The sequence below is a fragment of the Salarias fasciatus genome, chromosome 5 (genome assembly GCF_902148845.1).
Source record: "Salarias fasciatus chromosome 5, fSalaFa1.1, whole genome shotgun sequence".
Taxonomy (NCBI): domain Eukaryota; kingdom Metazoa; phylum Chordata; class Actinopteri; order Blenniiformes; family Blenniidae; genus Salarias; species Salarias fasciatus.
The window spans coordinates 35,206,852-35,261,756 of record NC_043749.1 but is presented as its reverse complement, the minus strand read 5'-3'; the positions used below and the strand labels follow the sequence as shown (position 1 = coordinate 35,261,756).

General features: G+C 51.6%; 5 protein-coding genes and 1 non-coding gene across 7 annotated transcripts; 1 reads left to right on the top strand and 5 right to left on the bottom strand.

Annotated features, from left to right (window-relative positions):
• Positions 1-2,910: 2,910 nt before the first annotated feature.
• Positions 2,911-4,288, bottom strand: tp53rk (TP53 regulating kinase). Its single transcript, XM_030092156.1, has 2 exons — positions 4,054-4,288; positions 2,911-3,458 (listed from the first exon to the last, which is right to left on the bottom strand). Exons 1-2 carry the CDS (start codon positions 4,268-4,270, stop codon positions 2,989-2,991), a joined length of 687 nt encoding a protein of 228 aa, XP_029948016.1. The 5' UTR covers positions 4,271-4,288; the 3' UTR covers positions 2,911-2,988.
• Positions 4,289-8,861: 4,573 nt separating this feature from the next.
• Positions 8,862-13,519, top strand: slc2a10 (solute carrier family 2 member 10). The gene is made up of 5 exons (XM_030092148.1): positions 8,862-8,932; positions 9,499-10,713; positions 10,886-11,008; positions 11,175-11,310; positions 11,400-13,519. Exons 1-5 carry the CDS (start codon positions 8,929-8,931, stop codon positions 11,494-11,496), a joined length of 1,575 nt encoding a protein of 524 aa, XP_029948008.1. The 5' UTR covers positions 8,862-8,928; the 3' UTR covers positions 11,497-13,519.
• Positions 13,520-13,521: 2 nt separating this feature from the next.
• On the bottom strand, positions 13,522-23,327 carry LOC115388853 (casein kinase II subunit alpha). 2 transcript variants are annotated; one of them, XM_030092151.1, is made up of 13 exons: positions 22,983-23,327; positions 20,032-20,243; positions 19,817-19,928; positions 19,642-19,743; positions 17,862-17,912; positions 17,563-17,622; positions 17,395-17,478; positions 17,191-17,301; positions 16,996-17,097; positions 15,164-15,264; positions 14,947-15,095; positions 14,779-14,871; positions 13,522-14,696 (listed from the first exon to the last, which is right to left on the bottom strand). In XM_030092151.1, exons 2-13 carry the CDS (start codon positions 20,130-20,132, stop codon positions 14,578-14,580), a joined length of 1,185 nt encoding a protein of 394 aa, XP_029948011.1. In that variant the 5' UTR covers positions 20,133-20,243; positions 22,983-23,327; the 3' UTR covers positions 13,522-14,577. The 2 variants fall into 2 exon arrangements, with proteins under 2 accessions (XP_029948011.1, XP_029948012.1); XM_030092152.1 differs by having other exon boundaries at positions 14,779-14,868.
• On the bottom strand, positions 17,685-17,820 carry LOC115389357 (small nucleolar RNA SNORA57). The gene has a single exon (XR_003931585.1). It is a non-coding gene; the product is annotated as a small nucleolar RNA SNORA57 (small nucleolar RNA).
• Positions 23,328-32,262: 8,935 nt separating the features above from the next.
• On the bottom strand, positions 32,263-33,456 carry LOC115388857 (transcription factor 15-like). The gene is made up of 2 exons (XM_030092157.1): positions 32,974-33,456; positions 32,263-32,340 (listed from the first exon to the last, which is right to left on the bottom strand). Exons 1-2 carry the CDS (start codon positions 33,454-33,456, stop codon positions 32,275-32,277), a joined length of 549 nt encoding a protein of 182 aa, XP_029948017.1. The 3' UTR covers positions 32,263-32,274.
• Positions 33,457-40,758: 7,302 nt separating this feature from the next.
• Positions 40,759-43,637, bottom strand: LOC115388855 (transcriptional repressor scratch 1-like). Its single transcript, XM_030092155.1, has 2 exons — positions 43,421-43,637; positions 40,759-41,549 (listed from the first exon to the last, which is right to left on the bottom strand). Exons 1-2 carry the CDS (start codon positions 43,596-43,598, stop codon positions 40,759-40,761), a joined length of 969 nt encoding a protein of 322 aa, XP_029948015.1. The 5' UTR covers positions 43,599-43,637.
• Positions 43,638-54,905: the final 11,268 nt, after the last annotated feature.

Below are 54,905 nucleotides of genomic sequence, written 5' to 3'. Positions count from 1 at the left end.
CTGTTTCAGACAAATGCTTCACATGAACACTCAAATGAACGTCTTCAATGGATCTACCCCCCCACCCCACCCCACCCCCCCACTGTACAGCTTGACCCTGTTCAGGGTCAAAGGGCGCTGGAGGCAGTTGGTGAGGACAGTGACAGAAAACCATATTCAAAGAAGGAGCATGACCCTGTTTAGTTGTATCAATGGCAACATGCCGCAGACTTTAAAAGGAGCTAATATGAAGAAATATATTTCCAGAAACTGATATGTTGTTTATTTTCACTGTGAATTAAATATAGATTTCTGATAATGACACTGTGAAGCCTGCTCCCACCTGGAGCTGAACTCACCTCTGCCAAAGTGCCTGTAGAGCAGAAAGACGCCTCCCATCAGAGCGGAGGCCAGCAGCAAGCCGAGGACCGACGAGACGGCGACCAGAGAGCCAGCACTGTAGGCTGGCTGGGGTGGAGCTGCAGGGAAACACACGAGAGGTCAGCTTCAGCCTGGATCCAACCAGGATCCACTGAGATCCTATCAGGTTCCACCGTGATCCAGCTAGATCTACCTGGAACAACTATGATCCACCCAAGAAGTGACCTGGATCCACTGAGATCCAACCAGGATCCACTATGATCAAACTGGATCAACCAGGAACAATGACCATCTGCCCAGATCCTCCAGGATTGAACCTGGATCCAACCAGGATCTACCTGGAATAACTAGGATCCACCCAGATCACCAAAGATCCAACCTGGAACCACTCAGATCCATCATGATCCAACTGGGTCAACTTGGGACACCTATGATCCACCCCGATCACCCGAGATCTGACCTGGACCCAGATGATCCTGCCGGGATCCACAAAGATCCAACCACAATCCATCAGATTCCAACTTAATCCATGGGGATCCAACCTGAATCAACCAGAATCCACCTGGAAAAACTGGGATCTGCCCAGATCCTCCAAGATCCTAACTGGATCAGCCTAGATCCAAACTGAATGCACCATAACCCAACCTGGATCTTCCTGGATCAATCCAGATCTACCAGATCCACTGGGATCCAGCCTGAATCTGCTTGGATAAACAGTGATTCAACCTGGATCCGATTGGGATCCACTGGGATCCAGCCAGGCTCTACCTTGAGCCAATATGGATTCAAAGAAGCTCCACCCGGATCCCCCAGGATCTAGCGTGATCCAGCTGGACCCAGATTAGAGGGTAAGGCATCGCCTCACCTCGGACCGTGACCGTCACGGCTCTGCTGAAGGCCGGCCTGTAGGTCTGGTGCTCCACCCGGCAGACCAGCCGGATCCCTCCGCCCGCCACGGCGGACGAGTGCAGCGTGACGCCGCTGCGGATGCTGAAGGTCCCGTCCGGATTGCGAGTGGCCAGCTCCGTGCACACACGGGCCGACCGACCCAAACCGGCGCCCAGTGTGTGGGAGCCGTTCGCCACGTGCCACGTGACGGCCAGCTTCTCCGGGTAGTACGCCGAGACGGCGCACTGGATGGTCCTCTCCTCCCCGTCCGTCACCTCCACTCTCTCCGGCAGGGACACCGACGGCCGAGCTGCAGAAACCCAGACCTCCAATCAGTCCGAGACCCGGCGGGGGTCGAGGACGTGAGAGCAGGACGCACCTAGCACCTCCAGGGCGGCGGTCTGGCTGTGGACCAGCGGCGTGATGACCCTGCAGGTGTACAGCCCTTCATCTGCCACCGTCACGTTGTGCAGCAGCAGAGAGGCGTCGCCCAGCAGCAGCCGCCTGGCGTCCACAGCACAGTCCCCCCTGCTGGGACGAGCTCCACCGTCCTCGAACGTGTAGACGATGCTCTTGTCTCCACGCCGGTCCACCACGTTCCACTCCACAGTCAGAGCGCCGCGATCCAGCGGCTCTGTCCTCCGCTCAAACACACAGGGCAGAGAGACCGGCGAGCCCACGAGAACACTGCTCCGGTCTGAGGACCCGGACCCGGACCCGGACTCGGACCCTGGAAAGACCAGCAGAGGCCACATGGAGGACACGCCACAGAGCAGACGAATCAGACAGCTGACACTCACCCCCACAGTGCAGAGCGGCCAGCAGGACCGGGAGGAGGACTCTCAGGAGGCCCATGGAGACTCAGGCGCTGTCAGAACATGGTGGAGTCCAGGTGAAGCGCTGGCTTCCTGGAGTGTGACGGACGTGATGTGGAGACTGCAGCAGTTGAATCACTCACCTGGACTTTCACCTGCAACTCAGACTAAGTCCGTCCTCCGGAATCAACGTCATGGACTTTATTTTACAACCTCTGTTGGACACAAGTGTCATCAGAGCTCAGAGTGCAGGAAAAGAAAACAAACACGCATTTTGAAGAATAAACCCTGAAGACATCAGCATCAGAAAACGTCTGTTAATCACATGTTAATGCTGGGTCTCTCAAGCCTGTGATGTGATGTGTGTGTCGTTTTGTCTATGTTATATGTATGTGCCGTGTGTAGGGGTGTGTGTGTGTGCGTGCGTGCAGGCGTGCATGGTTTAGTGCTAACTGAAGCTGCAGAAGGTTCTCACACTGAGGACAAAGACACTGGATGTTTGATTTAAAGGTCTGAGCAGGTCAGAGGTCCCAGCAGCAGCAGTTCTGGAGACTGCTGAGGCTCAGGACAGCTCCACCCGTCTGAACTCCACCTTTAACTCTAAACTCCACCTCCAGCTCTCTGAACTCCACCCCCTGCTCTAAACTCCACCTCCAGCTCTCTAAACTTCATCCCCTGCTCTAAACTCCACCCCCAGCTCTCTGAACTCCACCCCCAGCTCTCTGAACTCCACCTCCAGCTCTCTGAACTCCACCCAGTCCTCCTCCACATAAAGATTTCAGAGCTCAGTAACTCATCAATGACTTTTCAGACAAAACCCTCAAAACAACGCCACTCTCTGTTTCATTTCATTATAAAATATTTATTGTTTCACATTTGAATTCTCTGTTGCCATTTTCCAGAAGTGCTTCCTGAACATCTGTCCTCAGCCCACCATAGACCTCTTCCTCCCTCTGAGCCGGACCTCGTCCAGCTTCTTGAGGACGGCGGCGGACTTGTTGGAGGAGCGGGCGTAGCTGTCCAGCAGCTTCTGGAACAGGGCCTCGGTGTTGGGGTGGGTGCTGAGGAAAGCCTTCTCCAGCACGTACAGATCCACGCCCTTGTCCTCCGGCAGGGCGGAGATGTAGCTCAGGCCGAAGTCGATGAGGACCAGGTCCACCTTGCCGTCCTCCGTCCCGCGCCGCAGCAGCATGTTGGAGGTGGTCAGGTCTCCGTGGATCACGTCCTCGTCGTGCATTCGGGCCAGGATCTGGCCCACCCGCTCGGCCAGCCGGTCCAGCTCCAGGTCCCGGTGGGACCCTATGTAGTCCCGCACTGTAGAGGAACCCACCAGCTCCTCCAGGAAGATGCAGTGAGATGTGTGGTCCACGAAGTAGACCACGGGGGCGGAGATCCCTGTGGGGGGCAGAGGCCCAAGTCAGACTGGTTTCATCTGTCAGGGGGAACAGGTGGCCTCTTTCCTCATGACCTGCTGGTTCTGCAGGGATTTGATCCACTCAGGAGCCTCAGACTGACATTAGATATGGTAACGGAGCAGTTTAGACTGGACCTGCTCAACACTGAACTCCTGCTCTTCAGATGAACGACAGGAAAGCCTCCACTTTCACAGATGGAAGGATGACTTTTAATGTTTGTTAAACTTTTCTCATTTAAATCAGTAATGCTGAAACACAGCAGGGTATGCTGATCTGAAGCTGGACTGAATGAAACAAGAATTATTCAGAACATTATTCGTACATTAATCCATCTACTGGATGAGCCAGTTCTAGAAGGAGGTGAAGGTGTTTAATATTTGTTATCAGAGACAAAGGAGAGGAGCCTCTGGGAACCTGTCTGCTTCAAAACAGGATTATTCCCTGAATGATTTAATGATAGTTAAACAAGTTTTCAGGCACGAAACTTCAACTGAAGTCAGTAAAATGTGTCGGTCTCGGTCCGGGTCCCGGTCTCGGTCCGGGTCCCGGTCTCGGTCCGGGTCCCGGTACGGTACCTGCTCTCCGGCAGCGCAGTATGGAGCGGACCTCCTGCGCCGTGCGCCGCTGGCTCAGCTTCTCGTCCAGCAGCGGGTGTCTGTAGCGTTTGGGGAACCTCTGCTTCACGATGGCCGGCCTCCCCAGGAACCGGGTCCGGTACAGCCGAGCCTCTGCGCCCTGTTTCAGCAGCTCCGCAGCCTCGAGGACCGCGGCCGTGCCTCCATGCTGCGCCATGTTTACATCCGTCTGTACCGAGGACTTCCGGGTCTGACTCTCTTCACAGCGCCCTCTAGCGGCCACGGCCAGGGGTGACAGCTCCTCCTGCAGCCTTCAGCGCCCCCTAGCGGCTCCAGCTCCTCCTGCAGCCTTCAGCTCCCCCTAGCGGCTCCAGCTCCTCCTGCAGCCTCCAGCGCCCCCTAGCGGCTCCAGCTCCTCCTGCAGCCTTCAGCTCCCCCTAGCGGCTCCAGCTCCTCCTGCAGCCTTCAGCTCCCCTTGAACATTTTGTCACGGATTACAGTTTTTCACAATTGCTAAAACACTAAACCCCACTGCCTGAACCAAACTCTCAGGGGCCTAAACTCATTTTTCGAATCAAACACTCTTTTGGCAAAAACTTAAACACTGTTCAGGTCCTATGCTCAATTTGCAAAATCCATCTGCTCTTTTTTGCAAAACCTCAGACACATTCTCAGTCACTAAACACATTTCACAACATTTTGGCAAAATTATAATCACTGGCAGCAAAATGTGAACACAACTCCAACACAACTGTCATCTTTTACACACAACAGCTCAAAACTGAACACACATGTTTCTAATGATGTGATCAGACCAAGTGTGCACAAAGACAAGATGCTGGAGACTGAATCTCCAGGACCGTGACCATGCAGTAGTCTGCTTTGGTTTGTTTGTTTTGTATTTATTTTTTGTTATGACGGTCAATTTAGATATCACTTTGACTTAGATGGGTTTTTTTTCTAAATGCATTTCAAATACGTAAAATAAAAATTTTCTGTGCACTACACACTCTGAAAACTGCTGGGTTACTGTAAAAATAACCCACATTGGGTGGAATTGCTGAGCCAATGCTGGGTTATTTCTACCCAGCTGTTTGGGCTGAATATTTGACCCTGATGCTGGGTCAAGATTTATCACCGGGTCTGGGAAAGTTACTTTACAGTAAAAATGTAAACCCTCAGAATTCAGAAACACGTGCCCTCTGCCATGCAAGGCTGTCAAACCCTCCACTGGAAGCCAGCTGGGGTTCAGGGCAGTTCATTGACATGTAGAGGAAAAGATTTGAACTAACAACTGCCGGACAACCACTCTACCAACTGAGCCACAGCCACAGAAGAGTATAAGGAGAGGGAGGTCATGTCTTTTCCTTCTTAGCCATTGCAATAATCTTCTGTGAGAACACAGGACTCCAGTTTTCTGTTGCATTTGTTGCCAGAAGTCTCCAGATGCAAGAAGGAGAAGGAGTTGCAGGAGTGTTCAAAATGGTGATTTTGTTCAAATCATCAACTCAGTCTGCTGGGTCGACACAATTCATCTAATTTGGGGTAAAAGTGACCCAATCTGCACAAAATCTAGGGCTACCCAGGAAATGGGTTGGGAAAATAACCCAGCAGGTTTCAGAGTGAGGACTGCTGCTGTGTCCTCAGTGATTTCATGTAGAGTCTAATGAATGATCTGAGGTCAACATGTTTTTACCTGCTGTGTGTGAGATCTGAACGCAGAGTGTGGTTTTGAACACAGGAGAACTGGTTTTGAGGCGATAATTCGATTTTGACAGAAATGTCTGAGGTTTTTGTGAATGTAGTGTGGATTTTTGGATTTGTGTTTAAGGTTTTGAGAAAATGGATGGAGGTTTCAAGAAATGTGTTTTAGCAATTGTGAAAAACTGTAAAACTGCTGGGTTACTGTAAAAATAACCCACATTGGGTGAAATTGCTGACCCAGCGCTGGGCCCAAAAGGGACCGAGACAAAGCTGGGTTATTTCTACCCAGCAGCCGTTTTGGTTGAAGAGTCGACCCTGATGCTGGGTCAAGATTTATCAGCTGGTCTGGGAAGGTTACTTTATAGTAAAAATGTAATCCCTTAGAATTCAGACACAAGTGCCCTCTGCCATGCAAGGCTGTCAAACCCTCCACTGGAAGCCAGCTGGGGCTCAGGGCAGTTCATTGACAGGGAGAGGAAAAGATTTGAACTAGCAACCTCACAACTGCAAGACAACCACTCTACCAACTGAGCCACAGCCACACATGAGTATAAGGAGAGAGATGTCATATGTCTTTTCCTTCTTAGAAATTTCAATAATCCTCAGTGAGAACACAGGACTCCAGTTTTCTGCATGTTGCCAGAAAGTCTCCAGATGCAAGAAAGAGAAGGAGTTGCAGGAATGTTCAAAATGGTGATTCTTCTCTTCCCTTCAGCCACAAAATCATCAACTCACTCTGCTGGGTCGACACAGTTCACCTCATTTTGGATAGAATTGACCCAATCTGCACCAAAATCCTATGCTACCCAGGAAATGTGTTGGGAAAATAACCCAGCAGGTTTCAGAGTGAGGACTGCTGCTGTGTCCTCAGTGATTTCATGTAGAGTCTAATGAATGATCTGAGGTCAACATGTTTTTACTTGCTGTGTGTGAGATCTGAACGCAGAGTGTGGTTTTGAACACAGGAGAACTGGTTTTGAGGTGATAGTTTGATTTTGACAGAAAAGTCTGAGGTTGTGTGAATGTAGTGTGGATTTTTGGATTTGTGTTGAAGGTTTTGAGAAAATGGATGGAGGTTGAAATGTGTTCTAGCAATTGTGAAAAACTGTAATAAAATAAAAGCTGCATTTTGGGGGCTGTCTTTTAGTTGTTGTTATTGTTGCCATTCATTACATTTCATGATTTTTTGTTCATAGTTTTGACCCATTTGGTCTTTATTTATCTTCCGCGTTGTGCCTCATTCAAAACCTCTGAGAGAAATCGGACCATGAAAAAACTAGAATGTGTCCTGTTTTCATTTTCATAAATAGAATAAAGAATTCACAACCGAAAACTGTGTTTTAATTCATGTTGAGCCCCTAAATGATCATCTAGAACAGATTTGAGAAGTGTAGGTGAAGTGGATTTAGATGTAGACCTGGTTCAACATGGTCTAGATTTGGGGGGCAAAAACAGTCAAATGTGCTTTTCTTTTTTCATTTCCACAAACAGAATGAAGTCAGTGCAGTGTTGTTTGTTTGACAAAGTCTGTGTCTCGGCTGAAGTGTCTAAAATCATCAGCAGAAAACAGCTGCTCCAGAGGTGAGGTGATTTCCCCCAGTGGGAACAGGACTCCAGCTGATCAAGATCCAGGACCGGGTCTGACCCCAGCGGTCCGGTTCTGGGCCGCGGGCCGTATGTCGACCCCTGCCGTCCGGGTGAGGGAGTCCTCCTGTAACCTGACACGGCGCCACGTCGCAGAACTTCCTGCAGGACTGAAACTTTCCCCGCAGCTCCGGCTCCGTGCGGGCCGATCCCCGCACTGATCCCGCACGCGCACGGCCCGCAGCGCCTGAGGTCCGGAGGTCTGGCTCTCCACTCAGAAAGTCCAGGACGTGACGGGACGACAGGACCGAGGTTCCCTTCTTTTGTTTCTGACTGAACATTCAGAGATGAAAAGAGTTTAATGAGTGAACTCTTCAGGACAGAGCCGGCAGCTGCGGGTCTTTCTGCCTTTGCTTTGTTCCTTCTCCATCACATCGTGTCTCCACTCTCCTCCAGCTTTGGTAACTTGGTTTTTCTAGACTTTCTGTCCTGTTTGGTGTGAAGCTGAAGACAGATGTGAGCAGCAGGATGAGAGGGACTCCAGCAGGAATCCAGCTCAGTCCGTCCTTTAGAGGCATGGAGAGTTCAAGCCTTCAGCACATCTGGAACAGGTCAGGACAGTCAGGACAGGGGACAGGACAGTCAGGACAGTCAGGACAGGGGACAGGACAGTCAGGACAGTCAGGGCAGGGGACAGGACAGTCAGGACAGTCAGGACAGGGGACAGGACAGTCAGGACAGTCAGGACAGGGGACAGGACAGTCAGGACAGTCAGGGCAGGGGACAGGACAGTCAGGGCAGGGGACAGGACAGTCAGGACAGTCAGGACAGGGGACAGGACAGTCAGGACAGTCAGGACAGGGGACAGGACAGTCAGGGCAGGGGACAGGACAGTCAGGACAGTCAGGACAGGGGACAGGACAGTCAGGACAGTCAGGACAGGGGACAGGACAGTCAGGACAGTCAGGGCAGGGGACAGGACAGTCAGGACAGTCAGGGCAGTCAGGACAGTGGACAGGACAGTCAGGACAGTCAGGACAGTCAGGACAGTCAGGACAGTGGACAGGACAGTCAGGACAGTCAGGACAGTGGACAGGACAGTCAGGACAGTCAGGGCAGTGGACAGGACAGTCAGGGCAGTGGACAGGGCAGTGGACAGTGGTCAGGACAGTGGTTAGTTTAGGTTACTGTCGGCTTCCTGCTGCATGTTCTACCTGATTCCTCCTCTGCGAGGCGTCCTTAGCTCCAGACCCCCACCGCTGCCACGCCGTCAGCTGTTCCACATCCCCATCAGCCACACATTCATGTCCTCCACATCTCAAGTGGACCTGAATGAAATCATGGCCGTCGACAAGGTGGTTGTCATGGCAACAGCTCCCTGTGTTGTCCTGTGAACCAGGACTCGGAGGTTGTAGGTGATCACTCTAACTGGAGTTTATGTGTTCATCCTGTCAGAACCAGGACCAGGAACAGGACGAGGACCAGGACCAGCTGACTGCAGGAACAGGACCAGGACCAGGACCAGCTGACTGCAGGACCAGGACCAAGACCAGGAGCAGACAGTGTTCATGTGACTGGGCAGAGGCTATGGGTAGGTTTTCCACTCATGTGGAGGATTTGCTCTCATGCAGACGTGCTGAATGAGTTGGTCTGCTCCTGAAAGCAGCCTGTGTGATGTTGTACCTGGAGGTGGTTGAGTTCTATGTCTGGATGATACACTGAACGTTCATGTAAAACCCGGCAGGTCGTTAACAGCCGCAAAAGTAGCTTTCACATGAGCACAGGTGTCGTCAGTCTTTCCTCATGTGCAGAAAGATAAAAGGAACTCGTTCTGGTTTGAGCTTCGGCCAGTTTCATTTGCATTGTGTCAATGAAGCAGCAGCTCATCAGAGAGCCTGGGGGGGGGGGGGGGGGGGGGGGGGGGGGGGGTCAGCTCTCAGGGCAGCCATTCAGACACAGCTGATTTCAAAGACAGGAGGACAGACGAGCTGCAGGTCTGTTTCTGAACACAGCACAGCAGGGTGCCGGCGTCGTCTGCAGTTCTCTATCAGAACATGCAGAAAGCAGCTTCCAGTCAGCCGGCCTGATGAGCAGCCATGACACCAGGCAGTGTGTGCGCAGGGCGTCCTGCTGCTCTGACCCTGTCCCTCTCCCCAGGGGGTCCCGTGGTGCCGCTGGCCGCGGCGGCGTCCGCGCTGGGCGGCCTGGTGTTCGGCTACGAGCTGGGGATCGTGTCGGGGGCGCTGCTGCAGCTCCGGCGGGAGCTGGGCCTGTCGTGCGGGCAGCAGGAGGCGCTGGTGAGCGCCCTGCTGCTGGGAGCCCTGCTGGCCTCCGCGGTCGGCGGCTGGCTCATCGACCGCCACGGACGCCGGAACGCCATCCTCCTCGGCAACGGCCTGGTCCTGGGCGGCAGCGCGGCGCTGCTGGGGGGGTCGTACCCGGCGCTGCTGGCGGGCAGGGGGACGGTGGGGTTCGCCGTCTGCCTGTCCTCCATGTCCTGCTGCATCTACGTGTCTGAGACCGTGGCCTCGGAGCGCAGAGGCGTCCTGGTCACGCTGTACGAAGCCGGCGTCACCGTGGGGGTCCTGGCCGCCTACGCCGTCAACTACCTGCTGTCCGAGAGCGCGGGCGGCTGGAGGTGGATGTTCGGCATGGCCGTGGTTCCCGCCGGGCTGCAGCTGGTCCCCATCTGGTTCCTCCCCTCCAGCCCCTCCAGCGCCCAGAATCCTCAGAGCCAGAGGGAGCTCCTGAGCGCCGTGGAACCTGAGGAACCGGACGACTGGAGCGTCTGCTCCAGCAGCAGGACCGGCCGGGTCGGCCTCGGCGTCCTGCGTCTGTGCCAGAGCCGGGACAACATGAGGACTCGGACCGTGCTGGGCCTGGGACTGGTCCTCTTCCAGCAGTTCACCGGCCAGCCCAACATCCTGTTCTACGCCTCCACCGTCTTCCGCTCGGTGGGCTTCCGGAGCGACGCCTCAGCCGTGCTGGCCTCGGTGGGCCTGGGCTCCGTCAAGGTGGCGGCCACCCTGACGGCCATGCTGTTCTCGGACCGGGTGGGCCGGAGGCCCCTGCTCATCGGCGGCTGCTCCGTCATGGCGGTGTGCCTGCTGGCGTTGGGGCTGCTGGGTGGGCGCTCGCCGGCCGACGTGCCGGCGCCGTGCGGCGCCCTCGGGGGGAACGACACTCGCTCGGCCGTCGGCAATCTGACCGGTCCCGGTTCCGTTCTGGATCAGGGACAGACGCCTCTCAGGAGCGGCTCACAGGACGTCCAGCAGGGACCGTGGGATGGATCCGGAGAGTCTCCTCCTGACTGGACCGTCCTGCTCTGCATGATGGCCGCCGTCAGCGCCTTCGCCGTGGGATTCGGACCAAGTTGGTACCGTCACTCCAAACCGCTGCTGTTCTCAGACCTGCAGCTGTCCCAGAGAGAACACGCTCTGCCGTGACGGCTGCAGGCCTGTGGTGCAGTGGACCAGTGGACACCATGTCCAGCCCTCCTGCCGGCTGTCCTCGGGACTGATCGGGACCTGTGCTCTGCTTTCAGTGACCTGGCTCCTCCTGAGCGAGATCTTCCCGGCGGAGGTCAGAGGACGAGCCTTCGCCTTCACCAACTGCTTCAACTGGGCCGCCCACCTGCTGGTCACCTCCACCTTCCTGAACGCCATGGGTCAGTCCACGCCCCGCCCTCTCACCTGTCTCTGAGTCAGGTTGGAGGTTAACACACTGATGGAGCTCCAGGCCCAGCATCAACCAGAAACTCACTTCTGACGAGAAGAAACCCACTTCTAGGGCATCTGCTTTCTCAAGTGTGTGTGTGTTTGTGTGTTCCTCAGACGCGATCGGGCTGTCGGGGGTGTTTCTGGTGTACGGCCTCACCGCCACGGCTGCCACACTCTTCTTCTACTTCCTGCTGCCGGAGACCAGAGGGAAGAGTCTGGAGAGCATCGACCAGGAGCTGCGTCTCAACAGGTGTGTATGGAAACACACTCCGGTCTGCACACCGCCGCCTGACACACTCCTGTGTGTGTGTGTGTGTGTGTGTTCCTGGTGGTCTGCAGGTTCCACCACAGCAGGAAGTGCTGGAGCCTCTGTGGTGACGAGAACTCTTCCCCACAGTACCAGAGGGTGAGCTACCGGGTCAGCACCACCCAGTGACAGCGCTGCACAGGGCGGAGGACACACGAGACACAGTCTCAGCGGCAGGTGGAGACGGGACAGCCTCAGTAGCAGGTGGAGACGGGACAGTCTCAGCGGCAGGTGGAGACGGGACAGTCTCAGCGGCAGGTGGAGACGGGACAGTCTCAGCAGCAGGTGGAGACGGGACAGTCTCAGCGGCAGGTGGAGACGGGACAGCCTCAGCGGCAGGTGGAGACGGGACAGTCTCAGCAGCAGGTGGAGACGGGACAGTCTCAGCAGCAGGTGGAGACGGGACAGCCTCAGCGGCAGGTGGAGACGGGACAGCCTCAGCGGCAGGTGGAGACGGGACAGCCTCAGCGGCAGGTGGAGACGGGACAGCCTCAGCGGCAGGTGGAGACGGGACAGCCTCAGCGGCAGGTGGAGACGGGACAGCCTCAGCGGCAGGTGGAGACGGGACAGCCTCAGCGGCAGGTGGAGACGGGACAGTCTCAGCGGCAGGTGGAGACGGGACAGTCTCAGCAGCAGGTGGAGACGGGACAGCCTCAGCAGCAGGTGGAGACGGGACAGCCTCAGTAGCAGGTGGAGACGGGACAGTCTCAGCAGCTGGTGGAGACGGGACAGTCTCAGCAGCAGGTGGAGACGGCTCTCAGGGTGTTGTATTGAAGCCGTCAGTGCCTGAATGGCCGTCTATACCCTGAATGTTGGTTTTGAGGTTGAACCGTCAGTCACTGAGCTGAACGGGTTCTGATGGCGTCTCTTCTGACCGTGTTGGACGATCTGGTTCGCTGGTCCACAGAAGAGTTCCTCACCCAGCAGGACTCCCGTCTCAGTGGCTCCACTGGCGGATGTTCCTCCAGCAGGAAGGCTGAAGGTGCCTTCAGCTGAGGAGATGGCGTCTCAACATCCTGTCACAAACTCTCATTTCACACACGAGATGTTTCACGTGTTTCATTTCATTGATGCTCTGAATGCTGTGAACCAAACTGTTATATTTTGTTATATTCTCATGACCCTGCCGTTCCTCTGGTCCCTGCTGGTCCCTGCTGGTCCCTCCTGGTTCGGACCCTGCTGGCAGCTCCAGAGGACTTTAGAGACTTTGAAGAAGCTCCAGCAGAGACACTTCTGAAGCTTCACCCTGATTCAGAGTTTCTAGGAGGAAGAGAGCAGCTTCAGAATCAGCTGTTAGAACCGTCCTCTCCGAGACCAAACAGTCCAGAAGTTATCCACAGGTTAAAGTTCGACATTTCTCTGCTGGAACAAAAGATAACCCAGCAGGACTCCCCGTCTCAGTGGCTCCACTGGCGGATGTTCCTCCAGCAGGAAGGCTTATGACTGGTTTTACTGTTCAGCACTTTGTGTTTTTATTAATATGAAAAGTGCTATATAAATAAAATTTGATTTGATAACTCACTGGTGAGGAGTCACGACTTCTGGACCTGATCACTTCACAGTTAAAGTAAGGTTAGATAAAGATGAGTTATCAAGGGTTTGGGCCAGTTTTGAGATGAAACATTCAGAAGTAAAGATCCAGAAGCATCTCAGTCCTGCTCAAAGCTGAGGACCTGGACTGTCTTCAGAACTCACCCATTTTCCCATATTTACCTTCCTGTGTGGAAGGATGAACAAATACTTCGGCAAATTCACTACAAACACGGAAGCGCTGCAGGAAAAGGCCGTGAGAGCCGTCCCCACTGAAAACCCTCCACGTCTTCAGGCTGCAGTTTGAAACTATTTAAATAATGAACAAAGCAAAGAAGAACGAAGAGTCCCGCTGTGAGGGGAGTCCGGGGGGAGCTGGTTTACCGACTCTGCTACACTGAAGCTGCTGTTAAATCAGGAAATGATGTGGTTTTCAGTATAAAACAGACACCAGGATTCAGTCAGCTCTGACCTCTTCGCATGTGAAATGAGACTTGTTCCTTCTCTGGATGTTTCTTTAGAACATGTAAGAGCAAAATAAATGTCAACCTCCATTTTTAAAGAGTGCAACAACCTTTTTCTTTGGAAACAGACGTGCCGTGTGAGAGAAATCAGCCACAGGTACCCGATAAATAAAACACGTGTTTATTTACACAAATATCTCCAAATACTAGTCTTCTACAGAAGGACATAAAAATATATACAGTGATGTGGGGCGGGGCTCCGTCGTCGGGGCGGGGCGTACACGTGGGGTTATTTGCATTTTCAGGTTTGTGAACTGAAAAAAGAGGCGTATGTACAGCGGGGCCTACGGAGTGCTACTGAACACCACGGCCTGTCTCCACGGGGGGCGGGGGGGCTGGGATGTCGCCGGGCTTCAGGGGGAGCGCTAACAGTCGCCGGCAGGTGATTGGATGGTGTGGACTGGATGGACGCGCCGGTCAGTCTCTCCTTCGACCCACTGAGTAAACTTTGGTTTGTCTTGAAGTCGTTCAAGAAAAGCCGCTTGAAGGAAATCAAGGAGCTGGAAAGCAGCACGTTTGAGAAACCTTTTCTTTGAGAACCTGAATAAACCTTACCTGGCTTCTTACAGAGATCAGAGCGGGACGGCGGGGCGGACCTGGGTCCAGCTCCACGTTTCCATCGGGGGGGCAGATGAGGTGACGGGGGGGCGGTGTACAAAACAAATCATCATCTGGTGTGGTCAGAAAGGCAAGACGGCACCAGACAGTGGAGAAAGGCTGGGATGGGGGCACCGGGGGGGCCGGGAGGGCCAGGGGGGCACCGGGGGGGGGCAGCTCAGCCCTCCTCTGGTCTGCAGCAGGACGGCCTACGCTCTCCGCTGTGCTAGAGACCAGGGCCTTCTCAATCCCAACTAAAACACCTAAGGAGGGGCTGCTGAGACCCCCAGGACGACACGCACACACGCACACACGCACACACACACACACACACACACACACACACACCACACACACACACCACCCTATGTATCCACTGCTGCTTGGAGGGTGAATGAATCAATACCTGTATATTTCATTTACACTGAACATTCATGTCCGATGTCAGGTTAATGCGGTCATTCCGGGGGGGGGGGGGGGGGGGGGCTGAGGGGTGGCGCCTGTCTGGTTCCACCCCCACCCTGACTGGTGGCTGTGGTGGGACTGGGGGGGTGGGGGGTCACTGCGGGGCTCCGGCAGCAGCGGGCACCGGGGGGCTCAGGGCGTTGGTGGCAGCAGACAGGACCGGGGAGCCGGTGAGAGGGCCCAGGGCAGTGGAGGCTGGCAAGGCAGAGATACCTGGAGGGGGGGCAGAGAGAGGTCAGAACACTTCCTGTCAAACCCCCGCGCTCCCGGCCGCCGCCCCGCCCCGCCGGCTCACCGGTGATCATGCTGGCGGTGCTCACGGCCGGGTTCCCGCCGGGCAGGCTGGCCGGCCCGGCCACTCGGGACTGGTCCTTCACGATGGGGACTGCTGGCACAACCACACTCAGGTTACTGCTCCCTCCGCCCCCCACCCCCACCCCCCCGCACGCCGACGGGGGCTTACAGAAGTAGGGGTGGTCCATGGCCTCGCGGGCCGTCAGCCGCGCCTGGTGGTCGTAGCGCAGCAGCTTGTCCAGGAAGTCCAGGGCCTCGGGGCTGACCAGGTGCTGGTTCTCGCTGTGGACGAAGCGCTCCCACCGCTTCCGGGAGTGCCTGCGGACACGGGCCGTTAGCGGCCGGGCTCTGCGGGGGCCTCCGCCAGCTGACGGAGCGGCGCTCACCTGCCCAGGATGTCGTTGAAGCGAGGCTCCAGCTCGATGTTGTACTTGTCGATGTAGTCGTAGAGGTCCTCCGTTCCCAGAACCTTGGCTATTCTCACCAGCTGCAGCACAAACGGCAGCCTGTCAGCACCGACGCCGACCGGCCGCCTCCTCGCGGCCACCGACCGTCCTCACGCTCTGCTTCCTGCTGGTCTCCCAACACATTAATCAACACCATGTTTAAAACTAAAGCTGCAAGCAGCCTTGGTGGGGACCGAGCCGGCCTGCCAGCAAGGCCGTCCTCGTACCCTCATAACTGCTAAAATGAGATTTAAAAGCTCCTAAAAATGACTGAATGAAAGAACTGACAGTCAGACTGACAGCTGCTCTCAGATGGATGATGTCATCACTCTACGCCCATATATGGTCATGAGGGCGACATGAAGCTGCAGTGGGAGAGGAAAAAAACACTTCTCTTTGTTTGTTTGGCTGAAAACTGCTCCCTTATCCATTAATTCTGGGCAAAAGTGAGCAAAAATGATAGTTTCTATTGGAAAATTGGTTCTGTGTGGTTTTCAAAGGAGTCAGAATTTTATTCTGGACGAGAGAGCCCTCATTTTGGGAAAAAGACGAGATTCCCCCATCCGGCTCCATTATAACTGACTGACCCGATAATGAAAGCACACACCTTTTGTCTCGTAAAAACAGACACACACATTAATGTGAGATATGTGCAGTACGACACCCTGTGTGGATTAAATAATCTCTGTTAGCATGCCACAGATTAAAAAACGTCAGTAGTAAATGTAGATTCTGGGCTTTAAATTTGGATTATATCGGGTCATGTAAAACGCAAATCATTTGATTTAACTGTTTACAAATTTGAGTACACTATATATTCCTCTTTGTGATATTTGAGATTCTAAAATAAGAGCTTTGGGAAATAGATTAATTCTTAAAAATAGCTGTAATATAATTTCTCTTTCAAATATTCCAAATTTTCATCTAAAAAAATCCAATAATAAGATAATAATTAAACCTGAGATCAAAATTTTCAAAACTGCTTCAATACTTTCTCATAAAAAAGAATGTCTAAGTGGCCTTGTTTTCTCCTCTCTTATCTGGTGAGTCGTGAACAAACCCTGCTACCACATTGGACATGTTATCATGTTGTTCGGAAGAACCTTGTGACGCTTCACGTGTGCTCGGTTTGTTGATCGAAGTCACGGTTTAGCCACACTCGACACTTGTTGGAGGTGCTTTAATAAGGCGATGTTTTTCACCCTTTTCCATGATAGCGGACGACTTTGAGGACTAATGAAATACACACTGTGGGGCTTTTTACAAAGTTGTTCTAAGTTGTTGTATGTTCTGGCATTGAAACTTCTCTATCATCTAGTGGTACTCTGACATCTCTAGCACAAATGCCTTGGGAGAAGAACATTTATTCATGAGTGAATGAGCCAAATTTTACATTGAAAGGCAAATTGCAGACTTCCTGTTGTATTTATTTAGGTCAGGGGTGTCTGATGAGATTTTTAGGTCTTGATGAGACGAATGTGTGAGCGTTGATTTCATCTCTGTACAACATTCATATAGGCCGTGGCAGCCATGTTAGAGTATCTAGGTGGCGCTAGAGAGCTCATTTGGGCAGTGAGGGGTTCATTTTTCCATTTTATCAAATGTTTTGCTGGGTGTGATATGCGTACCAAACGTGGTGAGTTTTCAGGCTGGTTTAGGGGCTCGGCCCCTCATAACGTTTCTACTGATTTTAAAGGAAGTTGATGTTCCAGTTTTCGAACCAGTGGCTGGGAGGAACAGGAAGCGTGATGGGACCCGGGCGGCGGGTTTACCTGGTCGTAGTTATCGTGGCCGTGGAAGAAAGGCTCCTTTCTGAAGATCATGCTGGCCAACATGCAGCCCAGGCTCCACATGTCCAGGCTGTAGTCGTACATCTGGAACAGACAGAAGCCGGGCGTCTCACTCCTGCAGCGCCGCCCCGCCCCGCCCCGCCCCGCCCCGCGGCGTCCCGGGAGCCCGGGCCTCACCTGATAGTCCACCAGCAGCTCGGGCCCTTTGAAGTAGCGCGAGGCCACTCGCACGTTGTACTCCTGCCCCGGGTGGTAGAACTCCGCCAGGCCCCAGTCGATGAGGCGCAGCTGAGGAGAGACACAGCAGCAGGACACGTCACCAGGAGGACGGCAGGGAAGACACACAGCGGCCGAGGATCATGGGACGGCTGAACGCCTCACCTTGCGGTGCTCGTGGTCGATCATGACGTTGTGTGGCTTCACGTCTCTGTGCATGATCCCCATGCTGTGGCAGTAATCCAGCGCCTGGAGCAACAACGGGCGACAAACAGCCGGCGCTCAGCAGGACGCCGGACAGCGTGGGACAGCTCCACGGAGGACGGGACTCACCTTGAGGATCTCGTACATGTAGAAGCGGATGTCGTAGTCTGTGAGGGTCTGGTACAGTTGCTGGAGACCAAAACAGAGATGTTAAGCTTCCTGTGGGGACATGCTGGACAGGAGCGGCGGACAGCTGTGCCAGTGGGTGAGGATAGAACCAGACCACGGGGGCCGTCTGGCACCGAAGACATCGCACTGGACTTTCATGTCCCTCCATCACATACACACACGTGTACCAGGAAACAGCGAGCATGCCAAGAAAGGAGGTTTGTCAACGAGGCGTCTGAGAGGGAGCGTTAACACACTACCTTAAAGTCTGTGTTGTTCACGTGTTCAAAGACCAGGGCTGGAGTCCGGGACTGGAAGACAGAGGACAACACTTCATGAGCACACACTCTCCGTTCCGTCTGCACTGAGACGAGCCCAGCGAGCTTACTGACCACAATACAGAGGTTCAGTAACTTCACACTTCCTCCTGCTCCCTTTCCATCACTGAAAGCCAGACTAGCAGGAACCAAAGACAGGTTTTAGTGATTCCCTGTTTTAAAATACCTTCATTATTGTTTCTTTTTGATGCATTTGAAGCAGCGATCAATCAAAGCGATGGTGACAGGAGAGGGAATCAGCAGTCCTGCTCCTCCACGTCACACCTGACTCCGTCTCACATCAGAGACCCAGGATCGAACCACAGCAAGGTTTAATGGAAGGACTTCCCGCTGCTGCACAGTGCTGCCCTCTACTGGACATCACTACATCAGCAAACCTGTCCTGTGAGGAATCCACACTCACTGCTGCAGCAGGTCAAGCACAGCCGCCATCTTGGATGGGGAATTGCTTCAGATCCAGTTCCTTCACTGGACGTAAACTCGAAGATTTTACAAGACATTTTCACCAGTAGGCAGACACAGAGCCAGATCCAGGAGGATCTGTTCATCCATGAAGCCGCCTGAAGACAGTACGACTATTTTCAGTTGGAGTGCAGTTGTCAAGTTTGAAGGATTCCAAAATGAAGTAATGATACATTAACCTGAATGTAATGAAGCTGGAAGGATGGACAACCTGAAGCCATCTCTGTGGTCTACGTGTTTCTGAGGTTCTAGAACCAGGACAGAACAATCCTGAAAGCAGGTTCCCTCGGTCAGAGAGTCTGCAGGGATCAGGGAGCAGGAGGAGGATTCATTCACCACCAGCCTCACTCTGCTGTCCACACTGCTCTCAGATACTGTGAAGTGTTTTCTCTTTGTTATGAATACAGACAGCAGCGGTCTGTAAGGAATCTGACACACGCACAAAGTCAAAACACTTCTCGAGATAACTCTGCTAAAGCCATGCCTTCATAAACAGAGCATTTCTTCTCATTCTTCTCCGTGGTCCTGCTTCCTACGATGCTGTCATGGAATCTAAAAATGACAGACAGCATCATGAGGGGCTCTACAGACGACCTCAGCCTCGAGGCCTGTCACTACTCCTGTGTCCACATAGTGTTTTCTTCTGGGTGCCAGATTCTTTTTACTGAACCCCCAAGATGAGGCTCATGAGGCTGATAAAGGCCGAGACCAGCCCTCACATCACCCTGAGTCCAGACAGGAAGGCTGAGGCTGGACATGTGGTCACATCGAGGAGCTGACTGCAGGAAACTCACCGCCCGACTCATGGCTCTGGTCAGGTATGGAAAAGACCTGCACAGCCTGCTTCTCTCACTGCAGAGAGTCAAAGCACCGACAAGAAAAAAACTGGTACGTGGACACAGGGACCTGCAGCTACTCTAAACTCACCGGCTGACGTACTTACAGATACAAACATCCCCAGACCGAGTGACACGGACAAGCTGGCACAGGTGGTAGACCCGGCATGCTATTGATACAGAACCCAGACAGTTGGTCTTCATCAGAAAAGCCAACAGGATCATGGGAAAAACACCAGGTCTGAACGGAAGCTGGGTGATCTCACACTCACACACCCTGGAGGCTCTTCAGAGGAAGATCTAAAATGACTCACTCCTGCCTTCAACCAGACATTCTCAGAGATCTCCCTGTCAGTCAGCACCGGCTTCATGCTGACGCTCCGGGGAGGACCAGTGACACCTACCACGGGGTCTTTGACGATGTCGATGAGGGAGATTATGTTGGGACCCCCCCGCAGGTTTTCCAGAATCTTGATCTCTCGTTTGATCTTCTTTTTCTTCACGGGCTGAGTTAAAGCAGAGGGAGTGTGAGGCAGGAAGCAGCTGAACACCATCAACGCTGAGCCTGAGTCGCTCTACCTTGAGGATCTTCACCACCACCTTCTCATTGTTGGTGATGTTGATTGCTTCGAAGACCTCGCTGTACTTCCCACGGCCCAGCTTCCGCACCAGCTGAAAGTCGTCCTGGTTTCTGAAACGAAAGGGACAGAAACGGCGGAGGGGCGTGAGTCCGGGGCCGGTTTCACAGCGGGCGTGTGGAAAATGTCACGGTGGGTCCGGCGGTGTGGTTTTACCCCCATTCCACCACGTGAGACTCGTAGTCCCAGTACTCCCGGGGCCGGTGAGTGTTGACCTCCGTGTACACTCGGGCCCGGCTCGGCACGGGTCCTGACATGTCCGACAGCTTGGCAGAGGTGGTGGAGGGAGCTCAGCGCAGCAGAGGGCGGTTCGGGGGAGGCTTCGCCTGAGGACGGGGGGAAGGGCCACCAGGGGCACAGCCGGACAGCTGACCAGGAAGACGGAGAGGACACAAGTGAGAAGAAGTGAATCAACAGTACAGCTGAGGCTACGAGGCGGTCTGGTCTGAGATCAACACTAAACATGAAGATGCTGAGCCAGGAGTTCCTTCTCCACGTGTCTGCCGTCTCCACCTCCGTCATGTTTCATGGATTTTTGTGAAATCAGCAGCACAGGGTGATCTGTGGCAGCGCAGCAGGGCCTGGTGATGACTACATGCAGAACATGAATCCACTCAAACACTCACTACACCTCAACCAGCATTTTGGGAGTTTCCATTTAGCTCTGCAATTAGAGGCAGATCGTTGTCACGTGATGAAGATGAAGTATGGCATCATCATCATCATCGCTCCTCACAATAGATGGATCCAGTTCAAGTATTTTATCAGTTAATTTGCAATATGCCAACCCAACAGACGAACATCACGGCCTCCAGAGAAACCCAGCCACCTGTCGTCCCCACAGCTTTTCTCAGGAGGTTTGTTCTGTTTAGTGAAGACCAGGGATGGAGGGTAAAGGCAACCAATCACATCTAACACAGTCGCACACACATATTCAAGCATTCAGAGTCACTAATGAAGCTCAGATGAAAGTTTTTCAATGTGTGGCGTGAGGTCAGAGTATCAGGAGGGAACATGTAAACTCCACCTGCCTTCAAGCTCAAAATCCAAACAGAGATATTTTCCTTCTAACCCCTCGTCTACCATGAGGTCATTATGGAAATACAACCTGAAGGAGTACATGTTTAACACCATAGCATGTGTCTGTCAACGTTGTTAATGGTTGCATAACAATGGAAGACAAACAGAGACACATTGAGGACGTCTCTCATCTGAATCTGCCCTGTGCTTGGTCTTATGTCTGCCGTTTATCCGAATCAGTGACTCTTTCTGATCCAGTGAATTAAAACGGCACTTTCACACCATCAGAGTCGTTCTGGCTCACCAGCTTCTCAGTCTGTCCCATAATGAGGACGGCAGGACACACCAGAGGAGCCAACAGCGTCCGTCTCTACTGAGGACGAGCAGTGAATGGATGTCCTGGGTCTGTTCAGGTTCAGCGCCCAAAAGACGATGGACAGTCACAGGAGAGAGATGGCTGTTGGTACCAGTCTGAAGACTCACCCAGAGCAAGGTACCGCTGTACCAACACACACAATCCCAGCCAAGCCCTGAGAGACTCAGACCCGGACAGCAACACATGGAGTCACAATCCGTTCTGGAAAACTGGCTGTGTAGATCTTACTTAATAACAATGATAATAATAATAATAATAACAACAACAATAATGATAGTACATTTTATTTATAATGCACTTTCCATTTCAAACAGAAATCTCAAAGTGCCACATACAGAAAAATCAATAATAAAAACATGACACAGTTAGTACTTCACCTCTCTATGTGGCCAAACGGCATTTCTAATGAGAGAAAACCCACACAGCCCCCACAGAGGGGACCCCCTGCACTGGAGCCAATGATCTTCCTGCTGGAGGGACGAGTGTTAAAGATTACACCAGGGTGTACATTACTGTGCATCAGAACCTCCAGCTGAGGTTAAACAATGTCCCTGGTTCCAGCAGAGCGAGCAGCACACTGTCCACTCCTGCCTGGCATCTCACCCCTCATGTGACCAGCCATCAGGTGAGCAGAACCCAGGAGCTGAGGTGAAGAGCAGAGAGGCTCTCTCTCGGGTGTTTGGGTCAGTCAACCTGAGCTGAGACCTCGGAACCAGAACGGCCCGGTCTCTGTGGTTCTGATTCGGCTGGATGTCAGGACATCAGAGCTGGATCAGGAGCTCCGGTCCACTCCTGGAGCCTCCGCCGTCATGAAGACACTCACACAGAAACACTCCATCTGATGGAGAGAGGCCGTCTGAAGCCCCGCCACGTTAGCAGGCGATCGTCCCGTCTTCCCAGGACCAGAGCCGTCCCTGGATCTGCAGTCCACCACACCATGGTGCCTGCTGGGACTCCTTCAGGAGCTAACTCCTCAAACCACAGCACAGGCTAACGCTAGCTCTCCTGACAGAGGAGCAGCAGGAGGAGGGAGGAGGAGAGAGGAGGAGCAGGTCTAAACCAGGAGGAGAGGAGGAGGAGAGAAGAGGACTCCATCAGGAGGAGAGAGGAGGAGGAGCAGGTCTAAACCAGGAGGAGAGGAGGAGGAGAGAAGAGGACTCCCATCAGGAGGAGAGAGGAGGAGGAGCAGGTCTAAACCAGGAGGAGAGGAGGAGGAGAGGAGAGAAGAGGACTCCATCAGGAGGAGAGAGGAGGAGGAGCAGGTCTAAACCAGGAGGAGAGGAGGAGGAGAGAAGAGGACTCCATCAGGAGGAGAGAGGAGGAGGAGCAGGTCTAAACCAGGAGGAGAGAGGAGGAAGAGGAGGAGGAGGAGGAGCAGGTCTAAACCAGGAGGAGAGGAGGAGGAGAGAAGAGGACTCCATCAGGAGGAGAGAGGAGGAGGAGCAGGTCTAAACCAGGAGGAGAGGAGGAGGAGAGAAGAGGACTCCATCAGGAGGAGAGAGGAGGAGGAGCAGGTCTAAACCAGGAGGAGAGGAGGAGGAGAGAAGAGGTCTCCATCAGGAGGAGAGGAGGAGCAGGAGCAGGTCTAAACCAGGAGGAGAGAGGAGAATAGATGAGGAGAGAGTCTCCACCAGGAGGAGAAAGGAGGAGAGGAGTAGCATATATCTAGCAGGAGGAGCAGATCTCTGGGAGGGAAGGAGCAGATTTTTACCCCCTTGTTCAGTTCGGCGCCCGGAATGCTTCTTCCCGGTGAGCGGACAGTTCGGGCCGCCGGTCCTCGCCTCCTTCTACCGGAGCCTCTCTTCCCTCCTCCGGAGCCTCGCAGGCGGCGTCAGGCCGGTCCTCGCCTCCCTCTACCGGAGCCTCGCAGGCGGCGGCGGGCCGGTCCTCGCCTCCTCCTCCTCTGCAGTAAACGAACCGTCGTCGCCTCCCTCCGCGCCTGGCGGGGCTCGGGTCGGTTAGCGTCAGCTACGGTTAGTTACGGGTAGTTAGCGGGAGTTAGTCGTCCCTCGGAGGAAGATTTCTGCTGTCTCAGAGACAATATGGCCGCCGCTGCCGCCTACGTCCCGGGCACTGCCACGGGAGCCGCCGAGGGACAAACCTGTGTGGCGATGCGGGACAAGAACGCGAAGTGACCGAAGTGCGGGAGCTTTTTTTTTTTATTAACAGACTAAACAGTACAGACAAACGTAAATCATTTAGACAGACACACACCATTCACACGTGTCATTACATTCAGAGGTATCAGATCTACCGCCAGGGGAGCCATTATTAAACAAAAATAACAACGTTCATAGGAAACTAGAAAAAACAACAATAAGGAACAGGACAAGGGATTTATTGATCCATCAAATCGGTGCAGAATTTCTCCATTAAAGCCAGAGTCTTTACAGCCTTTAAGTTTGCAATGTTAGCAATGCATTTTACGTAAAGTTTTAGCTCTTCTAGAAAGTGGTTCCAGTTTGGTTTCTTCTCCGCCCATTTCATTTTGTCGATATGAAATCGACCGAAGTGCGGGAGCTGCGGGGCTCTGTGCGGGTTCTGGGAGCTGGAGCGAGCCTGATAGGAGCCAACTCACTCATGTACACATAATCAAATATAACACTCAACCGCAGTGTATCTGAGAATATTTTTCTATGGAAGAAGACAATAATTACATTGTAATTCGCCTTTTATTTTTATAGTGCATCTGATGAAGAAAAAAAGTTTTACTTCCTTTGTCTCAGATGAGTGGATCTAATACTTTTCAGTTCTAACGAATATCCAGAAATCACGTCTTTTCCACAGTCCATGCACTGGACAATGTATGTGACTGCCTGGCAACCATATCTCTCTGTCAGTCCCAACAGAAAACCATCCTGAAATCCTCTCATGCTCTCCAACTGGAAAATACAAACAGTTTTATTTGTGGTAGTGTTTTGGCCTCTAGCTCTGCATTCTGAATATTTGTCTGAATTCTCCAGCTTTCTTTCAAATGTAACAAGTTCAGATAAAGTCATCACAGTGGATGTTTTGTTTAAACTGAGAGGGGAGTAGGTGAGCAAAGAACGTTTTACTGGCGAACTAGAGCAGGTGGAGGATGAGGGGAGGCCGGGGAGCTGGAGTTGAGGACCTGGGCTCAAAGACCAGGAGTCAGTGGCTCTAGAGCAGGGGTCACCAACCCTGTTCCTGGAGAGCCCCTATCCAGCATGTTTTAGTTCTCTCCCTGATTCAACGCACCTGAATCTAATTATTCTCTAATCACCAAGCATAGAGCAAAGCCCAGTAACGAGCCTGTTGATGCCAGCAGGTGTGTTGAAACAGGGAAAGAAGGAAAACATGCTGGATAGGGGCTCTCCAGGAACAGGGTTGGTGACCCCTGCTCTAGAGCAAGGACTGGAATCAAAGACCTGAGGACCTTGGGTCAAAGACCTGGTGTTGAGGACTGGAGCCAATGACTTGGGGTCAAAGACGTAGAGTTTTGAACCTGAAGCTGAGAACTGGAGCCAAGGATCTGGTGTTTTCAAACACAAGGAGATCTGAGCTGAGTGAGGGATCCTCAGCAGGATCTGAGCAAAGGAGAACACAAGCACCAGTAAAACAAATCACAGAGATTTGCACATTTCTTACTAAGTCTAAAGTTGGACATGTAGTACACCATGTAGGATAAATGTACAACAAGTCTTGATGGACAACATGATGAAGACGGCTCGCCACCAGTACTGATTTCAGTTCATCTGTTGGCATTTGACTGTTTCCCCACTGCCTGCAGACCCGGGTCTAATCACCGGCAGGTGCAATGACGTATATAGTAGACTACTATACATCATTGCGCAGGCGAGCTGCGTTTTCCCACCCTGATGGTGTCCCACACTGATGACATCATCAGCGCGACGGAGCACAGTGCGGTAAACAATGCAGACGAGCTCAGTCCCCGTTACCTGTCAACGAATCTCCTCCTCCCCACGGATCCAGAGAAGCTCTCTGGTCTCGCCATCTTGCTGGCTGACAAAAAGCCACAGCTCTGGCCAACCTTCAGCACTTAACTTCAGCAGTAATGACTTTGTAAACATTTTCAAACAGTAAATTCTAACTTTCAGATGTGAAATTGGGTTCTTCTCTGTACAAGAGCAATGAGTTATATAAAAGTTCCAAAAAAATCAGCAGTGTCACACATGCGGCCTGTGGCCAAAACATCTCTGACTGAACGGTCCAGTGTGGCCAGCAGTGTCAAAATCAGAATGGAACTTTTCAGTAGAACTGAAGGACATTCAATCTTTCCTGTTGTAGAGGGGACTTCATACAAACCTGCAGGAACTGTGGCTCATGGAATCACACCAGAACAAACAGTCCCGAGCGTGTCCACACGGTGGCGTCGCCACATTCAGAAGAAGCTCATGCTGTCTGGGCCTGGAGAAACCTCACAGCAGCGCCTCATGGACATTCTGCTGGTCTTTGAAGGAATCAAGCTCGTGACAACCAAACTGATCACAGCTGAAGGAGCGTCCTCTTGGTTTGACCTCCGTGAGTGGATCTGAGATCCATCGCAAACAGTTTGCTTCAATTCTGACATAAAAAAACTTGTTTACAAGGATGTCTCCAAAAGCATAAAGAATATAAATATTCAATGTTTGGTGTCTTCATGAAAAGTTATTCAGTTTCAGGGTAAAATAGGCCAGTGAGCATACCTCCGGAAGTTATTGTGCTCATCAGTTTAAAGAATCCATCAGTTCTTTACATTTTCTTAGAAAAGTCCTTGAATGTGTCGGCAACAGTTTCAAAATCCTTCCTGCATCACTTTAATATTGATTGATAATGTTCAGTATGAGAGAGAAATTTACTTAATTACTGTGTTTGGCAGCGCTTCCCGTCCAAAGCCTCGTCTGTTGTGGTTTAAAATGTAATTCAATTACTTTTATTTAGTTGTACATCGTTAGATATATTATTTTCAGAGTTTTGGGTTGTATGTGGTGCCTTTATTTTAGTGAGATGGATCTATCTTCAAATGATAACTGAGGCATGGGTAGTGTGTGGCACTGTTCAGGGTGGACCTCAGGACAGGATGGAGGACCGAGAGACAGGTGAGACAGAGAGGACATTTTCCTTCCTTGGAGGCCAGATAAGCATTTTGCCTTTGTTTGTCTTTGTGCTTCTCAGCTGGAGCAGCTGGGAACCTGAACTGGAGCATCAGCTGAGTGAGTGGCAGGAATTAAAATTAAAATTAAAATGCTACCGAGGGGGAAGCTGCCGTCACACTCGGCCTGGGATGCGATCAGACCCTGTGTGACAGGAGCTGGGAACAGCGGCGGTCAGAGGGGTTGGTAGGACCCGGCGGCAGCGTTTGGTCCGTGAGGTGTGACGGGGCTGAGGAGTTGTGTTTGGAGGGAGACGGCCGTTCCAGTCCAGTGGTCGGGGAGGTTTCTATTCACCGTGCTCTCTGGGGGCCTTGATTGAGGATATCCTCCAAACAATCGCTGTGGCTGTTGAAATTAGTTCAAAAGTTTTGTTCTCCACGTCACGGGAGCCTCCAGCACACATGGTTTCCCCTGCCTCGGCGCCGTGTCCCTGGTGGCGGAGTGTTGGCGTGATACGGCGCTGGACGCCTTTACTGCAGGCAGTAAAACCTGCGCCAAACAGGTTCTGTGTGATTCTGTTGATCCAAGATCAAGGGTCAAGAGGAAGTAGCAGCAGACCTTAATGATCTGTCAGGAAAGAGAGCGCAGGAGCCTGATTGTGCCTGGAAAGTTCTCCACATTGTTTAGCCCCCCCCCCCCCAAAAAAAAAAACAAAAAACAAAAAACTATTCAGATGTAAACACGCAGGAAGCTGAAATAGACAGAGGAGGGCTTCATGGACGAGTGTCCCTCCGTCCTCGCATGTACGGTATGCTGCTGTAAGACGTCGACAGAGCGAGAATTCAGGTCACAAATGGCTGACCTTTCACCTCTGCGTACAGCACCTCCGCCCAGCGAGCGAGGAGCTGGAGCCAAGCTGAGAGCAATCAGACCCGTCCCCGGCGGACAGAAAAAACGCCTCAGGTCCTTCCACCGCTTCCTCCCACTGTCTCCAGAGTGTGTCCACACAATCAACACACCCACTGACAGCACCCGGCCGGAGGCCGGCTCAGGGCCTCCCCGGGTCACGGCCCTCGTCGGTTCCACTCGCCTTCTTCAAGGAGAGATCCGTAATGGCTGCTGGACATCGTTGTGGACGCTGAGGGAACTCATTCAGTTGAATTAGCAGCCTGCCAGCAATAAATAATCTGGAGAAGAATTTCAAGAAGTTCAAACGTTTCATCATTCCGTTCTATTTCAATCCATTCTATTCTATTTGATTCTATGTTGGTGTTTTCAGAGAGGATGACATTTTTGTGGCCATGAAACTAAGACTGATTCTGTCTGGTTCTGTCTGATTCAGTTAAATAAAAAACATGTTAGTTCCTGCAAGAATGAGAGCTAAATACTGAAAAAGAAAAAAAACAACACTTAATACTGTAAATAAAGAGAGAAACGCGGCATTAAAAAGAAATCATGTTAAACAGTAAAAAACAAACAAAAAAACCTGTTAAATACTGAAGGGAAAAATCAAAACAAATAAAACAGCTGCAAAGACAACAAGGACTGAACCCCTGGATCAGACCAGGACCAGAGGGAACTGAGGACAGGCTGACCCAGGGCCCGGTCCAGACCAGAGGGGACTGAGGACAGGCTGACCCAGGGCCCGGTCCGGACCAGAGGGGACTGAGGACAGGCTGAACCAGGGCCCGGTCCGGACCAGAGGGGACTGAGGACAGGCTGAACCAGGGCCCGGTCCGGACCAGAGGGGACTGAGGACAGGCTGAACCAGGGCCCGGTCCGGACCAGAGGGGACTGAGGACAGGCTGAACCAGGGCCCGGTCCGGACCACGACTCCTCCGCCAGGTTTCTCATGACCAGAGAGCTAATAGCAGCAGGACTGACAGCGACGCTGATCACTGCGTTCGACTCGCCGCAGTTTTTCCCACCCAGGAATTAAAATAAGCCTCGCCGAGCTCCCTCAGCCAGCTGGGCTCCCACTGAAGTCCCCTGGCACTGACCCAGGGCCCAGGGCCCCCGGGGGGGGGACCGGGCTGGGGCCGGGTCCAGCACTTCCTGTTCCTCAGTGACGTCTTCCTGCCGGGCCATGGGCGGGTGGTCCGGGGCCCCCTGGGAGCCGTGAGAGGTTCCCTCAGAGCTGCAGCACAGACTCCAGAGGAGGGGAGGGCCCCTAAAGTCAAAGCTTGATTAAAATGGACAGCTAAAGGGGCGTGGCTTAGGTGAGCGTGGGAGGGGGTTTGAATTGAAAGTCCCCAGGGAGGGGGAGGGGAGAGCAGTGGATCAGCTCTACAGGTTTGATTCCCACCGTGGACAGCCACTGTGGTGCAGTGGTTAGCACCCCCAGCTCACAGTGAGGAGGTCTGGTTTGAAGCCAGTTTCCTCACACTGCTCGCTCTGAATGAGTGTATCAGTCACACCTTATTCGTGTTCAACATGTATCACTGCTGCGTTACCCTGGAACTCTTTGGCATGCAGCATGTAGCACGTAGCACGTAGCATGTAGCATGTAGCTGGGTATGACCTGGATGCACTCACTCTGACGCTCTGACTGTCTCTGGGGAAGAAGGTGTTGTACGAGCTTTCTTTCTCCTACAGAGCATAATTCACAGTCTGTCCTTCTTTTGTCACTGTAGTGGCTGTTTGTCTAAAATGCATCGAAAATCAAAAACCAAAACTCAAACTTCAAACTGCCACTGATGCACCGGGCCGTGGTTTACGCAGGCGAAAGAAAGCATAGTCCAACAAAATTCCAGTGAGGTTTGTCATGGTTTATTCTCCAAGGCAAGCAAACAACTGGAGCGATCACTTCCTGCTGCTTCTCTCGCGCTGGTAAAAAACCATAGCCCCACCCAGGTGCACGCTGATCCTCTACCTGCAACCTCCCTAAATAACCTCCAAGTGCAGGTGGTACCAATTAACTCTACAAAAGCAAGCCTAACAGAAAGTAATGTGCCAATTACCCAAAGCAAACATGCAAAATAAAAAAAAATAAACACTATATGAAATAACACAAACAAAAAATAAATTAGAAAATATTCAAAAAATACTCAAAGACTAGTAAATAGCTCTAACGGTCACCTTCTCGTTAATATTAAAGAATCTCGAGCCCACAAACATCATTCTCTCCCCGTGTTCCTGCCAGCAGTCTTACTGACACACACACCACTGAAAACTCACTGGTGTGTGTGTGTGTGTGTGTGTGTGTGTGTGTGTGTGTGTGTTCTCGTATTTCTATCCTTGTTGGGGCCAAATGTCCCCACAAGGATAGCAAAACGTGGAACGACGTGCCTTGTGGGGACCTTTTTCTGGTCCTAAGTAGGAGAAACAGTGTTTTCTTGACCATGTTGTTGTTACTGAAAAAAGTAAAAGTGCAAAAACATTTCTTTAGGGTTAGGCTTTGTTGTGGTGTGGGTTAGGGTTAGGGTAAGGGTCAGGGTTAGGGGCTAGACATGAATGGGAGTCAATGGAAGGTCCCCACAAGGATAGAAATACGAGACTGTGTGTGTGTGTGTGTGTGTGTGTGTGTGTGTGTGTGTGTGTGTGTGTGTGTGTGTGTGTGTGTGTGTGTGTGTGTGTGTGTGTGTGTGTGATGAGTGTGGCATGCAGCGTCGCACCCCAGTGCTAGTTTACCTGAAACCAGGAGTTTCTCTGCTGAGGGCTCACAGTGCAGTGTGTGTGGGGTGTGCAGTGTGTATGGGGTGTGTGGGGTGTGCAGTGTGTATGGGGTGTGTGGGGTGTGTAGGGTGTGCGGGGTGTGCAGGTTGTGCAGTGTGTGCAGTGCGTGTGGGGTGTTCAGTGTGTATGGGGTGTGCGGGGTGTGCAGGTTGTGCAGTGTGTTCAGTGTGTATGGGGTGTGTGGGGTGTGCAGGTTGTGCAGTGTGTGCAGTGTGTGCAGGGTGTGTGGGGTGCAGTGCTGGGGTGTGTGTTGTGCACATCGGCTGCGTTAACCCTCCAGCAGCCGGGTGTTCTGCCCGGGCGCCGGCTGATACGAGCCGTGACTGATCAGCGCCACATGTGCCTCTCTACCACAGACTTACTGCCGGGCACAAATCAGCCGTCACAGCTCTGTCTCCCCCGGATCCCGAGGACTCGCAGCTCCGGCGGACGTGTTGGACATGCTCGCAGAAGATCAGCAGACAAGCTGCACTCCTCCAGCAGGAGGTTTCGGACGGACTCTGCTGGCGAGGCTCCAGTAATGAGCTCCACTCCCTGATGTTCCCCATGAGTAATCACCAGTCGCCACAATAGGTCCAGCCGCGCTCAGTCGTGTTTTTCCTGTTTTGCCTCGACTTTTTCCCAGAGCTGACACTGATCCATGCCTTCCTCGCAGGCCAAGCGGCCCGGACGCCACAGCTCAGACACAAAACCACCAAGAGCTCCGGTCTTCACAACAACCCGCAGGCCCTCGCTGAAACCCACATCCAGCCCGCAGAGGCAGCAGCAGGACCAGGACGGGCAGCTCGACTGCAGCGAACTGCAAATCCATGCTATTGATGACTGGATCCCTGCAGAAACACTGTAGATCCCAACACTCCACAAGGCTTTCCTGCATGTTCAGCTATCAGCGACACACCAAAAGCTTTCCGTTTTATGTTGCATGATTTTTTTTTATTTGTTATAAAATGATGTTCCAAGCTGCACAGACATTTCAAGCAGAGCTCTGACTGTCCTGTTGGGCCTTCGGCGTTCATGAAGGCATTTCATTCTGTTTCTGTCAGAGTGATCTCCTCAGCGCTGAAAGTGAGTGTGCATGTTCCCACTTTCTACTGGAACCGAGCAATGTTTCTCCAGGGGACAGTTTTGCATCAGAATCACATAATCTGTTAGAATGAAATCAGTCGCTGACCGACAGGCCAGAGACAACACACCGAGACAACAGGCATCAGAACCAACAGCAGCTTCAGACACACACTGCACCGCCTCTGTTAAACACATTTAATTCACAGGAACAAAACAAGTCAGTAAAGCAGTGTAGGGCACACACACACACACACACACACACGCACACACACACACACACACACAGCCTCAGAACAGGCTCAACGACATGAAAATACAGTCAAAGTAAATTTAGAACATTTCAGAAATAGAATTTAGAGCTGTCAACAACCTACGACATGTTTTATCAGTTTTTCCGTTGTACCAGAGTCAGATGTGTTAAGTATCAGGTTCATGTTGTGTTTTATTTCATATCCGTTGCCGGTGCAGCTGCTCTTCAGTGGTTGTCGTCCTGAAGACAGCAGTAATCAGGTTTACTCATGTTCGCCATTCAGCACAATGGTCCCAGCAATCCAGTCCTTCACTTCTCTCTGGTTACTGCGGTAAAAGTCTTTTACTCTCACTTTGCTTATTCTTGAGTCTTTATTTTAAAAAATGTGTAAACTTGAGATGAAAGTCAGCAGGCAGGCGACACACTTTAAGTGACTGAGCTTTGGAAATACGGCAGCAGATCTGTAACGGTGCGCTGTGCGGTGGGAGTCCGTTTGTAAATCCAGACTTCAGCGTTGTGTTGGTCGACATGTTCTGGTCACATCTCACACACACGAGCACCAGGACGTCTTCTCTGCGGTCGCTGGTCAGGTCCAGCTCCACCTGGTCTTCTAGCATGTGTAGCTAACAGAGCACCAACAGGACGGCATGAGATGAAGCTCCAGGCAGGCGCCGGCTGGCTGACACCACCTCCTCGCTGAGAGCAGGACCTTTTCACACACACAGCCAGCAGCCTGGTTCAGACAGCTGACCGAGCTGCTGGGCTGCTCTCCTGGACGCCGGGCAGAACGTCGGCTTCGACCTCCAGAGAGTTGGATTGTCTCCGCCCCTCCGAGGGAAGCGACCACTGAGGAGAACTCCAAACCGCTGAGGGCAGCTCTGGACGGCGGTCCACTGAGACTCCTGGAGGGACGGCTGCTCCGACGTGAAGATACCTCCATCCTCCTCCCTGTCGGGCTCTCACCGCCGACTGATCTGTCTCACACTGCTCCCATGCATCTTCACACAGTCTCTTCGGTCCTTGACCTGTGGACAGAGGAGGAGGAGGGCGTCAGTCCTGTCCACACCTGGACTCATGAGGTCAGCGTGTCAGAATCCTGCTGGAAGCCTGGACGGTGAAACCGTTACAGAGCGCTCCATCAATGGAAGGGACTCTTTCCTTTAAAGGACAGGATCATGGACCCAGTGAGACCCGGCTCCTAAAAATAAACCCCGTCCCAACAGATGGAGGTCCAGGTCAGCTCACATCATGTAAGTTCACTGATGATTCCAGAGGCACAGCAGCAGCGCTAAAGCTGCTGACGGTCTGCACCTTCTCCCTGTGTATGGGGGTCAGCAGCCTGGAGGGATGATGGATAAAGGGGTCTGACTCCAGTGTTTCTGTCATTCAGCATTAAAACGGATGAAAACCTGCATCTTTTCTTCGGGTCTGAAATCATCTGAATATTCACAGACGCGTCATTTCACTGATCTGAGAAGTTTAACTTCCGGCTCACACCAGCCCGCGTGCACACCTCGGTCTCTGAATCCTGACCCTCATCTGAGCGTGAACCCGGGTGAAACATCAGCTCTAACGCCGCATCCATCCCCCCGTCTTCCCTGAGCCTGCAGGCGTGATCCAGACCGGGGTGCGCGTCCCGCTGCGTGTCAGGGTCTTACCGCTCTGCGCTGGTTGCTCAGGCAGAATGTGCAGATGCTCCGGGGCTGTTTGCCGCCTCCGGCCGCCGCCACCTCCTTGTAGACCGCGCTCAGACACGGCTGGCCGTCCTCCCGTCCGTCCCCGACCACCAGCACGTTGGCCAGGTGCGCGATGTAGCTGGACGCCAGGCGCAGCGTCTCGATCTTGGAGAGCTTCCTGTCCACCGGCTCGGTGGGGATGAGCGTCCGCAGAGCCGTGAAGGCCGTGTTCACGTTCTGGGTCCGGTGTCTCTCCCGGGCGTTCGCGGCGTTCCGCTGCCGGACCACCACGCCCCCGGGCCCGCGCCTGCAGCTCCCCGCGGGGGGTCCGCAGCAGTCGTAGCCCTGATCCGTGCTGCCGTCGCTCTCGCTGCGGTTCCCCTCCTCGTCGTCCGACACCGCGGTCAGGTCCCCGGGGTAGGAGAAGAGGCGCGTGGACACCGGCCGGAGCATGGCGAAGGCCATGGCGGGAGGAGACAGCCTTTACGCACAGGGAGAGCCAGAGCCGTGCGTAAAAGTGTTGGTGTGTGCGCGCCGGTCCCTCTCCGCTCCCGCTGCTTGACTGCTGGTCCAGTGTGATATCAGTCTTCCTCTTATAGGGAGGGGGGAGTGACTGCTCTGCAGGGGCACCCGGCCGGCCGGGCAGAGCTCTCAAACACGCTGTACATGAAAACTGAAAAACAAACTGAAAAACTGAAAAAAAAAGTCTGAAAAACAAATGAAGTAAAAAAAAAAAAAAAAAAAAAAAAAAAAAAACGTCTGTTCTTTTCACACATGGAGGACTTGAGGGTCACACAGACCTCGGTGCAGAGGCGAGCACGAGCAGCTCACAGACAGGGTTATGGGTTAGAGACCGGGTCCACCAGAAACAACCTCCATCCATCATCTACAATGTTTTAGTCAACACACACACACACACACACACACACACACACACACACACACACACACACACACACACACACACACACACACACACACACACACAGAGTTAATAAATCCTATATGTCAGTGTCGGTGTTCCAGACTCGCCTCGGTGTGAGGAGGTGGAGGTCAGACCTTTCTGTGTGAAGACTCTGGTTTACTGCCACAGCCGATCTGCAGATAATTGGTGAGTGTGTGTGTGTGTGTGTGTGTGTGTGTGTGTGTGTGTGTGTGAGAGAGAGAGAGAGAGAGAGAGAGAGAGGGACAGGTTCAGTTTTTCTACATAATTTGTCACAACATGTATTCTGATCTAAAGCTGAAGGACAAGCAGTGACAAAGCCCACCTCTCCAGTCTAACCTCACACACTGTAAAAAAAGTTTGTAAAAAATACAGTAAAAAACTGTCAAATAGCAACAGCAAAGCACCGTCAATTCCAGAATTGTGTATCACCGTAGTAAATACACTGAATTTCTGTAAATCAAGATACAATGCATAACTGTAATTTTCCAATATATAAAAGACACACAATTTTACTGTGATATTTTCAAAGAATTGTAAAATTTATGAGGAAATATCATGAAGACAAAAGTGGATAATCTGCAGTATTATTCAGGATAAATCGCGGATTCCATAGATGTGTACGTTTAAATTTACAGGGAAAAACCGTTAATCATTCAGCAAGTTATGCACCAGTGACAGTCAAATGGCAGCCTGCGGGCCAAACCGCCCAATCCGGCCCACGACTGGATTGCAACGGGTGCACGCAAGCATGCACGCACCCCCCGGGCCCGCGACCGAACACGCACCCCGCACACAGTCCAGTCCGCGCGCGTGCGTACGCCCCCCCTCCCCAGCCCGTGTTCCAAGTGCCCAAAAAACAATGGCCCGAAGCCAAATCTCATTCACGACCACTGATATACACTGTCATTTCTACAGAAAAAACATGTTCAACATGTGGTCCATATATTGCTGATTTAAAGAAAAACAATATTTCACAATGACATAATATCAGCTGTTGTTATTTAATGTTATCGATTGACTGTTTGGAGCACAAGTTGAGCGCATACAATTCATCATGAGCATATCCAAGAACAGATTGCAACGCTCTTGCCTCACAGCCAGAAGGTCCCAGGTTCAAATACTGGTAGGTGCTTGAGGGCTTTGTGGAGTTTGCATGTTCTCCCTATGTGTGTGGGTTCCCTCTGGGTATTCTGGCTTCCTCCCGCAGTCCAAAATCATGCATGCCAGGTTAATTGCCTCCAGTAAATGTGTATGACTGTGTGTCAGCCCTGCGACAAACTGGTGAACTGTCCAGTGACCCTGAAGTAGCTGGGATTGGCTTGAGCCCCCTGTGACCCTGAAAAGGACAAAGTGGCTTGGGAAATGAACAAATACTAATTAAATTAATTTTTGAAGTGTTGTGTTTGTTACTGAGATAGACTGTAATTTTGACAGGAGATTATTGTAAACAAATAACAGTTTTATACTGCAAAATTTACAGTCACTATACCGTAAAGTCATCTGCATGGTTACTGTAATTTTTACGGGGAATTTCTGGCAACCACAGCTGCCAGTATTTTACCGTAAATTCTGCGGGATTTTTTTTACAGTGCAGGGCTAGTCCTGAGGTCTCTGCAGAATAACATACTGTATTCAGCCCACCTGAAAAACGCCCTCCTGGTTAGACGGCTAAATGGTGAATGAGTTAGCTGGACGTAAAGCTTTTTTGGCTGAAGCACTCAGAACACTGGCAGGATTTTCCACATGTGGACCACCAGGCTGATCTACACTCAGGGAGATGTATGGTGGAGGGAGCATCATGGTTTGGGGCTGCCTTGCGGGCTCAGGACTGGGGCTACTGTCACATGGAGCCGTGTTTCCACAGGTCAAATAACGCTCTGCACTGGAGACGTCTCCAGGCTGCAGATCAGTGTGTGTCGGATGAGGCAGTGAGAAAATGAGCCCAAACCAGGAGGTTGAGGAAGTTTCAGCTGCTCTGAAAGTGATGTTCACCAAACGGATATGCCAGTGAGACATGTGCAGACCCCCCCTCCACACACACACACACACACACACACACACACACACACACACACACACACGCACAGACCGTCACAGATGCTGAGTGTGGAAATGCTCCATGACTGGCTGCATGGCCCCAAACCGTCCCCTCAGGGAAGCATTTCACTCCTCACTGCTTCTTCCTGGAGCTTCTCCTGTATCTGCTTCACGCCTCATATTATTGAGCTGTGTCACTCTAATACCTCTATACACACACACACACACACACACACACACACACACACACACACACAGATTTACTGCCCTGTGCTTTCCACCGTAACACACCAGGATGTTATTAGCTATGCAGAAATAAGAGGATGACGTCTAACCCAGGAAAACACGATATAAAACCAGACTGAACTGTGTGTGTGTGTGTGTGTGTGTGTGTGTGTGTGTGTGTGTGTGTGTGTGTGTGTGTGTGTACTGGGTTAAGTGCTGTGGGTAAATAAACACTCAGCAGATGCTGAAGGTGACGAAGCCAGAACTCTTCCCTCTGCAGGACCAGCAAATGGCTTCCAGATTGACCAGTGCTGGGGGGGGGGGGGGGGGGGGGGGAAAGGAGGGGTCGACCACCGGAAAGAAGAGAGAGGGTCATCAAAGCCCCTGTGTTTTCACAAACAGGCATCAAACCCGGGCACCGGCGACCCCTGCCCTCCTGCGACGGGCCATTAAAGCAGGACGGATCAGCCACAGCGACCTGAGCCTCCACCGGTGCCCCGCCCCCCGAACCCTTCACCTCAGCAGCAGCTGGGAGCACTGCCCTGAGGCCTGATGGGGTGTGGCGGCTGCTCCTCCTCCAGCGGCTCTGGAGGTCTCATTTTAATTTTACAGGTAGTTTACCGACTGCAGGCGGTGTTACCCAGACTCCAGCTCCACAGCCGGGCCAGCCCAGGTCCAAACCGGTGGAGCCCAAGAGCTGCTGGAGGAAGCACCCTGCTCACCAGAGGGAGAAATATCCTCAACATCTGCCTGAAAAACAGGATTTTAAGTCATAATGAATTGTTGTTTTTTATCCACATCAGCCCAACGTAGCTGGAGGTGAAAGTCAGAAATCCAGTCAGTCAGCTCCACAACCTGACGCTGAACGATCCACAGAGTCAGATCTGCTTCAAGGCTGAAGCTGTGGGGAGGAGGAGGTGGCCGTCCACCGTCCGCCGTCCGCCGTCCGCCGTCCGCCGTCCCCGGGGAGGCTTGTTCCCTCTGAATGGAAGGCGATCGTGACCTGCTTCAGCATCAACCAGCTGAAGGTGAAGAGCGCTGCCGTTGCAGTGCTGACGTCCAGCTGAACTCAGGACAGGCGCCTGGGTTCTGGGAGACAGACACGTGTTGTGTCCTCTGGTGACATGCTGGACCGGGGACACCATGAGGCTGTCGGCATCGCCGTCTCCTCTGAGACGATCCGCTGGGAGGCTTGACTCATCGGAAACAGCTGCAGCGGGATGAAAAGTCAACATGAGGAGAAGAGACGGGATTAGGAGAAGTATCTTCAGTCCATCGTCTTCCTGCTGAGCAGGACAGACGAGCAGGACGCCCATACTGAAGCTTCATCATGGCCTGGACGGTCTCTGAGCTCCATGTCGACCTGGAGGTTGGCGTTCGGTTGTTGGGTGGATTATTGGTGGGGTTGGCCTCACAGTGCTGAACAGCCTCCGGGTTTTGCTCTGAGAGGAGTGTGTGTGTGTGTGCGTGTGTGTGTGTGTGTGTGTGTGTGTGTGTGTGTGTGTGTGTGCGTGCGTGCGTGTGTGTGTGTGTGTGTGTGTGTGTGTGTGTGTGTGTTTGTGTGTGTCCATGCTGTCTCCCAGACTCCGGCAGAGCCCGGGCAGCCTCGCTGGGCTCTGCTGGAGAGTTTGTCAGGACGTCGATGACTTCTGTGTGTGAATAGTGAGCACCCCCCCCCCCCACCCGGTTTTCCGTCCCGATCGTCTTTCAGTCCTCTGACAGGCTGACGGAGCTGGGCAGGTGGTGCAGGGAGTCAGAGAGAGTTCAACAAATGGCCTCATCCTCCATCATAAAACTCAACATCTTCAGAGCTCTGCTCCCAGACTCCAAACAAGAAAAGACACTTTTATAGACGCCCCCCCCCCCCACCATGGGGACCATGTCGGATTTCACTTTGAACCTCTGACTCTATTTTACCAACGTACAGAGTGACACGTATCCTGAGCAGGTCCTGCGTCAGGCCAGTGGAGACAGACTCAGCTCACACCTCTTCCCAGAGACGTTCTGCTGGATGAGATGAGAGGCTTTATCAGTGAGTGGTGTGTTTGCAGAAGCAGCTTCTGCAGCTTCAGGGAGCCCGGCTGCCCACAAGACCCTGTTTCAGCTGCTTCCAGCAGCTTGAGCTCAGACCACAGACTGGAGGTCTTCCTCCAGGATGCAGCCTGCAGCTTCTTCCTCTCCTGTCATCAGGATTCCCTAAGTTGACTGCTGTAGACGGGCACAGTGTGAGAAAAACCCGCTCAGCCCAGAGATAGTGCGGTTTGTGGAGCTGGAGCAGAGCTGTTGTTCTCTGGCTGTTGTGGGGAGGAAGCAGCTGAGGGATCCTGGAAACAGGCGAGAAACTACTGGAAGGAAGAACCTCAGAAAGAAAGGATGAACCCAAACACAGAGGAAGACTTCAGTGCTGAATGCTCTGCTGTCCGTCAGACAGTGAAGTGTGACTCCGCCTCCTCGGACCTCCAGCTCCACTGAGACATCTGTACAGACCCATGTTCTGAAGTACGTCCCTGTCCATCATATCGGTTCACGGAGTTTCCTCCTCACACAGTGTGCAGTGTGTGTGCAGTGTGTGTGCAGTGTGTGTGCAGTGTGTGTGCTGTGTGTGTGCAGTGTGTGTGCAGTGTGTGTGCTGTGTGTGTACATGCATCCATGAATACGTGAGTGCATGTTCTGAATGGTGCTGACTGTCTGAGAATAGCTGTCCATTCAGAGACATACTTCCGTCCCCCCGAGGGTCTGGAGGCTGGAGGCCAGGGGGGCTCTGCGGCTCGGGGGGGGCTCGGGGGGGCTCGGCCTGGTCTGTCTGCTCCAGCAGTGCGGTTCTCATGACACCTGACCCGGAGGACTTCCTGTGGTGGAGGGCCGCGGCCGCTCCTGCACAGGGACCAGGTCTTTGTTGCGCGCCCTGCTGACACTCCCTGCACTCTCAGTGTTTTCACTGACACACTCCTCTCCTGGTGGCTGGACACACTCCTGACTGTCTGCCCCGCTGCTCCCCCTGCTGGGCTGTAGAGAATCAGAATGATTTTCCAGCCACATCCTTCCTCTTCTACATCTCCTCTCACAGTGAACCAGGCGCCGACCTCCAGTCCTGAAAAATTAACCAATGGGCTCGATGCACAACTCAACCACTTCCTGAACGTCAGGAGGCTCCTTGTTTCCTGTCTTTCATGATAGGACGAGCTGCAGGTGTGTCTGACCATTACTGTTGTGGTTACAGAGGTCAGGACACCTGGATTAATCAGCTCGTCCTGTCATGAAAGACAGGAAACAAGGAGCCTCCTGAAGTTCAGGAAGTGGTGAAGTTGTGCATAGAGCCCATACTGAGGTGCAGAAAAGCTGCAATTCTGAGGAAGTTCCAGCAGGGGGCGATAATGTTGGTTTCAAAAAGAGCCTGAACCCATTGGAACCCATTGGAACCCATCAGAACTCATTCAAAAACAGTGAATTTCAGAGTGTAAATCAACATATTAAATCCTGGTTCCAGAACCGGTTCTGGTCTCTGTCACTAGTTTCTTCTTGACCAGACTCTGATTTTCACATCAATCATCTGGTGATTTGATTTTAGGAGTTAAAGTTTAGCATCAATCAGCCAATCACAGCTCCTCCTCTGTCCACGTGACGCGGTCATGTGACGGGCTGGACCAATCACATTACATCTGGTTTACAGGGTTCAGCATGGATACGACCTGCTGAAGCTTCAGAGCGCTGTGGCGGACGCCATGTTAGCTCCGTCCAATCAGTGGTGAGGGGACATGGTGCAGGTTCACTATAAAACAGATCAAATGGTTCAAAATTTCCACTAAAATCTGCTCCTGTTTCCGAATGAAAGCCCACCCTGACCTCCCAAAACAAACACCCGCTCCATGAACAGACTCATTTAGTTCTTGATCACTGACGTGGATCGATACAAGTCTGCAGAATCCAGAAAATGGCGTTTATGAGCAGCTGACACCTAAAAACAGCTAAAAGCATGAAGTGACAGCAGAAATGCTGAAAGTGGCTGAAACTACAAAAGCTGCTAAAACATCTTAATTCTGGAAATTCTGAGTTTGGAGAAACAGCTGAAAAATACCTTGACCTGCTGAGCTGTTGGTCCTGTGTTGAGGATTTCATTTGGCTCAGTGGTGACTGAACATCTGCTCAAACCACAAACCAACCAGTTCTTCATCATCTCTTCCTTTATTTTATCATCATCATCATCATCATCATCATCATCACCAAAGTAATCAGACTGGGTCATTTTCTGTCCTCAACAAACTCAATTCATGGCTTCTTGTAGTTCACAGATATTTTAACCAATAATAAATAAATAATCTTCAAAGTTGGCAAATAAATAGTTCATAAATTATTAAATACAGGAATACACTGATAAATTAACCACCGGCGGGGTATAAAAGAATACTGAGGTGCAGATTATTGCAATTCAATCGGTAAAAAAGAATACAAAAGAGTTCCGATTTGGACGACTGACAGATTCCTGCAGAGCGGCTCGTGGCTCGTGTGGATCGACGGTTGTGGCGCATGCGGTGGCGATCCTGAGCGGGGCCGGGGGGGCGCTAGTCCTCCTCCGCCGCCGGCCCCTTGAAGCACGCCGACTCGTAGTGCTTGTTCAGGTAGGACTTGAGCGCGAAGCTCTTCTGGCAGCGCTGGCAGGAGTAGTGCTTGAAGGCGGAGTGCGTCTGCATGTGCGCGCGCAGGTTGGAGCGGTCGGCGAAGGCCTTGCCGCAGTGCGCGCAGGCGAACGGCTTCTCGCCGGTGTGGGACCTCATGTGGCCCTGCAGCAGCCACGGCCGGCTGAACGCCTTGCCGCACACGCCGCACTCGTGCTTGAGGTCGTGGGTCAGCATGTGCATGGCGAGCGCCGGCATGGACACGTACGCCTTGTGGCAGGTGGGGCAGCGGCGGGCCTGCTGGCTGTCCAGGCTGCGGTGCGTCTGCTTGTGCCTGCTCAGGTTGGACGACGTGGCGTAGGACTTGCCGCACTCGCCGCACACGTGGCGTCCCTTGGATTTGGCCGGGCTGCCGTCGGCCGAGCCGCGGCCCTCGCTGTCGTCCGACCGGCTGCCCGCCTTGCGGGGGCGGCGCTGGCCGGGCCGGCGACGGGCGCGGCCGTCCGAGGCCAGGAAGGCGCCGACGGCGGAGGCCTCCGACTCGGGGCCGCTGCCGTCCGACTCCAGCGTGGCGCTGGAGGCGGGGCTGTCCGGACGCTCCGTGTCCTGGTCGGAAAACTCCTCGCCGCTGCTGGCTCCAGAGGAGTACAGGGGCCTGGAGGGGAGCCCGGCGCGACCGTGACCCGGCTCTTTGGCGCCCGGTAGCATTGAGGGGATGATGTAGTCATGGATGTAGCCTGACGGAGAAACACACACCATTAGGAGAGAGAGGTAAACGCATCCTCTGCTGTTCAGCACTGTAGCGAGCACCGCTGTCGCACGGAGGGAAAGCATGGGGACTGTTTCTGAAACTGTGACGGTGTGTAGATGTGAAGTCTCTGAAAGTTGAGTCTGGAGAAGTGTGCAGGTTGTGTGTGCAGCGGCGTGAAAACAGACAGCAGTCACACACTGCCAGTGCTGACCTGCTTCAATAACCTCCCAGGAACTCCCCTCACCGAGAAGAGACGTTCCACAGCCAGAGCGGCCGGATGGACGTAAAGTCCGACAGCGCGATCAATGAGAAGCCCGTACAGGAAGCTAGCTTGTAAGTGCAAGGTCCAGCAAGCCCGAGGAATGAAATATTAATGAGTGTTTGGTGCACCGTTCAGCCCGATCGATAGCTCCGCCGCTCCAACAAGTGCCAGGCCCAATCCCAGTCCGGCGCAATGTGCTGACGCCGCACGGCTGTAGTGCCACCTCCAGCCATCCATCCACCTGTCCACGGCCGGGCTGGCGGCGGCCCCCCCGGCTCAGGGCGGGCTGGGGGGTGTGTGGGGGGGCTGGGGGGGGCTCTGAGCAGTGAAATCCCCTCAATCACTAAATCATTTTAATCAGATCATTCCCCATCTGTGCCGTTCTGGAGAGTGTTCATGAGTATGGTAATGGGGAGATTGAGTGACAGCTGGGGGTTCTGCGATTTGGCAAAGAGGGAGAGGGCGGGCCGCCGAGGGTGTGTGTGCGTGAGTGAGTGAGTGTGTGTGTGTGTGTGTGTGTGTGTGTCAGTATTGGTTGTAGTGATTTGGGTTGGGGGGGGTCTGATCTTGACAGCAGGCAATGGTAAGTTGCAACCACCCCCACCCCCACCTGTCTCTCACACACACACACACACACACACACACACACACACACACACACACACACACAAAGGAAGGCAGACAGCTGGCATCCTAAATCTGGAGGACAAATGATTGAACTCAAACACAGGCTGATGCTGCTGGGAGCAGCGTGTCTGCTCGCAGCATACATTTCTCTGGATCTTTGTCGGAGCCCAGCAGACACTCTGTCTCCTGCAGGGCTGTCCTCACACCCAGGCCGGACAGGAGTCCACTGGGTGAAACCCACTGTCTCCCAGTGTCCTGCTCATGTTGCACTTTATTGAATTACCTGCAGCACTCTCTCTTTCCCAGTCAATACCCATCCCCTGAAAACCCGGGTCTATAACCTCTCTCTGCTCCACATATGGATTGTGTTGCTGCAATCCTACTCCCTGTGGCTATCTGACATCCTGCAGGATCAGATGGAGAGATGAATGGAGGGGGTGGAGGTGTGGGGAGCTGGGATGAGAAGAGGGGAGACTCAAGGGCAAAGACACCATCTAAGGACAAAACCGTCCCGTGTGGATATCTGCTTTCTCTGAGTTTCCCCCTCCTGTTTGTAGCCGGACGCTTGATGCTGGCCTCAGGTTTGCAGCCTGCCTCTCCCCACATGCACGTCTCCTCTCTCATGTACAGCAGAGCATTAGAGCTGCAGCCACTCTGTGATCTGGTCTGAGGAGTAAGCTGATTGAGCCGCTGTGACCTGAATACTGCTCTGCATCTGCAGAGTTAGAAAACAAAAGTCCTGACAGCGTGTGTGTGTGTGTGTGTGTGTGTGTGTGTGTGTGTGTGTGTGTGTGTGTGTGTGTTGGGGGGCGGGTGTTCCAAAAGCGATTAGGTAGCAAAAACAACAACAGAACCCCTCCTGCACAACCCATCAAAGTCTGCCCGTTGTTACAGGGTGTTACGGAGTTCAGGCGGCGGGGAATACACACAGAGACATCAACACAAAGCCCTCCATCACCTCCACTCACCATTTTCACTCAGATGCACGGCCAAGTTGGTAGCTGACTCAGTGATGGCATGTGTCACAGAGTAAGGCTCGTCCCAGTGCTGCTGCTGCTGCTGCTGATGAAGATGATGATGATGGTAGTAGCTGGAAGATGAGAAATCGTGAACCTTCGGCTGCTTCACCAAAAACGAGCGTGGCATTTTCCCCACCTGACGGAGAAAGTGATGCTAAAGCCTCATAGAAAAATGGGACCGAATCAGAGGAGCAGGCAGCTTCCAGCCGGCCTCTGCTGAAACGGGCCGCCCAAAGAGCATGGAAGCAAAACGAGCTGGAGGGAAGTGTGTCCTGTAAATAGTTCCTCAGCAGACTGACGGCGAAACAGAGAGGCAGCCAAGAGAGAAGGAATAAGAGAGAGAGAGAGGGAGCGAGAGAGAGAGAGAGAGAGAGACGAGCTGAGCTCAGCACTACTGCAGCCTTTTATATGTGGGGCACGAGCCCCAAAGATCAGGTGGTGCTGTGGAAGAGGGAGCTGCTTAGCATTAATCCATCAAACATCCCCAGGGACACACATCAAATTACCACAAACCGTCTGTGCTTCTCCACACACACACACACACACACACACACACACACACACACACACACTTCCTCCTCCCCCTGCTCTCCTCCCTCCTCCTCCCTTCAGCCCCGTCTCCCCTCTCCCAGACAATAGTGCTGCAGAAGCACGTGGGTGACACCACACACAACATCTTGTCCTCCATTGTCTTTCAATGAAGTAACTAACACCATCCACGCTGCCCCAAACACACAATCCAGCATCTCATCATCATCCTGCTCCTCCTTCTCCTCCTCCTCCTCATCATCACAAACATCGTCATCATCCTCATCTTCCTCATCCTCATCATAGTCATCATCATCCTCATTGTCTTCCTCCTCCTCCTCCTCCTCATCATCATCATCATCATCATCATCATCACCATCATCATCATTCTCATCAGCATCAGCATAATCATCATCGCGATCATCAACATCTTATCATCTTCATCATCATTGTCATTATCATCATCATCATTCTCATCATCATCATTGTGCTCCATCCTCATATCATTCTCATCATCCTCCTCCTCCTCCTCATCTTCATCATCATCATTCTCATCGGCATCATCATCATCAAGATCATCAACATCATATCATCCTCATCTTCCTCATCCTCCTCATCATCATCATTAACATCATCATCATCATGTTCATCCTCCATCCTCACATCATCCTCAGCATTCACATCATCATCATCATCATCATCATCCTTGTCATCTTCATCACCACAGGCAGCTGATTATGAGCTTATCCTGCAAGATGCGGTGTTGTGGAGATAAAATTATGATTTTTTTTTCTTCTCGTTGTGTTTATTGATTTGATGATCAATGAGTAGGAGAGATCTTTCTCACAGAATCTTTTCTATTTTGCCCAAAGTTCAAACATTAGCCTTACTGCACAGAACCTTTAAAGCGATACTTCAACATTTTGGCAAATTGGCCCATTTAGCACAATTCCTTAGTCATTTGGAACAGCACATTTACTTTTTTTGTGAGGGCGAGCTGTTGTTTATCCAGAGGTGAGTCGGGGAAGGTTTTCAGGACGGACACAATGGAAGTGGATGGTATTTTTGTTCCCCCTCGTCAAACTCATCAAATACACAATCCAACAACCCCAAAACACTTTGGTGGACACGTTATAATCCACACATTCACTACGCTGTGGAATATTAATGCAAAATTACCAGATTGAGTTGTTTATGCGAAGATTCCTAAGACGGAACTACTTACTAAACATGGCGTCTGGGCGTAGTGATTTCAAAAGAAAAAGTAGTTCCCAGTATTTGCTTCAGTGTCGTAACGCTACAATATTATTTGTTGGTGTTCCACAGCGTAGTGAATGTGTGGATTATAACGTGTCCCCCAAAGTGTTTTGGGGTTGTTGGATTGTGTATTTGATGAGTTTGACGAGGGGGAACAAAAATACCATCCACTTCCATTGTGTCCGTCCCGAAAACCTTCACCGACTCGCCTCTGAATAAACAACAGCTCGCCCTCACAAAAAAAGTAAGTATGCTGTTCTAATGACTAAGGAATTGTGCTAAATGGGCCAATTTGCCAAAATGTTGAAGTATCGCTTTAACCTTTAAGCATCATCTTCATCATCTGCATCTTCACATGGTGTTAGCATCATCATGCAGGCTGCAGCAGCTCAGCTCATCATGAAGACTGGATTCTGCAGTCACACCGTCACCAGGAAACTAAGGTGGAGGCTCCCAGGTCTAAACTCCACCCACAGCTGGGGTAAGGATTCTCCATCAGCAGCATGCAGAGGATCCACCTCCAGAGGATCCACCTCCAGAGGATCCACCTCCAGAGGATCCACCTCCAGAGGAGCAACACCCAGAGGATCAACCTCCAGAGGATCAACCTCCGGAGGATCAACCTCCAGAGGATCCACCTCCAGAGGATCAACGTGGAGAGGAGCGAGGCGCAGGACTCAAAGCGAGGCGCTCATGGAGGACGGCAGCCTGGTGATGGGGAGGAGGTCCTCACCGTCTGTCATCTGGGACCTGCATCCGCCTGACTGACCAGAGACCAGCGGCTTGAATACACCAGAGACGGCTCACACACAGACGGCAACGCAACTTCAGTGAATCTAAAATCCATAATCTGACAGACAGCTGTGGATGAGGGGATTTAAAACCAGGAGCTCAGACACACAGCTTTCGTTATTGACGCCACACATGAACATCTGGAAAGTCGAGACACAATCAGCAGGTTGCAGTGGGCTGGTGTCTCCTCTGCAGCCATATTTCAGCTGAGAGCCTCTTCTCCACCTTCCATCCTGGTGACAGACTCACGCTGTGGATCCTGGATCCTCTCGGCTGTTCATCAGGTCTACCGACCAGGACTGACAGCTGGTCGGGGTCTCTGATGACCCGGTCTTCCTGTCGCTGCTGTCGGGCTGGGCTCTCACTCACTTCCTGGTCTGCTGTGATTGAACTGAAGGTGGGGGGGGGGGACCAGAGAGAGAGTAGAGACTTTCTCCCACAGAGGGAAGTGGCTGATTCTGCATCAGACCGGCTTCATTTGGTCACATCTGGCCTTTGAGAAAGGAGACAGCTGCACGTCTTCAGAGCTGGGACCGATATTAACGCTCTGTAGCGATGGGATCGCCGTGGGGGTGTTCCACACTGTGACGGTCAGTCTTGGAGGCGGTGGGATTGGGAAAGGCTTCATAAAGTTAGTAAAGGTGTTGTAGTCACCCTCCTGAGCCATGGCGCTTCCAGGGAACATTTGTTCTTCAACATTTCCAGGGTGTACATCATCTGGACCAGGCTGTCCCACGAGTCTGAGTCTTGAACCGTTTTATCAAACCCAACATCAGCTGGCTTTACTTGCTTTTGGAAGAAGGTTTCATTTGCGAGAAGCACGTTGGTTCGGTGACAGTGTCCTCGGCCACGCCTCCTTCCGAATGCCCCATCACTCCTGATTCCCAGATATCAGAAACCAAGTAGATCTCACTGGTTTGACAGCCTCTACCAAAATGACGGCAGAACACTACCCTCACTCACTCTGTCAGTCACACCCTGGCTTCTGACAGCTCCTGACATGGTTTGGATTGAGTTTTCCTCAGCCTGAGTTCATGTGGCAGGAGGGGAGGATGTGATCTGAGCAGTCCTGCTCTGAGTGATCTGAGTCTGAGTGTGCATGTGCACAGTACAGGTACATTAATGTTTATCATACAGTCTAGGAACACACACACACACACACACACACACACACACCAGCCACCAATTGACAGGTTTTCACACTGTGAGGATAGACACACAGGGAGAACATGTAAACCCTACACATAAACCTTCGGCCACAACACTGCTAGTGCTAACCACTCCTCAACCGTGCACGTGTGTGTGTGTGTGTGTGTGTGTGCTGAGTGTGACTCCATGCATGCTAAGTGGTGCTGCAGAGAAAGCAGAGTGAGTGTTGGTGTTAGCCTGTTGAGCTGCGATAAGTGAGATAATTTGTGTTAATCACATCCAGTCATTAGAGAGCCATCTGAAAAACAAACTCAGCTTCTTTCAGCGAGGCGCCGTTTCTGCACCTCCAGCCAACAATGAGGCAGCTGCACGCCTGTGAATGAGAGTGATTGTCTCTTTTCTTTTAATCAGCGCTGGGCGAGGGAGGAGAAGGAGAATTTCCCCTCTTCACTCACGTGTTTTTTCAAGCATTGATTGTGGTTTTCTGTGGAGCGGCTTGCGATGCAGCCCTGCTCCTTTCTGCAGATGGTGCGAGCGGCGCTCCGCTGAGACGTGTCTGGCACGCTGCTCCGCTGAAGCAAGCGACAAAACACAAAGTCAATTTAGAAGTGAGTGGTTAAACCTCACACGGTCAGGGAGGGAGGCGCTCCGGGTCAGGGCAGGATGTGGAGGAAACCCGCGGCTGTCAGGCAGGCCGACACGAGACCAGGGCCCACAGTGAGGAGGGCAGCGGGACGCCGCGGAGGGGGAGGAGCTGCTGCTCAACTGCATTTTAATCTAGTCAGACCTCAGTCCCCATAAAAGGAATCTGTCCGTCTCCCCGTTCCATTCTGCGCTCATCAATCACCAGTGTCACTAAGGCCAGAGTCTCCAGAGAGGCCCAGGAGCACCGGAGACACCGGGGGAGGCTGGGGGAGGCTGGGGGAGGCTGAGGGAGGCTGGTGGAGGCTGGTGGAGGCTGGGGGAGGCTGGTGGAGGCTGGTGGAGGCTGGGGGAGGCTGAGGGAGGCTGGTGGAGGCTGGTGGAGGCTGGGGGAGGCTGGGGGAGGCTGGTGGAGGCTGGTGGAGGCTGGGGGAGGCTGGGGGAGGCTGGTAGACCTGACACATGACATGACACTATCTGACCTTATGCAGAAAATTATCAATTGCATTCAAGCAGGTTACAACTAAGTAGGAGTCGGAGTTCAACAATGTCTGTAAGGATGCTTGGCTGTTGCCACCAGTTCATATGACAGGTCTCTCCCATTGGTGCCATGTACTTGCAGCTGGTGTCACTGTGCACGGTGACAGTCCACTGCCACTTCCATGTTTAGCATGGGTATCTGCATCCTCTCTGAGTACGGCACCTTAACACTCCTCTCTTTAGCACACAGTACTGTAGTCCATGTCAGACTCCAAAATCTTATTCTACATTCCAAAACCAAATCAACATCTCAACATTCAATGAGCTTATCGACTAGTGCATCAACAAACAATACTGACCTCTTCACAACCTTACATTCATCTTTGAGCTATACCTCTACGAAATGCTTTAGTCAGATGCTACAGTAGGCTGTCCTGACTGGTGATAAGTACGTTTCCTTTTCCATTTTCTGGCTTAATTTCATAGACCGGGCTGTCCTTGTATTTTTTTTGTATCACCACAAATACTTGGTCCTCCAAGAATGACCTTAGTTTTCCTGGTCCTCCTTTCTCATTTAAATTTCTGACCAGTACTCTGCATCCTGTGTCCAGGTCTGCACCATGTACTTTTCTGTCATACAGTGTTTCCCTCGCCGGCTCTCTTTATATGCTGTCTCTGCCTTCCACCTTTCAGCATAATCTCTGTGTGACAGGCTTTGCTCTTTCACTGTGAGGTCAAACATCAAGTCAATGGGGAATCTGGGGTTTCTCCCAAACAACAGGAAGTAGGGTGCATACCCAGTGGCCTCACTACACGTACAATAGTAGGCATTAGAGGTGTCCCCGACTAAGAATTTCCATAGTCGAATCTGATTCGTCCGATCCTGCCAATCGTCGACTGATAGTCGAATCTATCATCTTGTTTGGCGGAGCGGGGGGAGGGGGGGGGAGTGGTGGTGGGGGGGCTGCGGAGCGTGCCTACACGGAGCAGCGCAGCACAGCGCAGAGCGGTGCTCACACGGCACACGGAGCGTCGGGCGCCGATGCCTACAGCCAACCCTGATTGCCCTAATAAAAAGAAAAGAGAAAAAAACCAGCGCAGGCAGGTAAAACAACACTTATTTTTTTCCTTCACACTGAAACACAGACTGGAACAAAGTGTCGGTAACTCAAACAAATGATGTACAGTTGAAATGACCAGAACCAAACCCTCTTCTAACAAACGGGCTAAAGCATGTCATTTATTTATATTGTGGCGTTCGAGCGGCGACTGAGGCGAGGTGTGCTCCATTGCTCAACCAAAGCTTTATTGTGACAACAACCAAGCAAGGGAACATGACACACCAACACCAAGACAATTTAATGGCGGCTGTAGGCCCCAGGTCACTCCCCAAGTAACCCCCTAGACCCACGGTCCCGACACACGTGTAAAATAAAAGGACACAAACAGCACACAACAATAATGCAAAACACAACCATAATGAAAGGAAACACCAATAACCACAGAACCCCCACATATGGACCCAAAAGTCCCGAACGGGGAGCTCCCATCATGCCCCGGGGCCTCCCCAGAACAGTCAGTTCTGGGGCAGTGGCTCTCTAGCGCCCCTAGCGACCCCCGCGGTCGCTACAATATCTATAATCTCTGCAGATAGGCTCACATTTTTTGGCTAAACAATTTCTCACATTATCTGCTCAAATTAAATGAAAGGCTTAATTGCACTGTGTCGGTCCGTTTCGCAGCGCAACATCCATGCAAAAACAAACATTAAATTAAATAGAATTAGCCTTTTAGATAAATAAAAATAATAATATAATAATAACCTAAAATATTACAATTAAACGAAATAAAAGTCAGCATTAAAAATGAGAACAGAGTAACAGAACCGTCTTTTATTAGCCCAATGATCTGGCTACTTACCCGTTTAAGGTGGAAAGCCATGTTGTTGTGGAGTGATATGAAATAACACAACTTGCATTTGACTTTTTTGGGATCATCTTTGACTTGGTCTGAAGTTCTGTTTTTTTTCCGACTTTGTGAGCCTTTTAAAGTGAAGCCAAATCACCACCGAGATGCTGCTCTGTGACGGAGCTCTGCACAAAATCGGATTGTGCCACTCACCACGGTGGTTCATTCACAAGCACTAAATAGATAGAATATTGAATAAAACTACAAGTACATTTATCCGCAGTGTATTTGATAGGCTACACTCTACAAACAAATGTCTAGACTCAACAAAAAAAAATCAACCCAACAGTTTGCATTAGTCTTTTAAAGCTAGGGTTGGCGATTTGAATGAGATACATTTTTTTAAATACTGGTTAAAATGATCTTTATGACCCGATAGTAAACAATTCATAGCGTGTTCTTAAAGTAGTTTGGAAAATATCCGCTATCTACAGCAGGAGTAAAACGGGAAAAACAGCAACCAATCGTCTTGACGGGACACCTTTTTTTAAACCAATCAAATCCCTTCGCCGTTCGACCTGCCCCCTGCGCGTACATGTCAATGGCGTGCACTGACCCTGGTTCAGTGCGCGCGTAGAAGGACGGAGCGTCGTTGCAGAATGGCGGAGAAGAATGTTTGGGGCTTTACTTACCGGTGAGTGCGCCATACTTGGCATAGTGCAAATAAAGAAAAACAAAGAAACGAAGCGCTGAGGACAGGTTACGCCAGGAACGCACTGGACGCGGAAGTGCTGCGCGCACAGCGCACACTGCGCGCGCGGAACATCTCTGCGTCTGCGCTCCCAACGGAGCTCCTCCAATGGGGTGGGAGCTGGGCGGAGCCTTGGGGAGATGCTACATTCGTGCGCCATGCTAGTTTTCCAAGATCGCCAACCCTAGCTTTAAGTTATGGCAACCTCATTACAAATTACATTGAACCAACAAACTATATTGCTTTGAGTGAATTCATTTTTTGTCATCAGTCAAAGATCATTTTAAGTACTGCTTACTTAATAAATGCAAGATTTTTATGTTGATTACTCAAATAAATTGGCTGCCCACTTAAGAAGCTAAAATGGTCAGATTTTGTTGAACCTTAATATCGAGATTATTTGTCAGAGCCAATGTGGACTGATTCTGCACAGGCAGACACAGGCCTTTAATAAGCCCAGAGCATATGGGAACTGTTCTGTTGCACTCTATAAATTTCAAAGTAGTAGCAGGGGCAGATTAAATGCTCAATACTTCTCATTCCAGGTTTGACACGAAAAGTAACAACGATTTAGATTAACTGAACAACAAGAACACAACCAAACACAACAACCAATAACACTATTAACGTCAGAACATTAAAATAAATCATGAAATCAATGTTTAAATCTTGAATATCTCATCCCAAACTCCCATGATGCATTGCGACACTACCATCATCACTGTTAAATTCTTCAAAGAGCCCGCTCCCTTTATGCTGCGACCAACACTGACTATGTCGATGTGGTGTCCTGACGCCACTAGAACTATTAGAAATGAATTTTACTCGCCATGAAATGTTGCCTGTATCAAGGTTTTTCATCCTGCTGTCCAACTGGTCCAGGCATGGTGTGTGGCGAGAGGGAACTTAAAATTGTGAAGTCAACGTTGACAAAATTAAATCATCAAGCCAAGTTTGTTAAGTTATAACAACTTGAATTTTGTTTTAAACCCATCAACAATGAATTTTGAGTTCAAACTGCAAGCAAAATTAAGTTGATGTAATTAGGAAAATTTTATTTATTCATAACTTGAAAAGAATAAGTTAGAAAGTTTATCAAAATCAACTAATTACAATTTTTTAGTTGGATCCATGTATTAAATCAAGTGGTGTTAAAAGCTTCTCTGAGTTAGTTTTTAGAGTGTAATATGTATATCAAATAGGCTTTATATCATGTTTATTTGGAAAAAACAAGCAATTCTATGTAAAATCAGTCATTCAGCACCCCCATACAGCTGGAATGGAATGGTCCTCGTTTCATAACCACATTTTGCGATGCTTCGACTGTATGATTGGCCGTCGAATCAGGCCCCTTTGAACGAATCATCGAATCGTCGAATATTTGTGGACACCCCTAGTAGGCGTGGACCACTTTCGAGAGTGATGCTTTCCATTCTGCTTTTGCCGTCTCTGGGAGGTTTCGGAGCATCCCCAGCAATCTTCTGTTAAATCGTTCCACCTGACCGTTCCCCTGGGGATGGTACGGTGTGGTCCTGGACTCTTTTACTCCACTGTACTCTTCAAGCCTGGCGAACAGCTTCTTCTCAAACTTCCTACCTTGGTCATGGTGGAGTCATGTAGGAAAATCAAATCTCAACACAAAATCCCCAAAGACTTTCTCAGCAGCTGTTTTGGCATTTTTGTCTCTGCAGGGGTAAAGCCTGGGCGAACCGGGTAAAGTGGTCCATCACGACCAGCATATATTCATATCCCCCTTTACATTTTTCTAAATGCAAGAAATCTATAGAGACCGGTTCAAACGGAGAGGTGGTTTTGATGTTGGTTAGAGGTGCTCTGGTGGGCCTATTAGGGCGCTTCTTTTTCAGACAGCTGCATTCTTTTGTGGCACAGCACTCAATGTCTTTCTGCATGTGGGGCCAATGAAAACGGCCTCGGATGAAAGTCACTACTCTCTCAACTCCTAAATGGCCCAAGTCTTCATGCATTTCTTTGGACACCAGTTTGTGAAACTGCTTCAGCAGGAGGAGCTGTGACTGGCTGTGTGTTTTCCTGTATAGTAAACCATCCTTATCCAAGTGCAGTCTGTGTTTCGCTCCCTGTAATCACAACACAAGCCGAGGTTCCCGTCCTTCTTACGCACCCATACAGTAGGCTGGAGTAGGGTGATTTGGATTTTTTAATCCACCCTCTGTTTTACAGATCTTCCAGGTATTCTTTCACCTCTTTGTGTAGGGGTTTGGGGACTGGTGTATAGGTTCGTCTCACTGGTGTGGGCTCACTGAGGCGAATCTTGAGTTGCAGAGAGGGTATAGTGCCAACATCGTATTCATCACGTGCGACGACTCTGCACTCTTCTCTTCACAGCTTTTTCACATCTTGCTGCTGTAGAGTTGTGGACTGAGGCGAGGTAACTGTGTTAGCCAACACATCAACCTGTTCCGACCTGTCTGTGGGTTTGCATATGCAACATCCTCATTTTCATTTTCAAACACTGTGTCAACTGTTTCCCTTATAGCTCTGATCAGCGTGTGCTTCTTTCTGTCTTTCTGTGGAGATCTTAGCTTGGCAACACACCTCCTGTCGTTGGTGGAACCTCGGTCAGCTTCTCCTGCAGTTTCTCCAGCTCCATCTTGTCGGTTGCTCTGTGTTCTCGTCCTCAGCAGCACCGCTGATCCCACCGCTGCCACCAAACTTTGGCCGGTGGAGGCTCCAGGAACACTCAGCATCAGGACAGGATGGGGGCCTCTGGTAGGAAGTGTTCACTCTATCAGATCCAAACCAACCTCTGATTCCTCCATGATGTGGTTCTGCTCCTCAAACGTGAACAGAGAATCTGCAGACCGGAACGGAAGTCCAAGTGAAGAACTTCAGCAGTCACGGAACAAACACTCTTTCCCAAAAGAACCCTTTTCACCTCGTTATCATCTGAACATGAGGAAAGAGTTGTTCTCTCAGCAGCGTCAGGTTCTCGTTCCTCACATCTCAAACAGCAGTGTTCCAACATCCTGGTTCTAGTTCTTAGTGTTGGTTCTGGTTCTTGTTGTCAGTTGCAGATCTTGTCATTGGTTGTAGTTCTTGTTGTTGGTTCTGGCTCTTGTTCCAGTTGTTGTTCCAGATCGTTTTGTTGGTTCTTGGCTCTGGTTCTACCTCTTGTTGATTCTGGTTCTTGTTTATGGTTCTGCTTGTTGTTCTTGGCTCTGGTTCTACCTCTTGTTGATTCTGGTTCTTGTTTATGGTTCTGCTTGTTGTTCTTAGCTCTGGTTCTACATCTTGTTGATTCTGGTTCTTGTTTGTTGTTATAGTTCTTGTTGTTGGTTCTGTTTCTAGTGCTTGTTGGCTCTGGTTCTCGTTTTTTTAAGATGGTTCTGGTCTTGTTCTTGTTGTTGGTTGTAGTTCTTGTTGGTTCAGGTACTGCTCGTAGAATTTTAGAACCCCCCCCCCCCCCTTCCCCCCCGGAACAAATGAGACGTGCTTATTGTGAGCATGAAGCTGAAGTTTCCTCTATTCTTTCTGGTCTCATCGGATTCCAACACTCTTCCTCCATCTGGATCTCCTCAGCTGCTGTCCTCCCTCCTGGAAGCTGATTGGTGAGATGTGGCTGTCAATCATCCCAACAGGAGGCTCACCCGTGTGTGTGTGTGTGTGTGTGTGTGTGTGTGTGTGTGTGTGTGTGTGTGTGTGTGTGTGTGTGTGTGATTTGAGCACATGAGGATAAAAGTTCAATTCAGTTCAGCTTATATTGCCAATTACAACACAGTCTTTTCTCGGCTGCTTTTACAGACCAACAAATCCACATGAGCAAGAAGAGGCTGTGGGAAGGAAATAGTCCTTTTTACAAGGAAGAACCCTGCAGAACCAGGCTCAGAGGTGGAGAACCCTGTAAAACCAGGCTGAGAGGAGGAGAAACCTGCAGAAACAGGCTGAGAG

What these genes read in the sequence shown, in the direction of transcription:
- slc2a10 (XM_030092148.1), top strand. An exon ending in CGCCGTGGGATTCGGACCAA is followed by an intron (nt 10,714 to 10,885) that starts GTTGGTACCGTC and finishes CTCTGCTTTCAG; the next exon opens with TGACCTGGCTCCTCCTGAGC. An exon ending in CAGGAGCTGCGTCTCAACAG is followed by an intron (nt 11,311 to 11,399) that starts GTGTGTATGGAA and finishes GGTGGTCTGCAG; the next exon opens with GTTCCACCACAGCAGGAAGT.
- LOC115388857 (XM_030092157.1), bottom strand. Translation starts at nt 33,456, where the DNA reads ATGGCCTTCGCCATGCTCCGGCCGGTGTCCACGCGCCTCTTCTCCTAC. An exon ending in TGAGCAACCAGCGCAGAGCG is followed by an intron (nt 32,341 to 32,973) that starts GTAAGACCCTGA and finishes CTCTGTCCACAG; the next exon opens with GTCAAGGACCGAAGAGACTG.
- LOC115388853 (XM_030092151.1), bottom strand. Translation starts at nt 20,132, where the DNA reads ATGTCAGGACCCGTGCCGAGCCGGGCCCGAGTGTACACGGAGGTCAAC. An exon ending in ACATGTACGAGATCCTCAAG is followed by an intron (nt 17,479 to 17,562) that starts GTGAGTCCCGTC and finishes TTGTTGCTCCAG; the next exon opens with GCGCTGGATTACTGCCACAG. An exon ending in GCCACGATAACTACGACCAG is followed by an intron (nt 15,265 to 16,995) that starts GTAAACCCGCCG and finishes TTTGTGCTGCAG; the next exon opens with CTGGTGAGAATAGCCAAGGT.
- tp53rk (XM_030092156.1), bottom strand. Translation starts at nt 4,270, where the DNA reads ATGGCGCAGCATGGAGGCACGGCCGCGGTCCTCGAGGCTGCGGAGCTG. An exon ending in ACTGCGCTGCCGGAGAGCAG is followed by an intron (nt 3,459 to 4,053) that starts GTACCGTACCGG and finishes TGCCCCCCACAG; the next exon opens with GGATCTCCGCCCCCGTGGTC.
- LOC115388855 (XM_030092155.1), bottom strand. Translation starts at nt 43,598, where the DNA reads ATGCCACGCTCGTTTTTGGTGAAGCAGCCGAAGGTTCACGATTTCTCA. An exon ending in CGTGCATCTGAGTGAAAATG is followed by an intron (nt 41,550 to 43,420) that starts GTGAGTGGAGGT and finishes TTTCTCCGTCAG; the next exon opens with GCTACATCCATGACTACATC.